The following is a 72089-nucleotide window of genomic DNA, read 5'->3' as shown; positions in this document are numbered from 1 at the left end:
ATCTTTGTTAAGTAATGCTATTGCATAATCTGGTAATTTTGGTGGAAATGGGATTTGAATTTGGGTGTCATCTGCATAAAAGTGTACGATACTATATGCTCTATGTTGGTTTCTAAATCTGCTGTGAAAATTATACAGAGCATTCCCTGACATTCGCTACAAGACTCGGCGGCAAGCGGTCCGGCATCAGCGCTTGTCTTTCCCGGTGAACGGGTCCGCGACAGTCGCTTATATTAAACCTCGTAAAAAAGTTTCGAGTAACAGGGTGAGTTCTGAATAAAAGTGGAAAGAAAAATGGGGAAATAAAGTATACAAAGACAATCCGCACACCATCCGTGAGTTAAAAGAGAGTATTGTACAAAAAATCTGGAGAATTACAGTAGACGAACTTGCACGTGTAAATGCCAATTTCCTTCGGATGTGCCAGAAATGTGTTGCAGCAGAGGGGCATCATTTTCAACATCTTCTGTAGTCAAGGTTAGTACACAATATGAAAACTGAATTTTAATAGCAGACTCTAGCGACTGTCGCGGACCCCATTCACCGGGAAAGACAAGCGCTGACGCCGGGCAGCTTTTCGCCGAGTCTCGTAGCGAATGTCAGGGAATGCTCTGTATATAGAAGAGGAGCTAGAATTGATCCTTGTGGAACGCCAGTTTCTAGCGGAAGCATGTTCGAGAGAGAGGGCGTGGCAGTTGTTGCCTGTTTATCAAGTTCGATCTGAACCATTTGAGTGTGGGGGTGTGAAAAATTATAATATTTCAACTTGCTTAAGAGTAGGTCGTGATGAACCTTGTCAAAAGCCTTTTTCAGATCCAGTGAAACCAGAGCAACTGTCATACTCTTGTCCATTGAGCGAAATATATCATCCGTGACTTCTAGCAACGCCGTCGCCGTGCTGTGAGCAGGGCGGAAGCCCGATTGGCATTTCGGAAGGAGATTGAGGCTGTTGACATGATTTCTAACTTGATTGTAAACACTTTTTTCGGTGATCTTGGAAATTATGGGTAGTAGACTTATAGGACGAAGATCGTTTAAGGACGATATTACTTAGCGTTTCTGCCACTTCTGTCTAATTGGGAAATTGAGGATTAATTGTGATAAGATGAAGTATGTGAAGGGACAATCACAAACACATGTGAACAGCGCATAACAGAAGTTCCATGGAGGAATTTACTGGCCATGAGAGTGGGACCAGACGCCAAAGCCTCGTTAGTCTGCAAAATTCAGTTCAGGGTGTTCTACGTGGAAGCCAGGTTTACATTTGAGTGTCTTGATACGGGACGAACCACACCATGGTGCGATATCCGGGAGAGGGGGGACGGGGGGATTTCATCAACAATCTTGGCCTCAAGAATCCCCTCTCCCCATCAAACATTTCCTGAGGGGAAATTATTGCGGTTTGCAAATTTATTAAGGAACACATTTCTTCCTTAGAAAAAAAAGAACGTATGATTTTAATATACTGTAATCCTGCATTGATGTCATTCAACAACTTATAATGCTGCAAGACATTTAAAACCATTATCTACTGTACGTGGGTAATGGAATAGTAAAAATTTCAATTTCCTTAATTTATCTACAATGCAATTTTGCAACCGTGGAAAATCTTTGACATTAGATGAATTATGCATTTGTCTTATCTAAAAATTCCATAGAAATGCCACCCTGCTTTTTCACTCTTTTCTGTATAAATTCATGACGTTTTTTGCAGGTTCTCTACAATTTTCCTTTCTATGTTCAACAATGTCAAGGGGGAAAATCTCTCTTGCCTCATGTAATAAGTGAATTTCTTTGCTTAAATTTGACTGTCATACTACAACAATACACAAAAGTTTCAGGATGAATTTTATATATATATTTTTTTTCAGTTCCTCTTTCCATAATTATTTTGTGAATAAATCGCATGCGTTTGGGGGGGCTAATGTCTGGTTCTGGGGGGTGGAGGGGCTACTCGATCCACCGTATGAGTGAATATCAAACACAACTATTTTCCATTATTTTTCTTACATTTTGTACAGTTATTGTACTGAAATCATAGTTATTGTATTTTGTTATTAACTTTTACACTTCCGTTAAAAAAAAGGCTTTAAAAGTTAGAAGTAAATTTTACTCATGAAGTTTATATTGTGTGATCTCTCACAACTAAAACTATACATTTTGAGAGTTGTGGATCCATTTATTGTTTGGATTAAATGGTAGAATAAAAATATAAACTGGTTCCTCTATTATACACTAAACATTTTTCGATCTAATGTTTAATCCTGATAAGGAAGTAAAATTAATTACCACTACATACTGTATTTAAATTAGATATTTGTACGATTTCCGGGGGGGCTTCAGCCCCCTTAGTCCCCTCCCCTGGCTACGTGTCTGGCAACGACTCTAACTTGTTCACGTATTCATCTGAAGAGGAACTCCATATCGTGGTAGCAATTCACTCACATGCATGCATCGATACGGAAAGTGTTATTGCAATAATGAAAGATTATCCACTTTCACTTCTCTTGTGACTTTATCATTATTTTTACGCTTACTATGTTGATCAAAATATTCAATACCCAGACAGGATTAGCGCGCTAGTCCTGGTAAAATTGAGTACCCTCCGCTGGTTGAGTACCTTCCATGCTTCCCTCAGTTTACAACACCGATCAAAAGACAACACTAGCGTCGCCCAGCGGATGGAAGACAAAGATAAACTCAAAAAATATATACAAGTCTTGGAAATAGAGTTAATAGTTTCTATTCAGAATCCAGATTAGGACTTGCAATTAGTCAGTGGTGTATCTCTAAAAATGAGTACATAATTTTGTAATAATTTCTACTGTACGAGATATTTCATTTTGCCTCACACATGGGCGTCGCGAGGTGATGTCAAAACGGTTAATTGCCCCCCTTGTTATAGTTTATTTTAAGTTACAGAAAGAAGAAAGCTTGATGTTTATATTGTTAATAACAGAAATACAGTAAAACCTCATTAATCCGGACTAATGAAATTCCGGATTAACTGAAATAACCTTAAAAGAACAGTAGAAAGTGTATGAAAACTCCGTTTATAGCAACAAGACACTTTTATTATAGTGTATTTAAAGGGCATTCCTGTGTCAATGCGGCTTCATTCCAAAGGTCTGCGGGAAACAGAATTTCATCAGTAGTTGACTAGCTATTCTTTGGGAAGTTCTGCCATGGACGTTGGATGTACGTATTCTTAGCTGTTACGGAGCAATATGACGAATGCGATTGTTGACTTCTAGCCACACTTTTTTCGGGGGCAGGATTAACGAGGTTTTACTGTAAGGCTAGGTTAATTCGAATGAATAACGTTAAGTAAAAACTGCGGTCCATCGAAAAAAAATTGTAAAAAAATTACAGGAACCAGATTGTATTTCCGTATTCTACCATTTAATTTAAAGAAAAAAGCCTCCCCACTGGTGCAGTGGTAGCGTCGTCGCCTTGTTATCTAGGAGTCCCGGGTTCGATACCCGGTGCAGGCCCATAGTAGTTCGGATCCCACTTTAAACTGGGACCAGTCCCGATTAGCCTTACTCTGCATAAAGTGGACTTAAAACCCCAAATCAATCAATTTAAAGAATAAATAGCTCCACAGTTCCAAAATTTCGAAAATTAGAGTTTAATATGAGAGGTCACGCAACAAACTTAATGAGTAAAATTTCTGCTTAACAACTTACACAGTAACTATACATTTCAGTACTTTAACTATACAAAATGTAAATAATAATAATAATGAAAACTTTGGGCATTCATTCATCTGATGGACCAAGTAGAACAGTATTTCTTCCCAGGGATGTAATAATAATAAAATGGCGCAGTGGTAGCGTCGTCGCCTTGATATCTATGAGTCCCGGGTTCGATACCCGGTGCAGGCCCATAGTAGTTCGGATCCCACTTTAAACTGTAGGTCCAGTCCCGATTAGCCTTACTGTTCATAAAGTGGACTTAAAACACCAACTCAATCAATGAATAATAAAGAACTCTGAATAAAATCGTTTTATTTATACTTATTTGTTTGTAGTAGTTATTATTCAAACAATCATAACCATGAAATTTTTTATTCATATTGTTACTAATTTTACTATTCAACATTTATCAATGGCCTCACCTCTTTTGCAATGAATTCTGGAACGTCCATGACCTTGCATTGTAATAGTTTGTGATTCAGGGCCGGCGATTACGGGGGCAGTTGCCCCGCCACTTTTCGCCCATACTATGCTAAACCTTATCTACAAAGGGAAATAAATTGTCTTGCCCCCCCCCTCCCCCCAGTTTTGGAACCTTGCCTCAACCGCCAAGCTGTTCATATCACCATAGGAGTGCGCAGACCCTCTGATTAGAGGGGGGGGGGGGCAAAAGCCTTGATGAAAGTTCAGTCGGGAAAGAAAAACCTAATTTTATCTCACTGTTTCATTGCATTGATGGGTATATGTATATACAATGCAGGAAACGTAGAGGCACCAAAACGAATAAATAAATAGTCTGAAATGTGTCTCGCTCCTTTTCCTTCAAACAATTGGGTTCATGTATTTAAGACAAAACTGTTTAGCAGCAAGATTGATTGATTGATTCAGTTTATTTTACTTCATTTGTGCCTCTTGACTAATTTGCGAAGATTGGGATGATTGATGAAATGATGAATGGACATTTACAAACAACCAAGTCCGAGCGGGATTCGTACTCGGGGCCCTTGGCGTCGCAGCACGATGTGCTAACCACTTTTTTTTTTTTTTTTAAGGAATTCCCCTAAGCGGTGGTATCCCCCGTCATTCACACTTTTTCAAATTTACACTTTTCAATTTTTACAGTATTCTGAGTTCTTTTACGTTATGGACAAACATAAATACCCATGCCTTACCCGGGACTCGAACCCGGAACCCCTGGCGTTGCAGCGCGCTCTGCTAACCACTACGCCACGGAGGTCGACAACTACTCGGCAACAGGGTCCGGCTGTTTAGATGAAAGAGTCTGAAGTACATAGTAGTTATAACTTCCCTCTCTAGCAATTTACAATGCATTACATATTACAGAAAACAATGAAATTGCGAGCGAAGCGAGCAAGAAAATTTTTAGATCCAAATTTTTGCAGAATGAAAACAATATTGATTTAATGTGGAACAAAAGATTCATCGCCCGCCATGGCATTCTCTTTTACATTTTTTCTTCACTTAGATCGCTCGGCGCACAGTGCCAACTCCCGCCTCGCCCCTAGCTACGGCTCTGAACTTGACAAGACTGTAAGAAATGCGGATATTGCAAGCGAAGCGAACAAGAAACTTTTTACGAAATGTATTTTTATTTGTATAAAATTTGATATCGAGGGTGCAATTGCCCCTCTGTGTCCCCCTGTAGGTGCTCTTGGCCTTCTGGAAGAAAGAATGCAAGAAAGACGTGAAAACTAATTCCATCTTTAGTATCCCTTTGTCCTGCTTCTCTTAAGATTCTACTAGTCTTGCTTTTTTTTTACCTCAATGCCCCCTTTGCCCCCACTAGAATTGATTTCCGTCCAAGGTCGGGGAGGGGCAATGCCCATTTCCCCCCTGTGGTTGCGTCACTGCACACCCTTCCCCCGTAGTTGCTTTTAACTTTAATCGGTTTGAAAATACTTAATTTTCTTTAAGAGTATAATATCGTTTAATAACGGCGATAAGATTTCTCTCCAGTAAATTTCTAGGTGAAAGTACAATAATGTAGAAGGGACATGGACGTCTGGAAAAGGAGGGGGGCAATGATAGCCACACCTTCCCGTTAGAAATAGAATGTCAACCTAAATGTATATATTTCACACGTATAATTTGATTTCAGTCAAATAATTCACATTAATGTGATAATTTCAAATTAAAGTGGTGTTTTTTGAGGGAGCAATATTATTATCGGGGTAATATGCCCCATGGAAAAATTCCCTGCTTGTCCCTCCGTGGAACAAATCTGTAGACGTCTGTAAAAGCCCCCCCCCCCCGTGCGCACGCCTATGCATATCACAGACAGGGAGAAAATCCGCAGTGTTTAGCGGAACTATATTCTGCGCGCAAGTTTGGATCTGCAAAGTTAACCTGTTGCGGGGCTTAGTGAGTTCGATTCAAAGTTCACACAGAAAGAAGAATATAATATTTTGTTTCACTATGTTTGACGTCAAGAATTTAGCTAAAAAATGATGGTTTGTAGACATGGACGTCCGCAGGATTTTTCTCAGGGAGGGGCAAGGAAGGTATTTTTTGCAGGGGGGGCAAACGAAGACAATTTTTCCCCAAAAATAGTGTTGTTCCCTAAAAAACATTGCTTAAATTTGAATTTATGGTGTTCATGCAATAATTAACACATATTATAGTGGCTAAAATGAAATTATGTGTGTGAAATACATATTTTTTGGTTGACTTTCATTTTCCAGGGGGGGCACGCCTCCCCCCCTTGCCCCCTTCCGGACGCCCATGTTTGTAGACAAAATGAAGAATAACCAAAGTTGTTATCTTCGCTGTGTAGTTCAAGTTCTTGCCAATAGATGGAACATGGAACTTCTTGGTGAACTTTCCAGTGAAGTAGTAGGCGATGAGGTTCATGATTTTGTCGCTAGATGGAGGAAGATCGCGTTGGTATGATGGAAAATATTAAAAGTCAGTGTTAATTAACATTTAAAACAATTCGCGTCTGAAGTTCTATTTTTAAATAGCTCATTGTTTATTTATTTATTTATTGTCGTCGGATGCAGAGGTTTTACTACCGCCATGGCAAGAAGAGCTGATTTCGTCAGCTTCATTCGTTGGAAGTACATCACATTTCTCGCAGTCATTGAGTTGAAAGAGCAATAGATGTTTGGTCAAATTTTCTTGGTAGTTCAATATCTCTTATTTTGTATGGGTTTGGGTTTTCTTAGAACTGGGGGTTTCCAAATTACATCTAAATGTTATCATAAGATTTAATGTTCTAGGTATAAACTGGAAGGCAACATTAGTGTTTACTAACTGGAAAGACATACAAAATTGCATACCTAAAAAAAAACCTCCCCCCCCCGGAAATGAAACCACAAATACGGCACTGAGCGGACATCCCCCCCCAAAGCAAAAAGCTCATTTCAGACACTGGTTATATTTCTATATTAAAGTTACTGTTTAAAATAAGAGTAACTGCAATTGAGTTATGTTTTAGGTAAAGAAACTGTAACTCAAACCCAGTTACTTTTAAGAAGTAACTTTGTCAAATGTTTGTCCACAATCGCATATTTACAATCTGCACAAACTTTATAGGGTAATTGTGAAAATATTTTACTATAAAACTTTTTATGTGGGTCCTTTCGTTATGACGAGTACATTTGCGTCTAGAAGATATCTTACCGAACTAGAACTTCAGATAAATTTTATTTCAAGACTAAAGTTATTTCTCTTATTTTTCTTGCAGATTTCCAGTTGGCAAAGCATGTGGAAGAAAGGAAGAGATGATTTCCTACAACCATGGGCGTTGGGATAAGGTCGAAGCTGGAATTTTAATATGTTGATAACATAAATAAAGTTGACATGTTTTTATACAAAGAATAAATGGTTCCGTAAGTTTTCAAAATTCCAAAAGAACGTGATTTTTATGCGAGAGGTCGCAGAACGCAAGTTTCATGATTAAAATTTCCCCATAAGTTTTGGAGCTTTTTCTTTAACGAAATGTGTAAAGGGTAATTATAAAACCTACCTATGAAGTGCAAAAAAGATATAAAAGAAACAGCCCACTGGATGTTTGCTACTCTGGTGGACCAAGTAGAACAGTTTCCACAAGGATATTATTTATGATAGTGATAAAATTATTTATAGTCTATGGCTATGGCGTATTTAGAGGGGTCCGGACCCCCCCGAAAGACTTCAGCAAGTCCCAAATGAAATAAGCAAAATACTGGTTTTTTGTTGAATAATATGAAGACGATTTATTTCGCACAACTTACATAAAGATAATGATTAGATTGTGATTATACAGTTTTGCGAAACTATACGTGTACTACTACTACTAATAATAATGATGATAAGCATAAAAATAATGATTAGGGACATTACTTTTCATCAGCTGGACCTGACACCATTTTAATTATCCATTTGAAAAATGTATTGACATTATTAATTTCTTTCGTGAGACACTTGTGTTTGTACAAATTTTAGTGATCTGAACTAGACATAAGCTAGATAATGAATTCATGCTGTTATATCTACATTCTTGTATCATAATTTTACCTGAATGCAATAATATAATTTTACCTATTTTCATTACATTATATTACTAGACATATTAATCTTACTATCATATTACTTATAAACACTATTATCATTACATGTGACACACTTGGTTTGAAACCCTGACGAAATATATTTCTGTAAATACGTGTCTGTCTATAGTTATTAGTTTACAACAATCATTATTATAAAATTGATTAATTTACAATACTAATAATGCCTAGTGCCTTCACCATGTTGTGTATGTGGTGAATACATTGCATCAACGAACCATATTATACTTCAGTATATGTACTTATATGGTTTGTACTTCAGTGCAAACTACCAGGCTCCGTTGATAATGCCTTATGTACTGTCTTCTCCTTCGACATTGTTCTTATCAGTTATTTTACTAACACAAATATCCAGCTGTGCGATTTTGTGCCGTATTTGTTAAGGTATAATTCCAGATATGAGGCTCTTAATATATATAACTGGTGCATACAACCAATATTTAAAAAAAAAAAAAAAAAAAACAACGTTGGAGTCGAAAAGATTTCCTAAATCTGCCTCTATAGAGTGACGTCATCCAGACAGCTTGTAAGTACCGTCCGGCTAGAAGTCGTTAGTGGAAAACCAGGATATGTCTGTCGAAAGTCTGACTACGTTTATCATTACATGGCTGTTGTAATTCCATTACATGTCGAAGAACTCGCGTGAGGCAAAACTGGTATCCGTCAATACGAGATAACAAACTTCTTCGTTATGCTCAGTGGCATGATCTTTGGCATCACCAGATTGTGTACAAAATGTTTTGCAACGTTTGGCACTAGCTGGTTAGTAACTGTGACAATTGGCGCAATTATCAATACAAACACGAGAAAATGTATGTCTTCCTAAACACCAACCTGTAGAATTGAGTTTCCGATAGTCGTTGACCAGTAGGCTAGTATAGTGCTACGTGCATCATTAAGTCCACGAAATTACATCCTTGTATCTCAGTTAATTTCCGAGAAAATAATATAGTTGATACGGATCGACACAACTGTCGAATAAAAGTGCTTTTTTCAGCTTTCAAATATCGGCGTTGTACAACATTACAATTCAGCAGTGGCGGCGATTGGGTTCCAAAACTGGGGAGGGGGTGGCAAGGTGCCAAAACTGGGGGACAAGGACAAATTAATTTCCCTTGGTATATAAGGTTTAGCATAGTGCGTGGACATAAGTGGCAAAAAGTGTGTGGGGGGAGGGGGGGGTCAACTGCAACTCAGTGCAACACAACCAACTCAACTGACCAACCCGTATAGCAGTTGGAAACAACAATCGTTCTGTAGCGACATGTCGACGTTCCAGAAACTAACCCATTAAATCTAAAATTTTCTGAAGTTCAAGACCTAGAAAATATTAGTTTCATGCAATCCGAATTATTTCAATTGACTTGTCAATCTTGTCTACGCCAGAAAAATTACCTAACGTCAACAACAATTAATTTTTATATGGTACATATCGTCGAGACTATTTCCAGCTACAAATATGAACTTTTGTTATTCGAAAGGAGTGCAAATTTTCATCCTAGAGTGATTCTCATTTGGCCGCTGAATTTATCTGTTTTCAACAATCGAACACTGTCGATACTTAGGAACAACTAGAGATACTAAGGACAAAATATGGTGGGCTGAAAGACACGGGTGGTACTATCCTACTGGAACATAAATAATTTCAATCGGCATATTCGTCTGTCTATGTGGGCAAACAATAAAAAGTACGCAATCGATAACTATTCAGAAGCAAGTACAGATACAATTCGGAGGACCAAACGATCTATAAGTTACCAAAATATGTTATTATTCATTGGATCATTCATTTGTGTGTTTAAATCATCAATTCATCAACAGATGAATGCAGAACGAAAGTTCCATATACCAACAGAACCATCATATGCTACTTCACATCAAAGAGCGTATATATCATTTATTATAAGTCCATTAACTACATCGAAATAATAATAAAGATCTTGCTGTTTTTGACAGAAAAATTCTACAAGGGGGAAAATATAACATCCATTGTTTACACTGAGAAATGTACAAAATTATCTACCATATATTTGTGAAATAGGTTATTAAAATTGAACGAAGTTGCAAAATTTCATTGATGGACAGTTATTTCATGTCATGTTTATCATAGTGTACATAAATAATGCTTGTAAACCGGAACGTAATGCATTATTGAAGAAGTAACTGAATATCCTCTATGGCTAGGAAGTAAAAACACGACCTTTACACTTCGAACTGCACAATTTCCGACAACGTATACATAATAATGCAGATATACAAATCGCAATCAATGTTTTTCTTTCGTTTTAAATAAAGGAATATTAGTAGTTACACGATTGACATCCATGTAATCAACATTATCAATGAGCTGGGTTCACAAATTCTCATAGTTCACGCTGATGAAACACAAACATTTCTTGCACTAACATAACATGTAATTGAGCTTAGTATTATATATGAATGCACAAATTTACGTGATTCTTACTCTGAAATAAATACGTTTATAGGATCTCTTTTCGATCCCCTAGCTCATTCAATTGGTGTATTTCCCCAAAACATAGGATCAGTCTTTTGATGTTATCACTTATCAGCCTCTTTAGCATCGCAGATTGATGCCCGTTTCAGAGGTCCCGCGCAGCAAGGTTCTTTTGTCTAAGAGAGAGACATCTGTTGGGAAAATGCCAAACAACTAGGGATTTACGTATGATGCTTCTCGAGCCCGATTGAGGTCTCTTGTTATATACGCTCTTTGCTTCACATAAATGTAAACTAACCTGATTTTTTTTCTTTTCCGAGAGTCTGTAAGCAAGAAAGTAAATACTGATTTGCCAATGTCTGATTACTACTCATGAACACAGCTCTGAGTCGGGCGAGTTTGTCTGTACAATCTCTGTGAAATTCTTTGTTCATGTTAACGAAGGTAGGCCATACATACAGTTGGTTCGCACATTTTAATACAAGACAGTCATGGTTTTACAAATATCCCCTTCCACGACAGGTTATAATTTTTATTAATAGATTGCGAACTGGACTCGTACGTACACCAGCACACTTACCGAAAATAGGTATTACTCGACACCAAAACTGCACATGTGGTATAAGGACAATCCCGATGCCCAGCATTCATTCTTGGAATGAGGACAATTGTCTCAACAACGAAATATACAAGTCTGATACCTTTAAAAATTCCATTTCCTATTTCACTACTTTCCCTGTACCTAATCCTATTTATCCCAGCCACTCATTTGGGTTTTATATGGATACGAACGCAAATGTAGTTAAACTCTTAATATAAACAGAACATAAAGCGTAAAATTGCAAGGATCAGGATTTATTTACAAAATAGTGTCGTATATCTCATGAATTCATTTCCATTACACAGGAACTAAAACTTGAAATCCTACAAGGAACAGGAACGACGTTGACCAAAGTCGTCAGTCTTTTGTTTGACAGGGTCAGAACAAGAAATGGAAATGGATTTCTTTGTTCATTACGTTGTCTGATTCCATGTGTAATTTACAGGTCTCTTGTGTTTACATTCAGAAACGCAACATAAAATTGGCCGAATCTTTACAGTTCTAAGTTCTAATAACCACTGTGCGAAATAAGCTTCTTGCTTTGGGGAGATGCCCACTCAGTGGTTTATTTTGGAAGGTAGATTTTTTTCTTTTAAGATTGGTTTATGCAAATTATGTGTTACCAGTTGTTTAATGACTGGCGGTTCTACAGTACCTTAGAACACTGGTTCTAACCAAAGTCATTAAATCTTCTGATCATATTTAAACGTAATTTAGAAACACTTAGAACATATACAGTATGTACAGGGTGGCCCAAAAAAGGTAACAGAAATTTAGAACCGTTGTATTATGTATTCGGCTACTTTTTTGGCCCACCCTATATATTCTGGAAGAAAAGCTAAAATCATACACAACAACAGCTATTAAACTAGTAACAAAAAAAAAAACTTGACGAAATTTCTATTACCAACCTACCTACAATTTTCTTGTGAACACTTTAATACATTTAAAATATCAGCACTGTGTCATGAAAACTTCAATGGAAAGCAGCCTGCTGTTGTCTCGGCTCGGCGAGTTGTTCAGTTACAGAATGGCGTTCTTTTTCTAATCCACAACAAGACTGCATACTTTTCAACAAGGAAATATTTCATGACTGGACCGTTAATGAACACGAATGATTTCTCAATTGTGTGTGTTAGATAGTTAAGAAATTCTAAACGATATTCCTTTAATTCCATTTTCTGTGAGAGGGATAAAAACATCCCTGGCAGGAATAAAAATAATAATCATTTGCCAGGGATAAATATTCTTGTGGGAGGAACCCCCCGTTAATTCGCACACTGCTAATAACTACCTCCCCCAACACAAACGTTCAGAAGTCTTGTCGCGGTGCCACGCGCTTTCGATTACACTAAACGCTTTCCGTTCCAAATCACATTCCGAATTGTCAAAAATTTTCAAGCAAACTACAGTATGACGCAAATACAACTAACTCCAACGTTCTATATACAACAGCAAGCACACCCCTTGCACGTTTTGACGTCAGGAGATGTTTCAATCTTCCCGATTTCCTCGACAAATAAACAAAAGAGATGTTGAAATCTTATCGTGTAACCAAGTCAAGTATGAGTCCCCATATCTTGTGGTGGATTTCGTTAAAAGAAACTTGTTTAAAATAAAAGGTCATGCTCTTTAACCTACAGCCTTATCTACGAACGTCGATCTACGTAGCAGCACAGTTAGATTTCTGTCCTTATGGAAGTAACCCATTAGCATTTCAACATCAACGAAAAACGCACAACCATAGGTTCCTTTCCAGTGCAGAAGTGAAACATGCGTACAAGGAATATAGTGTATAATTCGTGTGATTATTCCCTACGAATTAATTTATCAATATTGTCACTTATGTTTTTATTATTAGTGTGGTGCATTATTGTAGTTTGATTGTATTTTTTTTCATATATTTATAGGTAAGTACACTTTTCTACATTACTAAGTTAATAAAGTATGAAAAATAATCGTTCTCAGTTCGTATATTCCCGAAAAAATTAATGCTGTAGCGCACAAGCAAAGTGTGAACCATGTGGCGTTAAGTAGCACCAATAGTAAAGTTTACTTTACTTAGAAGCATAAGTGTCCTGAAGGAGGGCAGGAGAGGGCCCCCTTGTTCCCCCTGAAAATTGAATGTCAGGCATTATGACGTATCACATCCATAATTTCATTTCAATGAAATGACTGATAATTGCAAGTAAGATCAGTATAGTTTTCTCATGTTTCAAATTCAAGCAGTTTTGAGAGAAACAGCACTGAAGAAAAACCTTACTTGTCGCTCCTATAACAAAATTCGTGAGAAGAGACTTAGGAGAGGAACATTCTTTGATTTGATTTGAATTTAAAATTTTGGGAGCGTCAGCACTTAGGCTATTTTGCTCCCGTCACATTATACGGGGGCCAGCCCCTTATCATTACACATAACAACTCTAACGTTGCATAATTAAAAAAAATTAAAATGTTCTGACTTTCGTTAAAAGCTGAGGCTGTAAAGGGGCACTCAGCACACATAAGGACAAAAGAACAGGACAATACAAACAAAATTATACTGGCCATGTGGTCAGTCGCCAGAGCCTCGTTAGTCTTTAGTCCAGGGTGCACTAACGTGGAAGTGAGGTTGACATTTGGGTGTACTACGTGGAAGGTCACCCCTTACACCCCAGGAACATTCTTAGCACTACAGCGATCTTGAGGTTGTGCATACATTAGTAAAAAAAATACTTACACTTAGTCACAAGATATTAACTTTCTCGCATTTCGAGGTTACGAACACTTAGGTCTCCCATACTGTTTTCTCCATTCCACGATCCAAAGCTGAAGTAGAACAATTCACAACAATGGTTCAGAGGATAGGACGTCTGATTACGACGTTAGTGACCTCAAGTGGAATTTTCCTACAATGTGGCTTCATAAAGTGACCCAAGGTCACCAGGTATCCAACAAACATTTACTTGTAAAGTAACAATTTATTGTTAGTTTCTAAACATCTCTACTCTCCACCATAATCCGTCTATGGTACGCTCTTACCTCGCCGCTTAAAAATACGTATTACGTAAACTTACTTTTGCCGGATTCTATCAAAATCGTAAATACATATTTGGAATATCAACACATTAACTTGGTTAAATTGGTGTCTTAGTGTGCAATACGCCTGTCAGATATCTGTTCGAAAGTTACTTTGCGGAATTTGTGAAAAGTATGAATCAAGGTACGAAATCCTGAAACACGGAGAGGATTTCTTCAATGATCTTATCCCAAAATCCTCCCTCGCAGTGAAATTCGTATCGTATCGAAGGTTGAAGTACATAATGGGTATGCGTAACAGATTCCCAAATGAATGTTTCTCATCACCTCACATTACGAAATAAACAGAACAGGGTGGCTACCCTGAAATCAAGTAAATTGCAGGTAATTTTGAGAATTTAAAGAGCGGTGCTAAGATCTTGAATCAAGGGGTGTGATGTGGTGTAGAGATTACTTCGAGGGGTGCTAATGGAATTACATTTGGAGGCGGGGGAGCAATTAAAAAAATAGTTTCATCACATAATACATAATGGCTCGAAGCGTTTATATTATTACTATCCCGTTTAGCTCATTCAATACAGTGAAATCATAATTAAATACTATTATCCTCCATCCACTGTAAGCAAAAACCACGTGAGTTATGGAAAATAGTTCCTTTCCTGTGCACGTTAGTTCTGGTATTAATTTGCCGATGAATATATTGGTGACAACTGTACAGCTCATAATATAAGATCTCACAATTGCAATATATTAGCAGCAACGTTCAGTGGTATGGTTTTATCACACGCACTATATTCCTCCGCGAAATGTTCCTGCACGGAAGCCACATGCATTTGTTTACACAGATTTCGTTCTTCCAGCGGACAGAGAATAAATTATTCTTTTTTTCGTTATATGCGTAAAAAGTAGTGCAAAATCAGGACTTGTCCAATATTTTATATGTCAATATAACGAAATATTCTTTAAAAAAAAACGATATAATACAATGAAATATTTTCAAAATGACTAAAGTTGAGGTTAGTTTGTTTTGAAGTCCACTTTATGTACAGATAGGCTAATCGGAATTGGACCTACAGTTTATTAAAGTGGTATCTGGAGCATTTGTGCCTCCACCAGGTATCGAATCCCTTGGATACAAGATGAGCTTTAACGCGTTCATTAATGCGTTTACTTCGTATGTACATTCATCGGCTTTGAGATGATAATAAATTCTGATTAATCTCTGCAATGCATATTTAAAACATTAATTAGAATCACCATTAGGCAATCAAAGTGTTGGGTTCAGAAAAACATGGCAGGTTATTCAAATCAGATAGTTTGGCCTTCTCTGACCGTAGCATGCCAACGCGATATGGAAGAAGTTCAAAGGCTACAATGATTTCATAATGCAATTCTGATCTGGGTTTCCTCATGTGTAGCAGATCCATTACATAGTAAAACTTTTACTTAACCTTTTTACCTACTTTACAGAATTGTAATCTATTTAAATATAATAATCATATTTTAATTTTAAAGTGCCTGTGAGTTACACAGTGGCGGAGGAACAGGAGGGTACAGAGGTAAATTGTACCCCTTCAAAATTTTAGGGTCGTGTAGAGTACCATCTAAAGCCATCAATTCACATTGTACCACCTGAAAATTTGTCTGACAAATGCAAATATATTACCAAAAACATGCAATTGGGATTAAGAAATATTATTCACGATTTTTTTTTAAAAAAACTGACATATATTTAATACAATGATCCTGGTTCCTTGTGTAAGAGGTTTCAATAAATGTTAAACTTTCAGAAACGTATGAACCTAGAGATCACATTGAAAGATAAAGAAATGAAAAAGTCAAATGAACCGAGCACATGCTGCAATTTTTTCTTGTATCATACCAATATTTTTGAAAATAGCAATTTTCAAATGTGCGTAATGATTTGCTAGTAGAAGCATACAAATTTGGAAATTCAATAAAAAACTGAAGAGGGTATGGCGAGGGTTATCTGAGGCCCAATAATGTGTTGACTATATCTCGCTTTCATACATTCACAAACACACATATGAGACTTTATGTTAATTTTGCACCACTTCAAATCAAAAAATGTTAATGTGCCACTGCTTATGAATACCAGGTCAAAACCAGACTTATTTATGTACCGAAATCTCGAACCAACATCGTTCAGATATCCCAACACTGAATGAGTAAAAAATGATCATACATTAGTGGTAAATGGCAGGAGCTAGGAATAGATAGAATATTGTTAATGAATACAAGAAAACCATAAAGTTGCAATAGAAGAAGTGAAAAGCTTGTCTTTATAGTTATTCCTAATACAGAAGATTTTGGCTATGTACAAATTCTATAATGCTCAAATCTCTTCCATGCAACCTACTATATGAGTTAACGGAACGATGTTCTGTGTCATAAATTAACTAATGAATAAATTACCAAGTTTGTTGAATATTGTGTGTTTTGATTTTATTTATTTGGTTTATTTTTCTTTGCTTTTCTGTCACTTATCGTGAAGATAAGGATGAGTGATGATATGATGAAATTGATGAAGAGACACTCATGCCCAGGTCGGGATTCGAACCTGGGACCCCTTTTGAGAGACGATATATCTGAAAGAGGAATTCGGGAGTATTAACATCCTCCAATGCCAATGCCAAAACCACTAATGTGATAATCTTACTTTTGAGATAAAGCATTTTAATACTCAAGATCCCGGAAAGGTGCCGTCCTAATTCCGAAAATTTGCTGCCTGAACAGGAATAACCTAGAAGGGCTATGTCCTAATTGCGAACATATTTTTATGCATTGGGACTCATAACTTCTCTCACTTCCTGTCTTTTTCATTAATTTTTGAAAGTGACTCAGTTCCACACTTGAAGTGCCTTGTGGGTCACAGTTGGAACGTATAAAAATCCACACGATTACAGTCATCGTTGGAAGTACGAGAATTTAATAATAAATATGTGATCTATTTTTTATACGACTACGTACTGCACAATTCTTAACTAAAAAGGGCTTTGTAAATTAATAATACATGAACTTCGTGAATTAATAATATAATTTGTAACTTTTGCCTAATCTTTAAATTCAAATTTCAAAACATATGACTGACCGCTATTACAAATTTAGGAATATCACCAATCTTCCTTGTACTTATTAGTGCTCCTTGTGCAATAAAACATATGTCTTCTTCCTCTCTACATCTTCCAGGTTCATTCCTATTCTAAGAATCGTGCCATTGGACTTTTCTGCCTCAACCCTTAAGCTTTTTATAAGGTCTTCCACAATTGGGTGTGACCTACCTAGTTCACTATTGATTCTGTGGTTCCAGCCTTCCATTGCATTATTTGTTCGGTGCCTTCGGTTGAAGCCGTTCCTTTTGGCACAAAGGTGTTTTCCAGAAACTATCATAGGATTATGCAGATAGACTGAAAGGGTGAAATGACCTTGAAATAATTTACAAAGTAGAAGGTCAATCATGTTGGTTTTTGTTGCTAGTCAAACGAGCTGCCACTATCTTTACTTGTTTTTGAAAACAAGTTTCTCAGTTCCATTTGTTCGCAATTAGGACATGGCAATTATTTCTCACTTTATGCTCTAGGACTATTTAGGCGTTCTTCCCAATCAGGACTGTTCGCAATTAGGACACAACCCCCGGAAAAGAAAAATAAATAGGTTTTACATTTGGATAAATATGATCATCGGTAAAATATGTATAAGGTATAAGTTAGCATACGAATCTATCAACCAGAAGTAGTCAGGAACAGCACTGGGTGAAAAAGTCAAAATTTGCACATTCGTGGTTTCGGCATTGGTGCAACGATATATCAAAGGCAAGCTTTGGGCACCTAAGAAAATGACAAGCCTGGAGAAAGGAGAATGGACACGTTTTGTTTTAATCCCCCATGCCTGGTTAGACGACTATTTAGAATTATTTTAGTGACCTACCTTTTTGACTGAGATTTTTAGAGCTTTCATATCAGAGTTCTAATTATTGACGTATGGTGAATTATGAACTTTCCTCACTAAAGTTCAATGTCGTGTTAAAGCAGATTGCCACAGACAATCTCTGTTCTGCATCAACTCGTTAAGTGTGTTTTCAAAGTCTGGTAATGTCAAGTTTTTAAAAACGAACCCGAAAGCTGTTTTTAAAAAGTAAGAAAAATCGAAACCCGATTTACAGTTTCCACACAGAGTGCTATGTATTCTATGCCAAGCAAAAATAGCTCCCTTGACAATGTGGCTGGTCACACAGAGTTGCGTAAGCTACGTTAGTTACGTTCTCTACCCTAGCTGCGTCAGGAGTGCTCGATTCTGGGCTATTTTTTGAAGACTTTGCAGAGAACGAGGATGTGCAGTAGACTCGCGCTCAGATGCCTACTACAGAGCGTTCATTTTGGCTCTGGGCCGAGATACAACTTTGAACAACTCTTATAACAGAGGTTAGTACTCGTTATGCAATATAAATATAATTGCCTACATCTACATGCTAAAGGTATATGTGCGTAAATAAGCGAGACGTTACGGAACGAAAATGCCAGCAGTTTAGCCATGTCACGCCATGTAACGCGGTATCTCGACCCAGAACGAAAACAAACGCACTGTACTTGACATCTTAACCACTAGTGCTTCCTCAGTTTTCTTCAGAATAGCAGCAACAACGTTTCTTGAGCAGTTAAATGAAGAATTGCTTGTAGTGATAAAAGATTATCAAACTGATTCGTATTCACTCGAAAATAATTTTAAATTTGACTTCATCTTGACCTTGGTTCTTTTAAAATTCACGTCTCATCTTCATTTACGATTACACAACGAAAGTTACAAAACCAAATCATCATTAGAATCATCACTGGACACCTTATCCGCTAACAGAAGTAATGAGTTTCGTAGTCACGGACACTTTTTGGGTTGTAACGATTCATTTGAGATTCAATGGTATTGTTACGACCCAGAAGTTTCCGTGAATGTACGAAACATAGCGTCCTGTGCATAGCTACAAACCGAACGAACTTAGCATACTCTGTGTTGTCGCAGTACTACACATGGTACATGACATGGTAGTTGTTTACGCAAAAGGAGACTTTGAGGTTGGCATATTTAAAACAAAAGTGTTTTAAACAACTTGTTTTTTTCACAAATGTTTAAAACGTTTAAAACAAAGTGTTTTAAAAATGTTTTTCAGACTTGTTTAAAACACATTTTGATACTTGATGTTTCATAGTTTGTGGTTATTTGTGCGTCTTGTAACTTTACCTTTTCATTCAATCCGTGTCATCTTCTTTATTGGGCATAGAAATCTGTTCAGTGACTGAAAATGTACATCAAATAACAAAGAAACATATCGTGATGATATGTGGGCCACGTTTATAACACCTGGCTATATTTTTTTTACAAGTCTTTAAAACATTTTAAAATTGAAAACTATGTGGTTGAAACTGTGTTGTTCTTCACTTAACATACGTACTGAACATAGTTGTTAATGTCAATATTTCGTTGCATTCACGATAAAATGTCGTAATAAGAAAAACAGAGTAGTTACCACGTGACTGAGTGCGACCTGGCAACTGTGGATTAGTTGAAGCTTCTCGAACAGCCTACATGAGAGATTTAAGACTAACATAAATGTGTACTTTAAGAAGTTAATCAAACGTTTACTTTGAAATTGGAACACAGTCCATCCCTGGATGATTAACAGATTTCTCATTAATCACTATTCTTAGAGAATAAGTCTTCTTGGAATTGTGTTTTAAACGTTTTATTTGTTTAAAACTTTGTTGTTTCTTTTATAAAAAACACATTTTTTGCCAACCCTGGAAGCAGACGTTTTCTCTATTTAAACATTACGTATTACCACCTCTCACCACAGGCACACATACACACACAAATATACAGCGTGTTTCAAAAAGAATATACGTATTTCGCATGCATATATTTATTAAACTTTAAGACATACGAAGATGAAACTTGACACACATACTTACGAACCTCTCAAGTTCAGATTACAGATGTTCAATATGTCCTCCAGCAGTGACACGAACAATATCACATCGATACTCAAATTCCTCCCATACTCGGGCAAGCATGTCCTTCGTCACTGATGTTACGGCAGTACGGATCCGGTTCTTCAACTCTTCCAGGTTCTGTGGGAGTGGTGGTACATAAACATTGTCTTTAATGAAACCCCACAGGAAGAAGTCACAGGGTGTCAAATCCGGTGACCGTGGAGCCCAGCTGATACATGCTAAGTTGCCAGCTCCTTGACGACCAATCCAACGGTTCTGTAGAGTTTCATTCAGATAATCACGCACTTGGCGACTCCAGTGAGGGGGTGCCCCGTCTTGTTGAAAAATGAAGTTGTCTTCGTGCAGCCTCGGAAACAACCAGTTTTGTAACATAGAGAGATACTGCTGACCGTTAACCGTGTTTCCATCAAAGAAGAATGGACCGTAAACAGATGATCGGGATATCGCGCAAAACACACACTTTGGGCGAATCTCGTACATGTTCAATGAATGCATGTGGGTTCTGTAGGCCCCAAATGCGAACATTATGTTTGTTTACCTGACCACTTACATGAAACGCAGCTTCATCACTAAACACGATGCGTTGTGCGAAAGTGTTGTCATTGTCAATAGCATCAAGAATCTCGTTACAAAATGCCACACGTTTGCATTTGTCATCAGGACGCAGAGCTTGTAACAGCTGTACCTTGTACGGCTTCATAACCAGCGGACGTCTCAAAAACACGCCAAATTGTTGTTGTAGGAAGTTGTACCTCCCGACTGGCACGACGAGTTGATTTTGAAGGGCTACGTTGGAAAGCAGTTCGAATTCGTGCAACATTTTCTTCAGGAACACGAGGGCGGCCAGGACTCTTTCCTTTACATACACATCCTGTATCTAGAAACTGTCGATACCATCTGCGAATGTTCCACCCATTCGGAGGATCAATTTGGTACCTCAACCTGAAACGTCTTTGCACTGTAATCACGGAATTGCACTTCGCAAACTCGAGAACACAAAATGATTTCTGCTGCGGAGTAGCCATTTCAAACAACTGACGGTTACCAAGCAAAACAGAACACAACTGACATCTAGCGGCTATTATATAAACTAGACTATGGTATTCGTTTCTCTAATAGCCGAGCCGGGGCGCAGCGATCGATAGATTGGACAAAATAATACTTTGTAAAACGTATATTCTTTTTGAAACACGCTGTATTAACAATGTAAAGAGTCTGTGTGATTCCGAAGTATTCAAAAAATATAATTCAAGAATTCAACTCAATTAAACGGAATATATTTATATTAAAATATTTAATTTAAGGTGCAGAGTTTACATTTGCAATTTCACATACTCAGACTCGAAATACATATGAACACACAAGTCACAAACGTTACGGGATATATTAATCTACGAAAAATGTGTTAATTGTATGAGAATTTCAAACTCAGATTTAACTAAGCAAATTCAAGATATCTTATCGTGCAATAATCTTCGGTCTGTCAGATTGTTCTGCAAAGGACAATAACAAAATAAAGGATTGAGAGAATTCGGTTTTATTTTCCATGCAGCTTTATTCCTCTTCTTCGATAAAAATAAAACCTAAACTGCGAAATACTTGCCTCAGGGAATTTATAAATAAGTACAAATGGGATTTGGATTAACGAAAATTGTAATTTTTCACGTCTACGGGAAACAATTCGCGCAGAATTCCCAGAGCCAATAATTCACGCACAATTTCGGGAATTCAAGGAATTCCAGGTAAGTACCCAACCTGGTAATATGGATATGACAGCGTTTCAAAATTCGCGCAACCCAAACATTGATCGCCCGTAACATCGGCTCACATTTTTCAATGCTTAATATTATCAGTTTATTTTATACAGAATATTATATATATTAATAACCAACAGAAAGCAGCGTAAAAAAGTTTCCAGAAATGCATTATTTAGTGAGAAAAATACATAAGAAAGTATCAAAGTGTCATAATTAAATGTCTGATGACTATTACCATGCCCATCTCTGTCCAATATGGGTCATTTGCAGCATTTGATGGGTTTGGGAGAGGCGACTATATGGCTTAACCTTTAGGAGACCAAGCCCATTTCACCAGGTAAGCCCCTTGGGACCAGGCCAATTTTTAGCACAATGCAGAGTTTCATTTAGATGACTGTAGATCGGAGGCTAATTGCCCTACAGAGATGAATAACATACCGTTGTACGCGGAACGAACCATAGAATCGGACTATATGAAATTTATGCACAATGAGCGTATCCATGGAGGGAAGGGGGCAGAACCCAGAAAATTATAAAATTTCTGAAAAAAAAGTTTTCCCCCTTCCCCCCGGACAACAAAGTACCGGACATTGTCAATATCCCTCCCCTCCTACCAGGAAAAGTATTTCGAAACTTCCAGCAACCATCAATGACACTTTCCCCAACTCGAGGTTCAAGCGGATTATTGTTGTAGGAAAAAAAAACTTTGTTCGTACCAACGTTATTTCATTGCAAAGGAAGCCGCCACAAATAAAGCCGGATTTTTCCCACCTTTTTTATGGAACACCAAGACCTGCAAGAGTCCTTACGGTGCAATGTGTGTGTTAACAATAATATACAAGAACAAAATCGCAATTCCAGCAAATATTAGCGGCGTTATGACGTCATAACTACGAACATGACCAACTATCTTTATAAAGAAACTTGGGCAGTTGGGGCTTACAGGCAACTATCTTTTAAAATATAGTTGGTCTCTTAAAGGTTAAATGAAAAAGTGCCATTTTAGGGGCATATCACCTTAGTCGGCAACACTACCAGGTCAAAATTTTGTCAACAGACGCAAGCAACATATGCCTCAATATGTAGTACAGTGGGATCTATTAGATTACTCGGCAAATTTTCCATGACTATTTTCATTTTTTTCTCTTATATCCTATGTGTTTTTAAGCAATGGATTTTTATGTATGCTGATGCAGAAGTTGTCAACAGCTTGTTTTGAGTTTTATTTTAATTCTTGAAGCTCTTATTGGGTAAAGTGCACGAACATGGTGATGAACAATTTGCACGGTAATACTCATGGATCCCACTGTACACGAGTTCTAATCAGTAGTGCGAGAAGTTGTTCTCTGTTCTGTATGCTTGCGGAGAAGGTTACTTAATAATGGAGTACATAATCTATATTCACAATAGGTACAGATTTATCTCGATTTCTGAGGGAGCAAGATAAATATATATTCGTTTAAGTATGAGGACAATATCCTAGATCGGCGGTTCACAAACATTTTGAGTCGCGAATCACTTTTCAGGAGAGAAATTCGTCACGGAGCACAATCGTAGTTGTGACAATGGTACTGTACGTACAGTCAACGGCAAAGATAATGGTAGGCAAATTGTCCACCGCTATTTTCATTACTTTCTTATTTTACACCCTCTGTTGTTTTAAGGAATGAAACTATGTTGGTTCGAAGCAGGCATAGTTCTCTGCTTATTTCAATTCATTGGCATCACACTGTGTAATTCAGACCGAATGAAAATGGTGGTGGACAATTCGCCTACTGTTTCTTTGGCCGTTGGATGTACCTAAGTGCATGTTGGCTGCTTTTGCCCAACTGCATTTCTCCAGTTGTTTGTCGATATTTTATGACAACAAAAGCACGAATCATTTTTCGAATTCGAAAAAGTTTAAATTCTTATATAAACTTATCTAAACTTAATTATTTCTTTTGAAATTTTAGCTTCCACTTAACGGACTGGCCTAAAAATATCGTGCCTTTCCACGTAGTAAACGTTTCTCAAATCTACAAGACGTCCTCTTTCCACAGATATATATTGTATTTTATAAAGTTGTAATAAAAGTTAATACCGTTATTAATAAAGTTTTAATACAAGTGTATTGAAACATATTTTGAGTACGTAGTGTAAAGATTGGAAACCGTCACTAACTTCGAACCACAATATGCACATAAATTGTTCATTGTAATTCCTCAAGAGCATCTGCAAAAGTACAATGTAATTTGACACTAGTACTAGTACAGTGGAATGCACAAGTATTGCACAGCAAATTGTCTATGACCATTTTCGTTAATTTTTCTCTTGCATCATGTTTGGTGTTTTGCTTCAATTCTTGAATCTCTCATTGGATAAAACTAAGAACATGAAAGTGGTGATGGACAATTTGCTTGGTAATACTTATGCAACCCACTGCGCAAATGAAGAGACGCGGTGCGAGCAAGAGCGCCCTCAGGGGAGGGGGCAGTTACCCACCCTGAGATTTCTGGAAAGAGTAAAGGTAATTCGAGTGGTGAAATTGTAGATATATTTCATAACAATTTTTTTTTCTCTCACAGGCCGTAAGTTACAGCAACTATTATTATTATTTTTATTATCATTATTATTATTATCGTTATTATTATTATCGTTATTATTATTACCCTTCAGCATGTAAAAACATGGAGCAGAGGTACCATGAAGGACAGTTAGATTAATTTGTCTGACTCTGATTCATATCTGTGCATTGTGAAAAAGTACAAAAAGAAAAAGAACTGTTCTTTCATCAACAAAATGATAGGCCAGATGCTTATTGAAAGGAAGAGAGACGAATCAGTTTCTATCTAAATAGTAAGCTCGAGTCTGAACTTGTATACAACGCCAAAGTATTTTCAATCCAATTTGAATCTTATTATTTGTAAAGTAGTAGTAGTAACATAATAATAATAATAATAATAATAATAAAATATTATAATAATAATAAACGTTTCCATGGTTCTGCCCCCCACCCCCACCCCCACCCCACCCCGCCTGGTGAAAAATCCTGCTGGCGCCGTTGGGCGCGTTCATTCATAATATGAACGCATAGTGAAGGGTGTGCTATGCCCGTCGTCGCACACGTCAGTTGTGCACAAGCGTGTCTTTGGCACAATGGGAACGATATCTTCACCTAGCACATCGATATGTTTCACTTAGCACATCGATATCTAAACCCAATGCAGCAGTACTGGCGATAGAAAGTATTTTTGAGTATATTTCACTTCATCCGAAATATTATTTTCTCCACTGATTTCAAAAATATAAATAACATCATCAACTACAAGAACGATCAACAATAAAAAAAGCATCAAGTCAGGCAATACATTTGACGCATGACATGCACACATTTCTATTCTGCAACTCAACTAAGAATAAAGTGAATGCAAATAAATGTACGTGCCTTATGAGAAATCCTATTGGCTGATTCCGATGTCAGATGTTCGCAGGAATTGCGCATGGAAATGTGGATCAGGCGCTTATTTTACGAAGTGTATATTTAAGATAAATATATCTAAGGACGGCCTGCGTTTCGAGTTAACCAATAGGACAGCAATTACTTATTTCAAGTTACATGGTTTTGTTTACATTGATTTCGTTCTTGCGATAAACGGGTACAATGGGGTAATCAAGCGGGTAGGACTCAGACGCTCGAACTAAGTTACAAAGAGACTTCCAGACTCGAATACCAGATGTCACACGTTCGAACCTTGGTTAAGAAATTAATTTACCCGTGTGTTTGTCCAATCATCCATTTCATTAGTTCCATCATTCGTCCTGATTGTCGCGATTCACTCAATAAGTAGAAAGCGACATAAATATGACTGAAATAGAACAATTGATTGATTGATTGATTTCGTGTTTTAAGTACACTTTATGCACATTAAGGTTAATCGGGACTGGACCTACAGTTGAAAGTGGGATCCGAACCACTATGTACCTCCACCGGGTATCGAACCCGGGACCCCTTGATTACAAGGCGACGACGCTACCACTGCGCCATCGGGGAGGCCTGAAATAGAACGAGAAGAAAGACTGGACCGATGTGGTCCCATCAATCAGAAACAACTAACTTTATCAACTTTTGGGGCCTCCCCGATGGTAGCGTCGTAGCCATGTAATCAAGGGGTCCCGTGTTCGATACCCGGTGGAGGCACATAGTGGTTCGGATCCCACTTTAAACTGTAGGTCCAGTCCTGATTAGCCTTAATGTGCATAAAGTGGACTTAAAACACAAAGTCAATCAATCATTTTATCAACTTTTGCCACAGTCGGACGTACCTTGGACACACGTGTGTGCGAAGTGAGAGTTGGTTTGAGTTTTAAGTCCACTTTATGCATAGATAGACTGATCCGGGCTATACATACAGTTTAAAGTGCCTCCACCGAGTATCGAGCCCAGGATCCCTTGATCACAAGGGATCAACGTTACCACTACGTCATCAGAAATGCACGTGCGTGCAAAGTGACTACTTTTTATCCTGAAATGCTGTATAGTTCCAAGCATTAACTTGTAGTCACGGTCACTTGTGGGTTGCAATGTTCCCATTGAGTTAATGGAGTTGCTACAACCCAAAAGTGTCCGTGACGGTAGGCTATAACCTGTACTAATACATTGCTCATTTCTTGGAGATTGTCGAGATGGTATATTTGACGAAGGCCATAGCAAGACCTTTCATCTTGAATGCATTACATTAACATGACGTTTGAAAAATGAATACGCAATTCTCAACAACCCTTCGAAACGAACAATTTGCAAAAGATTCCTAGCATACACGAACGCATTATCACGCTAGTTAAAACTAGCTCATTCTAGATTGAGCCACTAGATTACATTATCTATTGGCATGCCTTCCATTTGTTCTTTTCGATTAACGACATTTGTTGTCAGCAATCCAACATAAGCAAAAGGCGATTGTGAAGGAATGCTTCAACTTTGCGTAGAGCAGGGTAATCAAAATACGAAAATCACTTTCCATTCAGACTGGCGTTAGATTGTATCTAAATTTGGACTTTTGCGTTATCTGCCATAGGCCGTGAAGTCCTCAGGATGACAAGCTGTGTTCGTAGTAAAAGTTATCGTCTTGGGTCGCGCTGGAGGGAAAATTTTTATCTCTACCATACTTCGAGAAGCAGTTGCAACACGGGGTGGAATGTGAAAAGCCTAGCCTCTCTTTGCCTCGGTGACCTGTCCACCATTCTTTCATATTTAGTGGGCTTTACTTCCTGTGTGTCTTCAACCAGGGTACTTTTAAATAGACTCACGTAAGTTGTATATTTTTGTTGGTGACTGATACTTGCATTTGCTTATTCGTTACGTTGTTGTATGTAGATTTGAACTTCCGATGGATCGTTTTGTTATTTATTTAATATTATGGGTGATGAACAGAGGCAATTAAGGTCTCTGCTCGTAGTGACAACAAAACATACTCGCATTTGTGAATGAGTTCAAACGAAAAGAACAAAAAGTTAATAAAATGCTTTTAGTGTTGAGAACCTGTTACAGTATGATGAATAAACACTATTTCTTTTATTACAAGTCGCATAATAATTTTTAATGCCAGTTATTACTCTAATTTGGTTATAAGATTTTTCACATACAAGTTAGTGTGCCCAAGATTTTTTAGATAATACAGAACAAGAATGATTTCTACAAAATATTGGTCTAATGTCATTTCGAACTGTTCAAAATATGTATGTAGCTTTATGACAATTTTATGTAAGGTCCCCCGATTTTTTAAAAAAATCTTATAGTTTCCCCATGAATCTGAGAGGGAGGGGCTGCAAATCCCATCAAATCCTCCACCTTTTGGGTACGTCCTTGCATGCCTAAGGGTAGAGCGTATGACCTTACGGGCGGGAAATATTGCCTCCTTTTTAAAACAGTTTGTCCTATAGTCTATTCTGTATTCTTTTCTGTATTCGCCCAGCTCTCATGCAAAGTAGGTGAAAAACTATTCGATTGTAATCTAGAAACAACGAATGGAGAAATTATCCCCAAACATTTCAAGTTTTTGCAAATCCCTTGGGGAGCATGAAATCACCGAAATTTTAAAATGAAAACTGGGGAATAATTCACTTCTTGAGCATCTACACCGCTACAATTCGAACACCTGCTCATTTTTATCAATACAACCCAGTGTTTCTTAATTTTATTTTAATTGGTGTAACAACATTTCATTCAAATGTAAGTTATGTACCTTATTCTGAAGCGAGAACAATGAACATATGTGGAGGTATTTCTTGCAACACCTACTTATTTCAACTACCATGTGAAACTTTTGTGTTTAACATTTAAATGTTTGTTCCGTGATCATAAGCTGTGGGTCACAAATATGTTGACATATTTCGCGTTCCTACTGCAGCATTGTAATCAGTTGGAAATAAAGATTTCTTAAAACGATATTTCGTTTACGTCATTGTGATTAGACGTTATCTTAAAGGTTATTATTATTTTTTTTTTTTACAGATATCTTGACCTTTTCAAATTCACATTTCCTCGAATGTAGCTAAGAAAGTAACTATTAGAATCTTCAACGTTGAGTTTTTACACAGTTGAAGAACTTGCGTGAAAACAAATACGCAGGTTGTACCTGTGTTAAGCCCAGTTCTGCATTTTGCGACAACGTCACAGAGAACGTCTCGTGTTCGATTTCTTGTCTAGGACCAGTTGTTGATCTGTTGCCTAGCAGTGGCCATGCCTTATTTTATTTTGTGAAATGGAAAATTTGTGTGTGATAGAATGATCCCTACAACAAAACCTTTTTATTTTTTAAAGGTGATTTTGGCGCCACCAACTATTTGAAACTTGCCGGAAATCATCCTTTCCAAAAAATCTGACCCAATTTCTTCCGGGAAGCAAAATTAGAAGTTTCAGTCCCCTGCACAAATGGCATCACTGGTACCAATCCGCATTTTCCGTCCCCAGGTAAGTCCTAATAAAGGCTAATGTTTTGATATTTCATAATTTAGATCATTTTGACGTTCGTTTCTCAGGTTATTTATTAGTGTGGTTCGAGTGAGAATATGGTGGCTTGCCGTGAGAATCTAGGCATTTTGTTTTGTTTACTTACATGGTTGAAGTAAAGATACGAAGTTTATTTTGTTTTAGTACACATCCATTGAAACCTGTTGAACAATGTAGCAGAACTTGCACAATTAAATTTCAGTCATTTCTAAGAACAAACAATTAATTCCAATGAAACTAAATAACACTCTGTGCTTGGTGAATTTGGGCGGTTATACCTTACCAACACTTCGTAATACATACGTAAAAGAAAACTTCATTACTTTTAAGTACATAAGAACGATTCGTTTTAGCAGTAATAATCTATCTATTAGCATTCCAGAATCAGTGTGTTTAGTAAACAACATTTGTGGTAATTATGACTTTGTGCAATTATCTAGAAGTGAACATATTCATTACAAAACATAAAGATAAGGATACTTGTACAGATATTATATGATCTTTGTTTCGAAAATAATTGTTTCTTGAAACTTCGTTAGGATACTTTGGTCATATGCCTGGAATAAAAACTTGATGTTGTCTGCCAGCACATTCTGTAACCCCCCTTGCACCTGCCCACTCAAGTTACTGTGTGCGAATTAGTTCCTTTTACATAGAAAGCAAAACGCTATTGCAGACAGGAATAGATAGGTTTGTGTAACACAAAATATTATTTTCCTACTGTTTCGTTTTCTGACAGTCTAAGGTGAAGTAGCAAAACACAGGTGTAACATTTTTTTTCCTTGTCACAAACCAAAAGAAATCTGTACTTAGTGCCTGACTTAACCTCCTTTCCTTTAATTGTAGGATCTTAATTTCAATTTTCATTTAGTGAATGAACAATGAATGGTGTTCCCTTGCAATTTGATATTTGCCTCTAGCCTCAAAAGTAGTAGTTATAACGAATACACACATTACTATGACTTATTGTGTCCACTAATATGCAAAACACAGATTTGGGACACATATATTTGGCCCCTTCATTCATATTTCATCGGGAAAACAGAACATTAGAAGTGGGTTAGGGATGGTACCGACAGGAGAATTACTTTATTATACTACTTATTCAGATATACCAAGAAGATATTTTCATGATTATTTATAGACAGTTCATGTACTTTGTGGCAAGCGTGAACTTGTTCATAACGTTCATCGAACGGAAAAACATTCGTTAAAAAAAGTACTTTCCGTTGATGATCGCTATACGCTGTGAAAGTTTGTGAGGTCCTGCATGTATTACTCATATTATATATCTGTTTCGAGAGCCGAGATGAGACCGAACATCCGTAGCGAAGTGATTAGCGTAGAGCGTTACGAAGCCAGAGGTTCCAAGTTGAACCCTGTTCAAGTCATTGATGTATCATTATGTTTGTCCAATTGGAAGAAAAAAAAGACTAGGACATGCGCTTCAAGATGGAGATGGATATTTATAAATCGAGACCAGAACGGGACAGACGTCCTCACTGCCGAAACGAGATCGAGTCCCTACCAAGTCTCGTCTCGATATCATCCCTAAAACAAACGCTTCAGTTGCGTATCATGTAGGCATCGATAGCGTTGCTTCGACATTTTTGCTCATGTATTCTTTCCTTGAATGAAAATCACTTTGTCTTGTCTTTTCTTCTTTCTCTTGACCTTGCACTCTCGATTTTAATATTTTCACAATAAAGCACCTCCAGCTGCCAGGAAGCAAGTGTGAGACATTTAAATGCTTGGGTTCTTTTTAACCCAAGGAGGACATTGGTAAAATTACCAGTTCTTCCTTCCTAACTACAGCTTCAGATTTCAGCTTCCGGAAAACAGAAAAATACATTTTCAGGGTGAATGAAATTATTAAATATAATTTTCGTCAGTAATTTTATACTATTTTTTAAATATGATAATTTTCTGACGCATCTCTGAAGATTTTGTATCGATTCACACTGAGATTTCATATTTAAAGAACGAATGGGGCCTCGCAAGGGTGTCTGAATTACATAAGCCAAAATCACATTCCTATTCCTTCCCAAGACTTCCTTTATTAAGACCCCTTCCTCCCAAGTAGGAAAGTTCTTAATTGTAAATCTCAAAATTTTAATCAACGTAAGTTAAGGCTCCTCCATACGCTGCTCCTGCCGAATGGTTATTCACCACAAGGCAGCAAATCTTGACATCAGCGCCCTAATTTTTCATGAAGGTCAAGTTTGTGATATTATTGTCTCTTTAAATATACAGTGGTACTTAAGGGGGCAGGAATTCCTCTTCCGGTTTCTGCACCTCCTTAGTTTTCCAATTTTCGGCTTTTGAAGGGGAATTATCCCAGTGCTTGAAGAGTAGTTACCATAATTCGACCATCCTCGACAAGAGATATTCCAAATACCTCATTGCATTGGATAAACAGGTCCTGTGTACGTTTCTGTATCACGGGGAATTCAATAATCACAGTATCTGGTATAATTGCTTTATTTTACTTAGTACATCTGCCAGTTTTAGCTAATCGTGAAGAATTTAAGAACAAAAACATTGACAACCAAGCCTGATGCTCAAAACATGTTTCTTTCATCTCCTCTGCAAATACTTTATACATTATTATCACTCTTCATTGGTGTAGCCTTCTTAACTGACGTTTACTAAATTCGATTAGGTTTGAGACAATGTTTAGAAGTTACGTTTGAAAATTAAACCGAGGTACAAGCGCACTGTTTTTATCACTGGTGACCGTGAAAAATTAACATTTTTCATTAAATTATAATTAACCTCATGCTTCAAATATGAAAGTACAGAGACAATAAAATTAAAAATTAACCTTCTATTTTCTTAGCGAACAAGATTTTAAAAATTACTGTTGAATTTGACATATTCTCTTATGTCCTAGGTATTCTAAAGAACACACACTTGGGGCACATGCAATAGCGATTTTGCCGATAAAATATAACAGTTTTCTCAATTTTAATAATCACCAGCTCTCGTCCATTCTTTCAGAAGAGCGTTTACTGCAAGATATTGTAAAAAAATGTGGCTGAAGAGACTTTCTCTACTTGCGAAATCGTGAAGAAAAGTTAACTTTCTATTTCTTCAGGGTTTCTTTATTCGAAAAAGTAGTTTAGTGTAGTGCTGGGACGGCGCTGTAGCCCCCCCCCCCCCAAGATGTTTGTAATACGATAGACGCATTTTGACCGAAAACTTAAAAAGTTTAACTTTACATTTTCCATTATTAAAATTCCATTGAGGCAAGTACAATGTTCAAGTACATTTTCTAGTTCAGTTAGATCGTAAAGTTACTTTTAATACGATGTGTTCTAAAATCAAGAGGAGGGGAGAATATGCAGATATGCCTGGATAGAATGCGCTACCTACTACGTAATGGGCCAATCATGAGTGCCAGCCAAACTGGCTACGAAATCTGCCTCGTAGGTGGACGATGTATTCAGTGGCTGTGAGATTGTTCTTTAATTGTTGGCATATGCAGCTAAACGTGTACATTATTAGGCTCCATAAATCGTATTGCTATAGTATTATCGATGTTCCCTCATTGTTTTCATCGTTATATCTATTCTTATCGTTGCAAATATTCAAGAAGGAGAAAGAGGACGTTAAGAAATCAAAGAGTACACAAAGTAACTAATTCTTAAATCGTAAGAATTGGAAATATTAAAATTGGACCTTCCCGCCCTGGTTGGGTCCCGGGTTCGATCCCCGGTGGAGGCACATATCATTAAGTGGCTCGGATTCCACTATAAGCTGTAGGTCTCGTCCCAATTAGCTTCTGTGTACATAGTGGATCTTAATACAAATCCAATCAAGTAAACATATTTGCATACGATGCAGAAATCAGCGCGCTTGGGCAAATTTCATTCTTCGCAGGCCTAGGCCTACGTGGTAATTAATTATGATTTGTGATGTTAGAAAATAATTTCTGCAGTACCGTCAAAGTGGCCAAATTTGATTCCGTGCAGAAGAATCAATGTTTGAATCACATCTCATAAAACTATTAATCCAATTCTGATCAATATTCAGAGCATAATATATTCTGAAATAAAATTATAATCTTCAGCAGTCACGTCTCTTACCAAAATGCCCAGTGCAAGCGTTGCAACTACATATAGCCTATTCATTGATTTTATGTCAATATATTTGTCTCGTAGTGGAGGTGGATTTGTAGTGAAAATATTTTTATTCCTTGAGAGTGGCACGTCCTAAGTGGACGATATTTCTCACATCCTCCCCATTTTTAGCCCTAAGTTCTGAATTCCAGTCGTTGAACAAGAAAAGTAAGATATTTCATCATCGAAGAGGAAATGGTATCATTCATACAGTTTCTATTCCAGGGTGTTATCGCTTATTTGATGCCTACTTTTATTACGTTAGTGCCTCTTTTCTGAAGCATGAAAAGCTACAATCTTTATATGCTCCCTACTGTTGTGATTTGGACAGTTTAGAGTCATGGCACACTATGAGCATAATGGAAGCCAAAATAAAGACCTTCAGCAGCTGCTTGCAATGATTGAAACATTCAAAATTTCCTTTTACGAACTTTATAAGCTTTGTGTTATTGAAATGTTCCTATCCCCATCAACAGTTGCTTGCGACAAACCTTGGAAATCTAATTGGTAACGAGAGGTTGAGTGCTCTATCTGTTCTGTCCTTTGAAAAGCTTGCAAAATCTTTGGATTTAAAAAAGGTTGTGACTGCTCATAAAAACAGATGTATCTTATCGTAGTTTCTTCCTGTGGCTCATTTTCTCATTTTAGCAACAAGTTAGTCACACTCTGTACATAGAAATAGTGTTATGTGTAGCATTTATACGAATATCCAGTGAGTTGATAATGTAATGAGTGTAGTTTCTATGGTGTATTTTGCTTCACATGAATAGTAAGACTCTGGTATTATTCCACTCAATAATGGCTTAGGAAAAGAAACAATATAATTACTGCATTTTATTTGACATAAAAGATTCGTGCCTAAAATTACTTTTGTATATGATGGAACAAAATGCAACATCTCATTGATTTATCTTGAGTTCTGATTGTAAAATATGCAAACGGTAAAATTGTACCCTAAAAGTATGAAGTAAGTACAGTTTAGTCGGTATTAGTAGTTAGCTCCCCGAGAATTTGACTCCGAAATCTGTAGCCCCCATAGGCGTAGCTAGAACTTTATATTTGGGTGTGCGCAAAGAAAAAAATGAGGTCTTGTACCTTTTTAAAAGCATATTTTGCAACACAATCACTTGGCTCTTTAGGGCCTCCCCGATGGCGCAGTGGTAGCGTCATCGCCTTGTAATCAAGGAGTCCCGGGTTCGATACCCGGTTGAGGCACATAGTGGTTCGGATCCCACTTTAAAACTGTAGGTCCAGTCCCGATTAGCCTTACTATGCATAAAGTGGACTTAAAACATCAAACCAAACCAAACTTGGCTCTTCAACTGCACTGATGTTTGTAAAGGAATATAAATTCACTAAATGACAGTGTTGGAAATTTCTGAATATATGTAGTAGAAAAAATCAAATTGCATAGAAATTACACACACAAAAGATGTTCATAAATGTTAGAAACAAATACATTAAAATACACGTCATCTATAACAAGAGACGTCTGTCAAAAGGTACAATGTTCTTAAACTCATAACTTCATTTACATCAATAGACTAAGCTTTTTCCTGTTCCGCAAATAGCAAGAGCAGGGCTTCCAATCTATCCTGCTTCTGAGTTGATCTTAATTTAGTTTTAACTTGAGTAAGCTTGGAGAAAGCTCTCGCACACGTGCAGCTTGTGACAGGTATAGAAGAAAAGCGCTGCAGTACAGAGTAGAATGCAGTAAATATCTTCTTTCTCCAATGACATAAAAAAATCGAAAAACTATAGACACTCGTTTCATCAAGTAATGACATTTTCAACTTCTTACAAACTGCCGCTTATTTTCTCTCTATTGAAATATCTGTTTTTAATTCTCTTTGATAAGGCAGCCCATTAGGGTGTGCCTAGGCAGACCTGGCACACCCCGTAGCTACGCCTATGGTATAGCCCACCACTTATTTCAGGCTGGCGCCGTCACTGTGTAGTTGGTGTCTGGATTTGAAAAAAAAAATCCGTCCCGATCCTAACTTTGTACAATAATTTTCTGAATATTCGGAAAAGATTCTCGTCCCGTACACCTCTAATGAAAACACGTCAATGAGTAGCATGCTGTATAAATTAGACAGTCCTGAATGGAGCAATGGATCTCTTTTTTACACAACAGCGATGCATTATGTCACAAAAAATAATAAGAACACCAAATCTGACACTCTAACCTATTTACATATTTTTATTTGTGGGCAAAAATTTAGGTTGGAATTTCGCAAAGTAAAATGCTTTTGTTCGCGTTGGAAGGTCAGAAATAGTCAGCCTCGCAGGTATGGTACTTGGGTTGATGACGTCACGCATCGAAGGGCGGTGCTTAACCAAGAAAAACAACACAAACACGTGGAACGTTGAAAATTTCTGTTTTGTCACCTTTGCTCTCAGTCTCCATAAAAACACACAACGTTGTAGTTTAAACGTCGAAAGTAAGTGTAAATTGGAAACGCAAAAGAGGAAGTGTTTGTTTACAAAATGACAAAGAATTTCTGCATTGACAGTTCATCGCCTTTTCATTTGTTTACAAAATGACAAAATTTCTGCATTGACAGTTCATCTCTCATCTCCTTGTCAACGTTTGAACCTTTGAAGTACTGCTGCGTTAAACTTGTAATATCAAATCTTTTTTGTGAATATAGTTAAGTGATTTAAAAGTCACGCTGTGAAAATTCTTTGATGCTGATAGTGTAACATCATCGGGCATAATTTAGGGTCTTTTTTTTCCTTAATGTTTACAGTTTGTCACAGTTTTAGGTCACCAGAAGGTTCAATCAATGTAATTGCCCATTTCCGATAAGGTTTAAGCATGATGCTGTTTTGCCACGTAACAAGTCACAAACCTTACCTGTAAATAATTTTCATAGAAATGATATGCTGATGTTATACAGAAAATTCTTAGGTGGGTATTGAAGAAATTGGGGGGGGGGGGCAGAGGGGGTGGACACACCACTGTTTACATCTGTTTAGGTGCTAATTTGGTAACAGTCTAATATAGTGAAAACACATTTCACTCGTTTATTTCCGAATTATTTACATTTGTACTTACCTTATATGCATAGCGGAACATTTTTCAACTTGGGATTATGTTTTTTCACATTACAAGTATTTATTGGTCGTTGCTAATTCGCTTTCGTTACACACTATACGGTGGGCAAATCTTGACTCACGTTGTCTATTGTCAGCTGATATGCAGTGTTTCCAAACTATAGGTGTGGTTCAGTTAGGTTAGGCAAACATAGAAAATTAAATTGGAAAAAAAAAACGCTCACACATCATCTTGTAAAACTACCGCATGGTTGCTACACTAACACTTATTAACCGAAAAATGCCGCACAAACTATTCACAGACGGTTTTTAGGCTAAAATTGATCCACAAACCATTCACGGAAGGTTAGGTTCAGTTAAGTTAGGCAAACATAGAAAATTAAATTGAAAAAAAAAAAACGCTCATACGTCATCTTGTAAACCTACCACGTGGTTGCCACACTGACAGGGGGTGGGTTACATAATCGAAGGCACGGAACATTTGATTCACGTAGTCTACGGTAATGGTAGCACGAGCTATCATGCAACGGAGATACATTATTTACAGGCCGAATAAGTTGCAGGAATGGAAAAAACACTATTCCCAGCTTCCAAAAGCCCACAGGAACTCAATTCCGTAAGTAGTTTCCAGTCTTTTCTCCTGCAAATTTGAAGAAATCTGTTTTCACTATATCAGACTGTTACCCCTAATTTTTCTGCCATTTGAAAGAAAGTGCTTTGGGTACTCAAGAAAATACAATATACACGAATCTTCCCTTTTCTTACTCTTTTCACTTTGCCACATCTCAACCTTTTGAGTTCAGTAAAAACCGATCGCCTATACAATTTATCTGATTTTAAAATATTGAAATTTTCTGGAACACTGACAAAGGTATTTATTTTTGTGCGTTTGGATAGGCCTATGTTCTGGACTTGAACTTCCTGCATACATTTTGATATAGGTATGTGTAGCATTATCATGGACTGACAAGTGACACTGTTAACATAGAACTATACCAGAGTCACTGAAATGACTGCCTAACCATCATTGCAAATTAACAAACAGTGAAAACATAAATGTGTTGTTTCGGAACGAAGACAGAACATCACAGTCTAAGCTAGCAACTAGGCTGTTACAATTAAGGGAAATAATGTTTTGAAAATACCGTGGTTCCCAGCTTCCTAACAGTTGGTTTCTATTTCTCTTTTGTATATATTGTGTACATTGTAGAATTCTTCTTGCAGTTTTACATAAAAGAAACATGTTTAAATACTCTTAGCAACTGCAAACTAGAATAAAGAATGATTACATTTCTATTTTACATCAATGTTTCTCCTCTTGGTTAATTGTGATAATGTGGATGAATGAATCCATGCCTAACGAGGTACTGTAGCAGTTTTCTAGAGATGTGTTACACATTCAAAACTTGTACCATTGCTTCAAGTCCAGGGCTACAAATAAGTTGAATCTTGAAGTGCGACAACATGTTTTAAATTTCTGTAACATCTGTGATTCTGGATACTCTTTGGACCATGGTATGCAATTAACAGCCTTTTAAAATTTGTTTCCTGCCGGACCTGTGGCCGAGTGGTTAGCACATCGCGCTGCGATGCCAAGGGTCCCGGGTTTGAATCCCGCTTGGGCTTGGTTGTTTGTGAATGTCCATTCATCATTTCATCACTCATCCCCATCATCTTCGCAAATTAGCCAAGAGGCACAAAATGCGAAGTAAAATAAACTAAATCAAATAAAAAAAATTAGTTTCCTTTCAAAATTTGTGACTGGCAGTGTTCAAAGTGGGGAGAATGCAGTGGATGCTAACTTCCCTAGTTAAGGAATTTTCATAAAGCATCCCCTGGCTAGGATAATTTGAATAGACATCCCCTCACCAAATGCATTGTGTGCATGCAAGCATCCACCCACTATCTCCACTGGATAAAGTATCTTCACAGCTAGTAATCTCCACTTCGAGCACTGGACTTTGGAGAGGTTTATTTCCCACATTTATGCATGAACTAGATGTACTCAAAAATAGGTAAACAAGTCCTACAAAATTTCAAAAGAGAAAAATATGGTTCCTGGCAGATTTTAAAAACCTAAATAAATTTGCATTTTTAACCAATTTACGTAATCTTTTGCTGATAATTTGTGTCTGAAAATGTCTCATTTCCCATTATCTATTCTAATGAGTTGCATAACAGCCTGGAATATCTCTTGTCATATTAATAGACTTTTACTAGTTGTGTAACACCATCAGTGATAACCTCATGCTACTTTTCTTCTTTTATTGTAACCCTCATTTTTTTTCTGCAATCGACTCTTTTAAGTTCACCAATAGCAAATGGCTTTTAGATCCATTTCTGGTAGAAACTTATTTTGGTGGCTTGTAACAAGATTTAACAACAGCACTTCATATCCAACATTTTTATAAGCTTGTCGAAAAATATGCAAGTAATGTACGTTTCATTGCTAAGTTTCCTGTGTTTCCGCCAATTCTAAGCAAATCCATTATTATTCAGTAGCTAAGGAATTTGCTTGGATGGCTAATGATGCATGGGTTTCCAAATATTTGGAAATACTTGGGGTTATATATTTGCACTAAAGACCAGCCATAACTAGGGTTAACGGATCACTATAAGAGAAAAGTAGGACATGCTGTTTCAAAATGTAGGACACAAAACATTCACAATAAATAATTCACGTTTCTATAGAACACGTTAGGAAGTAATTTTAAAATGACACTTTTCAGTTTAAAAGAAATGATTTCTTAAATGCAAAATTTCAAAACTTGTAATCATACCAAACAGTACATCTCTTACTACATGTTTTAATTGGTACTTCTCAGTGGAGCCAATTTTTATCAAAATTTCAGGTTTAGTCAAAATATATTTACGAGAGACTGGACAGTCAAACTCTGTGAAATTATAGGGACCAGTACCAAACTTTTTACAGACTTTACAAAAAAAAAATCTCATGAGTCCATTGTGCTGGTGGTAATGAACAAACAAATATTCAGCAATTACCATAATTCGAAATGGTTTCAGAAGTTCCATCTTGGGTAGGTTTTTAGTTCAAACTTCGTTCTCTATACCCCTGCTTTACAATCAAAATATTGGATAAGAATGGGGAACACCTTGTTCCATCAGCATAAACCCCATGGTAAGAAATTCCACTTACGCATTGAACAGGGGCATCATGAGAATGTGTCCCCAATACTTTGTTCATTAATTGTTTCCATTTTCCCGTTTATTCTCTAGCAGGACAAACTTTTCTTTTCTTTTTGGGCAATGACTGAATCAAGATAAATTTTCACTATTGAGTTTGGGAGCACAGTCCATAGACTTGTAACTTGCATGATTTCTCTTTGTTTAACTGAAACACGTTGGAATAAAGAAACAAATTGGAATAGAGAAAACATCCGTTTATACCTTTTTCATGGTTTGCCAAAATTCATGAATAATTTCCAAAGCCAATAACTCATGAATAATTTCCAAAGCCAATAATTCACACATAATTTCCGGAGCCAATAATTCATGTGTAATTCCCGGAATTAAAGGAATTCCAAGTGAGTAGCCACCCTGATATTGTGCAGCAAATTATACATACGTAATTCATTTTTTATACTAACAATTAACTTTTTCTAACAGCACAAGTGCAGTGTTATAATAATTTGTAGATAATTTGAAATTGATATAAAGAAATGAAAATTTGTTTAGAAAATTAATATTTGGTTATTACGGTTCTTGTGAAATTTTGTTTTTAACAATTGTATCTAATCAGTAGTTTTCAGGAATTTTGTACCAAATGAAGTCTTTTTGCAACCTATTTCAGGATTTTTCGAGCCTAATTTAAGATTTTTAGAACCTATTTTAGGATTTTTAGAACCTATTTTGAGATTTTTACAGCCTATTTTAGCAACCTAAAAGCACACGTTTTAGAACCTAAAAATCCAAGGTCTAGTTATAACATCCAATTTCTGTTATATGTAAATGAAGTCCACACACAAGTGTTCTCTTTTTCCTCTGCTTTCACCAACATTCTGAACAGTGGGCTGCCATCAAATTCTACATTACTTGCAGTGCAAAAAGTATTTAATATATTTTACAAAATGATAAAACTTTTCAGTTGCTATTTAGTTCTATTTTATTCTTGCTAACAGTTCCTGAAGACAGCAGCCAAAGAAATCCAAAGGCTACAGAAGCGACAACTATTTCAGCCTTGCTGCATAGCTTTGAACTCATTCAAAGTAAGTTACATTTAATTATTTAAGAGCTAAAAGTAGTTTTCTTTCAATTTTTATTTCATTAAATTCCAGTATATAGGCTATATCATGAAGAATTCAATTTCAAAGGATTGTACATTACGTTATATTGTCCAAACAGTGTCAAAAAACAAAGTGCAATACATATGTGTAATACATAGCTGTATATTATTATTATTAACAATAAATTACATTTTAGTGTAATTTGTTCATTTGAGAATTACTTTTTATTTTTTATTTTGTTTTTTAGTGCAATATTGAGTGAATGTAAAATATATGTCTATGTATTCATGATGTATGTGTCATTATGTTTTTTATTAATAAGTATCTCAAGGTTTCATCAAATTGGACAGATTACACATAGTAACACTGCATAATTAGTTACACTCTCAGCTTAAGTGATTACATAATTTTAAAAAGAAAGTATATTTTAATATCTCAGTTAATATCAAATACTAAACATAATGAAATAAACCAAAGGTGATGGATTGATGTGAAAATTTTGTTGATACCATTGAAGTAGCGATATAAAATTTACAAATACCAGTAACCGATCTACAAATGTTCCTTGAAGAAGGTACATTCTCAATTAATGAGACCTCCTCAGTTAATGTTTCTAACCAGGTGACTACAATGTTTAACTTTAAAAATTAATAAACTTTATATTTAGACATTTACTTCACAGAATTAGGCCATATAAATTGTATGTTGATAAACATTGTTACGAAGAATGAAGCATCTCATGGAGATCTCTTGCATGTACACTTCTATTTACTCCCCTGCCCTCTCCATATATACATATTTGCGTTACAATCCATTATCAACTGCTCCTGGTTGCCTTTTGCCCCATAACAGAGAAATGCACTTCACCGGACTTTGCTCTACACGCAAGAGTCCCTATGCAGTCCTCTCATTAAATACTGTGCATCTTATTTGAGAGCACACTATTTATCATGGCGCTAACCCGTGCCTGCAGTTTATCATGCAGAGGTCCGTGATCACTCTCTATGCATCCATCTGGCTCTGTGTAACTGTAAAAAAAAACTGTCTCAATCCATCTGGCCCTGTATCTGCATCTGAGACTGTAGAGAGTCACAACCCCAAACTGGCCCACTCAAATTTTACATATACAGTAAAACCCGTTAATCTGGACTAAGGGGGGGATAAGTTGGCCGGTTTAATGAAAGTCCGGATTAACTGAAATAACCTAAAAGAACAGTACAAAGTGCATTAAAACTCCGTTTATAGCAACAAAGCACGTTTATTATGGTGTATTCAAAGGGCATAGGCCTAAATACAACATACAGTACAGTACACAGTCTGGCGGAAACAGAATTTCATCAGTGATTGACTGCCTTTTCTTTGGGAAGTTCTCTTGTTGACTTCTAGCCACATTTAAAACCTTGCATTCTGTTTTTTTTTTCCTGTCCGGCTTATCGGGGTCTGGATTAACAAGGTTTTACTGTATATATCCATTTTCCAGCTGTGTGCGTTAAAACCACACAGCAACATGAAAACAAATTGGAGAAAATTTACACTAAATTACAGGCTGTTTGTACATATATATTCAAATGGAAATCATCAATATATTTGCCAAAACTAATCGAGTTCAGATTAGTCTGACCCATCCCTCGTTTATGTGCTTGACTTGCAAGCAGAAGTTACATAGATTAAACAGAACAAGAAAGCATTTTGTCAAAGGTTTTTTCCTTCTTTGTATTTTAACCTGTTTTATCTTTTCCAAACATTGAAAGGACCAGCATCAACAGACTGATCGAGAACCGCCATTAAGAGATATTAAGGTACTCAAAGTCTTTGGGGATATCTTCACCAGACTGCACAAGCATGCTAAAGGGATATCAATTTTATCTACTTGCATGGACTCTGAATCATAGTCTAGAACTGCATGTCAATAGTAATATTTTCTCTAATCTTATTATGCTTCAAGTTTATTAATGGCATATTGTACTAACACACTGGCATTCCTAAACCCAAACGTTTATTCCCTCAGTAACACAAACCTATCCATATCCTGGAACAAAATGAGCTCTTCTTTGCCCACCTCTCTTAATTTCCTACAGGTCTATTACCATCAGGCTTCCTGACAAGGATCCCTTTTCTCCCCTACGCATGTCACATGTTTTGCCGATAAAAATCTCCTTCGTTTAATTATTCTAATAATATTTGGGCATGGATATAGATTATGAGATTCAGTATTGTGTAGCCTTTTTTGCTCACCTATTTCTTCAACTCCCAAGTTCAAATATGTTTAAAGAATTTTCAAATTTCAAAAAGTCAATTTTCAGTCAGCTTTGAGTGTAAGAGGTCATGTTTCGTATTCATATAAATAACATTAAACTTGGCAAATTTTCAGATCCAGTGGAATCCTTCCTCTGGGATTGAACAAGTTTCTTAGAAAGATGTTAAGTTAAAACATGGTTAAAGTGTAAGTAAAGGTAAATTGCAGATAAAAATTCATGTCAATGTCTACAAAGTGCGGACATGGAACTTACATACGAATGTCACACTCCATCATCATTGGTATTGACATGTTTTTTTCATGTCTGAAATTTATCCTTTCCTACCTTTTAATGATGTTTCAACGTAATCTAACATTTTGCTGGGGATATTTTTCTATCCTTGAAGATTGGAATTGATCATAAATTTGGAAATGTAAAGCACCATAATAGGTGACTTTCAAGATTTTCACAACATTTAATGGCACTTTACATGAACTTTTTTTTTTTATCCTTGTTTGTTATAAAGAATTCCATTGGTGCATTTAGACTAAGCAAGGAAATAAGGTTTCACATGCATAGTTCTGATTCTTATTTTGAGCTTTCAATCTTCGCACAAGTGAATATCTTGATTTTGTTTTTTATCTCAAGTAGTTCTGCCCCTTCAGTAGCTTCTGATTGGATAATGAGTGGTCACATGCTGCTTCTTACTGGAATAGTAATGGCATTCCTTGTACTGTCCTTCCATTGAGAAGAGGTCATTTTCGTATAGGACGCAGTTGGTCTCCCACGTTATAATTTGCTGCAAGGGCTGGACGAACGTTGCTTTAAGACTTCGACACATCCTTCTTAAATGTGCTGATTTTCATTTCCTCAGATGCACTTTTATACTTCCCAATGGTTTATCATCCATGTTGGGAGATGATGGCAATGTTTCAACTAATGTTTGTTAGCTTTGTGAGAAGGGCATGCCTTTTCCACCATCTCTGAGGAAGTTTTTAGTAAAAAGGTAAAGTGCTCCCCTGTGCATAGCATCATGCCATGAAGGCGTATAGGGGGTGTGGGGGTAACGCCCCACACGTGATCCGGTCGTGAGTGGAGGTGATGTGATCAGCATCATGCCCCTGACCACCTTTACTCCCCAGGGTTTCCCCCAGGTACCCATGTTATTCGACGCTGGGTGGGTGCCGGGGCCGCTTCCATCGTTAGAAAAGTTCCCGGATTTGAATCAGCCGGGGAACGAACCCGGGACCTTTAGCATGGTAGTCAGACGTGTTACCGACTCAGCTACCGTGGAAGTTTTTAGTGCATCCTTAAATTTTTTTAATGTGTTGTGTATGTCCTGTGGAGGTTACTGTACAACCTGCACTTTAGCACTTTAACCCTTTACATCCCTTTTTTAACTCCGGTAAGGATTTTAGATAAGGGGATTTCCCCATATACATTGAAGGGTGCAAATGACCATACATGCCATGCACCCCAAAATTTTAAATCATACATTCATTCATTTATTTCCATCACTTAATTGAAATATAAAAAATGGCCACATTTGAGGTGAACCATGAGGTTCATATCATAATCCTTATTGTAATATTACATTGTGATGTTTGAGTGGCATGTCCAATATCACTGCATGTATGTGCAAATATGGATGAAAAATTGAATCTAATCCAAAATCTATCTGCACAATTACCCTTAGTCCTTTACATTCTCGACATGGATACTGAACTCTTTCTTACCTAGTTTTAGGTTAAGCCCTTTCTAAATATGTTGAAAAATCTCTATCTCATATGCTATGGGAGGTGGAGATAAAAAATATTGTGGGCATCTTGTCTCCATTCATCCATATCTTTGCAATTAGCCAAAAGTGGCAGAAGATCGAGGTAAAAGAAACCAAATCAATCAACTGACTCATATGCAGGTGGTTAATATTTACAAGCTAAATTTCAACATCCTGCACAGTGGAATAGCGCTATAAAGCCAGGGGCACAGGTTCAAATTTTGGATTAAGGTATGGAGTAGAGTACTGCATAGGACCACTTTCGCTCGCTCAAACTCGATTGGATCTCCCACGCTCGAGCTTGATTCACTCGAATATATAAAATATAAAATTTCAATATGACCAATATACCATATACCAATCGTTGGCCTGTTCAAGCATTATTCGCTCAGGCAAAGAAACAGTCTATTTCGTAAGCCATCTAGCGTCATCCATGCAAACTATTAGACGATCGAGCAAAGAAGCCTCGATGCAGCACTCTAGTATGGAGAAGTATTCATTGTGTTTGAATCTCATCAATTTGCCATTGGTGTGTTGGTACTTCCCCATCCTGTTCCGTATCCATATTAATTATATATTAGAATCTCTTACATTTCCAAACTCCTACACGGTCCTTTGTATTTCTTTAGAGATAAATTTTCTCAATAACATCTGCTTCTCTAATAGATCATTAATTTATATTCAACGTTGTGATAAATTTGCATGCTAGTGCTGGAACCACAGCTCCAATTACATGTTCACTATGATTTTTTTTATTTTTAATTATCATTGCATTTAGAATTATAGCCAAGACAAGGGTCGATTAAAAGTGTGTCGTAAGAGAATTATTTATTCACAGTTATCTTCTAAAAACAGTAGAAAGAAATGAACAGAAGTAAGGGGATGACATCTTGTTTCTAGAATAGAAAGGCATGTGTTATATTTGCTTGTCTTGCAAATTGTCATTGCTGACAGAATCAGAAATATTCAATATATTATGCTACAGTGTGTTCGTTTTGGCTCTGGGCAGAGATAGTGCGTGACTGCAAACAGCACGGCATGGCGCAGATGCTTTCATTTTCAAAATGTGACATCCCGCTTATTTTTACGCACATAACTTTAGCATGCAGACAATTATATTTACATTGCATAATGAGTACTAACATGTGTTATAAGAGTTGTTGAAAGCGGTGGCCAACTGCATTCACACATTCCCGACATTTTTTGATGAAATTTTGGTTGACATATTTGTTCTGTTTGAAAATTGTTTTCTTGCCATTGTTAACCTGGCAGAATGCACCCTGGGTAAAAAAATATCCAGAAGAAAATGACTTTTTATTTTAAGTCCAAATTTTAATTGTTTTAAGGCATGTCATTAGTAATACCTTCATTGATTAATATAATTTTATTAATTTTGAACATTTGAATTGAATCACACATTTGATAAAAATGAGGAAAAAATAACACTGAATACTAAACTGAAATGTGTGACTGCACGTTGGCTGAAATTTACCCAGGCAGCCCTGCGAGCTGAACTAAGGAACTAACTGACAATAGATTCAAGGTCCTGACACTCGGAAGAGTTGCAGGCGAAATTGATGCTCGCTTATCAGTATAGTTCTGTTTGTTTTACCTTGTCAGTGTAATTTCTCTCTATTCAAGTGTGTGTGTGCGCATTTGTCCAGTTTCATAGATCACATCAGTGTAATCCCAGTGTGTGTTTGTGTGTGTTTAATAAGATTGTGAGACCATTGATATGCCAGCCAAAAAGTTTGTTAGAACAAAGAATTTTGACACTTATGCCACAGCTACAGGTAGAGAAACAGTTAGGCAACTTGTTCTGAGGTTAAGAGAACCAGAACTTACAAGAATTAGGGAAGAGGAACTTATGCATGTCAATCAAAATTTCATCAAAAGATGCCAGGAATGTGTGAATGCAATTGGCCCCCCACTTTGAACAACTGTTAAAACACAGATTAGTACTCATTATGCAATATAAATATAATTGTCTGCGTGCTAAAGATATGTGTGTAAAAATAAGTGGGACGTCACGGGTCAAAAATGCCAGCATCTGCGCCGTTCTGCAGTCACATTCTGCTATCTTGGCCCAGAGCCTAAATGAACGCACTGTATATTAACTGTGAATTAGAATAAATGTAACCATTGGTGGCTCAGTCGGTAACGCGTCTGACTACCATGCTGAATGTCCCGGGTTCGATCCCCGGCCAGTTCAAATCCGGGGACTTTTCTAACAATGGAAGCGGCGGAAGCGGCCCCGGCACCCACCCAGCGTCGAATAACATGGGTACCTGGGGGAAACCCTGGTGGGTAAAGGCGGTCAGGGGCGTGATGCTGATCACATCACCCCCACTCATGACCGGATCAAGAAAGTGTGGGGCATTACCCCCACACCCCCTATACGCCTTCATGGCATGGTGCTATGCACAGGGGAGCACTTTACTTTTATGCTGTATTAATGGCCTCAAGAAAAATCAGAAATAACTGAAAGCCTATAATCTAGGTATTGTAACTAGGTATAATAATAATTGAAATTTATAGTTCAAGTAACAGAGCTATTTAACAAGAAATGTTGAATAAAAATACTATTACATGTTGATGCATGTTCCGACTTAAATGTGTGTCAACTATTTCTCAGTACAGTGAATTAGAAGTGACGCTGTGTAAAGGAGAGCAGTGTAAGAAGAAGCCTGACACAAAATGCTTGCCTTTCGGAAAGATCTTCACAGACCACATCTTCGAAGTCGAGTACCTTGGATCTTGCGGAGGTTGGCAGAAACCTCGCATTATTCCATTCCATGACCTTCAAGTCCATCCTGCAGCCAAGATTTTTCATTATTGCATTGAGGTGAGTCTGTGCACATTGAGCTTCCTAATATTTTGTGTGTAAAATTTATTTAGCGAAGTTCATTCATTGAAATGTAGTCTAGAATTATTTACTTTATATCAGCCAGTTCTTACAACTTGTTTTTGTTCGATAATGTGTTATTTGGGAGACAGAATTTTTGATAGGAAAAACTATGAAACTAGAATGAAATGCTATCTTTAAGGAATAAAAAAAGTACTTTTTACTGTATTAATCAGGCAAAGCTGAAAGAAAAGGGTATTGTTATGCATCAGTCCTGTCTGCCCGCTCATCTGTATCAACTGTCACCGTCTCTGAAACTACAAGAGCTAGAAAGAATGATAGACCTACGAAATAGCTGAACACAACATAAATTACTTTGAAATTTTCACATGATGCAGTTGGAATGCGCACCTAAATTTACACAATTCTATACAGTTTACAGATACAGCTTTACAAGCATGAATCAACCAAAGTGTATGCATATTGGAGAAATTAAGGCACAGTCTTATAGTCTTATTCTTATGAATAGGGATATACCAGGCTCTGATTAGTATCCATGGAACATATCGTGGTTCTGCAGCTTCAACTTGTTTAAGTGTTATTTAATATTTAATGGGAGTTAACATCCCCCCCCCCCTTTCCTTCCCGACATTTGGTCTAGAGAAAAATGCTGAAATTCCACTTTAAATTACTGCGATACTTGAAGTCTTTGCTTTGCTATTACTCACACACATTGTTTTTTTTTTCTTTACATTTATTATTCAAATTGCTGTGTTGATATTTTATTTCATGAAGCAAATGTTGCAACCAAATTATTGCATTTTTCGTGCATTACAAATATGTATTATGATTCTTATATCAAATGAGGAATACTGCCTTTTTTATTTAAAAATTGTGAACTGGACCAGTGTTTGAAAGGGCATCCTGACATTTAGGTGTCATTTGGATACTTATTTGTAACAGCTGAAAACTTAAGTTGCCAAAATATGATTCAATAAAAATCAGTCGAATGTCAAATCTAGTTTATTTAAAAAAAAAAACTTTATATCAATTCCTCACTGGGAATTCCTTGAATTCCTGTACCAAATAGTAATGAAATAGGAAAAAAGGTCTTTGTATGTCATTCCATTTTTAGCCTTGAAAATTTAACAATTGTCACTTTGGAAACGTAGAACTATGCTCGATTTTTATCTTGGCCATTTTAGGGCCACACAGCAGAAAATAACATCATTTTTGCAATCTGAATTTATTAAATATAACCCTTTAAGTTAAGTTGTCAATATTTAGAAAGATTAAATATTTTGATAAAGTTTGAGTATTGAAATTGATGTAAACCTAAAGTGCCTGGTAGGCATCTGGAATAAGAGATTCTTTATGGGTGCTTTCTTGGGCATTTCATGTAATTGTTGGTTATTCTCATTGATGAAACTGTAGAGACAGAATGGAGACAAAGTAACTAAAATACCACAAAGTATGAATAATACAAATATCTTGGTAAAGAAATGAAAGTGAATTGCCATTATGTACTTAACATGAAATAACATTTCTGCATACAAAAATTCAAGGAAGCATGCCAAATTCCCATTGCCCCCTGTAACTTATTTTTATTCCCAAGCTGAAGGGGATTATGAAGGGGACCCATTTTGAATGTGTGCAGGCAATCAAGAGGACCGTAACGACGGAGCTGTGGTACATCCCAGAAGAATCCTACCAGCAGTGCATAGAGGCGTAGCAGAGAAGGATGGAAAAGTGTGTTAGAATAGAGGGGAATTACTTTGAAGGGGACACCATGTAGTTTGCCGTTTGGCATAGAAATAAATTGTCAGTGGCACCAGTCCCATTACTTTTCAGACAAACCTCGTATATTAAGATATTTGCCAAACTAAAAGTTTGACTGATAAATATATTAAGATATTTGCCAAACTAAAAGTTATCAGTTGTATTTTGTGACTTGCAATCAGAAATTTCCATCAATGTTTCTTGAAGAATTTTAAATTTCACTCACGTTTGACTTGGATATTTTTTGGTAGCGTTGTCAGATTTTTTTAAAAAAAATGAATCCGAAATTAATTTGCAAACTTTGTGTTGTATGTTTGAATATATGTAGTGTGTCCATTTGCCTAATTCATTGTAAATTATAAATATATTATCCTTCCGTTAGGCATTTGAGGGTATGAAGGTCTATCGTGGTGTGGATGGCAAGATACGCTTCTTCAGACCAGAGAAGAACATGGATCGGATGAATGATTCTGCTTCCCGTGCTACACTTCCTAATTTTGATGGTGATGAATTGCTGAAGTGTATAGCAAAGTATGTCTGCATCGAGCAGGAATGGGTACCACACTCTGAATCATCTGCACTGTATCTTCGACCAACATTCATGGCAACAGAGGTGAGTTTTTGTCTTAACTGGCTTAAGCTACGTAAAGTTAACACTGGATGAAGGTTTCATTGGATACTGGACTTATCCTGTGTGATTACGTTTGAAAATACTACTTGTTTTGAAACCGATTTTACATATTCTATAAATTTTATCTGTTTAGAATTCCACTTAGCACATTCAAGCAAATCTTCATGTAAATTTCATTTTCTCATCTAGAAACTGTCAATAGGAAATAACTTAGGGCACCAAGAAACTATTTGTTCGTGAAGAGTACGCTTATTGCTCTAGTAAATAATCTAAATTCGTCTGATATCTGGGTACCTGGGGGAAACCCTGGGGGGTAAAGGTGGTCAGGGACGTGATGCTGATCACATCACCCCCACTCACGACCGGATCAAGAAAGTGTGGGGTGTTACCCCACACCCCCTATACGCCTTCACTTTACTTCTTTTTTCTTCTTCTTTGAATCCAGACAATTTTAGCAAAAATATATTCATGTTTGGGGAACCAACAAACAAGCAACAATAGTTTACACTGCCACCTTTACAAGCTTGAATCAACCAAAGAGTATGCACATTGGAGAAATTAATGGTACAGTCAAAATTATAGTCTTATTCTTCTGAATAAGGATATATCAGGCAATAAAATCAAATGGGTTGCATTCCCTTACCACCATATCACATCTAACTGCCTTGTCAAGTCCGTGAGACAGTTCGACATCAAACTAGCACACAAACCAGTGACTAAAATTGCCAGTGCTCTGTACAAGAACAAACGACATTTCCTCCCACCCCTCGACATTGTGAGTGTGCGTGCAATTCGCATTATATTGGCAGATCAACCAGAGCCATCAATGCGCATATGCAACAGCATGTATCGGATGCAAAAGAAATTCCAACCAACTACGCTAGCAAAGCACCTCAAGTTCAACAAACACACAGTCAAAAACGTTTGTCAGGCATACATCACAAACGCTGATCGACACCAAAATCAAATATACACACACAATTATGCACTTTCCTCTTGAATTGAACATTGACAAAGGTCAGGCCCATCACATTTGGCTATCGCTATATTAACAACTGAAACCCAGCAAACGTAGCAGACAAACTGGCAACCCCAGCATTTCTAGCAACACACACTGAAACGACAGGAACTGGAAGCCAGCTCAGCAGTGAAGCAACAAGTTTTCAAGTGGATGGTTGCAAGGGCCACCGAAATTAATAGAACATCTGCAAGCAAGTTTCACGGAAAAACCGAAAAAGTTATTACGGATTCATTTTTATTGGCATGCAAATCTGTACATGATTTCTACACAGCTCAGCATCACTGAAGAGATAAAGAGTGGCACACTTTCTGTGTTCATTTCCACCTTATCAGTACCATCAATTCTTGATAATACCAGATGTGATATAACTGGTTATATATGATTGTTCTTTCTGCTGTGTCTGTAATGTGAAGTGGACAAACAAGGTTCAGTTACTTTTATTGAAAGTATCACTTATTGTACATAAAATTAAAGGGGAAAACTATGCATAATTTGGTATTATTAATACAAACATAGTTGCATGGATTTTAAATAACATATTGTTTCAAACCTATTACATTTTGTAGTAAAAGTGGGATTTTAAGTGTGGTGTTTCCACTTAATTTAGTTTAATTATGATACAGTATTATACCACAAGAAAACTAAATTCATTCTAATTTAGTTTTAATTGTCTCATTTATTGTTTCTATATCTTAAGTCGAGGAGGGACAATTACGCACTAGTTGTGCATTTATTTCAATATCGTTGGATTGGGCACTGCTATTTAAAAAAGGATTTAGTATGCAAGAGAGAATTTCTCTCCATGTTGCAAGTGGAAACTGTTTTTCAAGTTGATTAGTAAGCTAGACACAATATTTGAAAAATATGATTAATAAGTATTTATAGAATCCCATGAATTCCTTATGGGAAATCAACTTCAACTTCAAGTTACGGCTAATCAAATGGGAGTTTTGACTTTTCCTTCTACTATGACATACTTCAACGTGTCCTTTTCCATCCATGTACTTTTCTACGACATTGGATGTTTGATATTCCCGAGAGAACAAATAAAATAATGGTCCCATAAACCTAGTGCATTTCTCCTTGCCTCATACGACCATCCTGGCAATGATGTCAAACCTAGTGTACATAAAAGAGCTACATTTCACAATTAATAGAGCTAAAAATGACTTTCAAGGAGCTAGATTAACGAAGGCTGCATAAAGTGCCTCCTAGGGTAATTTTAGGTGTCAGAGGGGTGGGGGCACTGCTAGTACCGTTAGCTTTAAAGTGAAGGCAATTTATTCTTAATTTTCACTGCCTAGATTTGGCAGCATCACCCATCTCAATAATCCAATGATGTTCATATGAAATCGAAAATAAAGGATTCCCGGATAACAATATTGTCATCTTCACCTTAGCCACAGCGCTATATATAAAAATACCTGGGGAGGAAAGAGGGGGTGGGTGACGCATGAATATCACGTCACGTGCAAAATGTACACTCATGGCAAAGGTTGGTCTTTATGGGCCGGAGCCAGTGGTGGCATCATGGTGGGACAGAGGGCGGGTGCCACAGTTCACAGCCAAATGGCAGTGACTCCCCTTAAGCTATGATTAATCCTACTTCATTTCTGAAACAAACCTTAATTTGAAGAATCTATTTATGAACATTTTCATAGCCTTTGCATTGTTCCATAATCCTACATGTGCATTATGTCACACCCGTCACAAAATTTGTCACCTGTCACAGGCAAAAAATGTTTATAAAAAAGTATGTAGTAATACTTGAATGGCTTATTGCAGAAAGGGACCTGAGTCACTTTTGCACAATTCTGAGAAAAACAATGAAAAATTGTATAATATTAATAGTGTAAGAAAGAAATGTGCCGTTGTTGGCTCAAATATTCAACATAATGAATAGTTAATTTTGCAACCCTCAATGCACCCCCCTGCAGTATGCTGCTAGACACAGTGAGATGAAAAAATTAACTCCGATACCTCAAAAATGTGACTCAGGTCCCTTTCTGCAATAAGCCATTCACTTGTAGAAACTAAAAGTATCTAAATGCTGAGTCAAGTTTACTTTGTAAAAATAAAATGAAATCTTTTCAGTGAACCCATATAGTTCATACTTTTTTCCGAAAGACTGAGAAAGGTCCTAAAGTCAAGTCTCAGAATTGTCACACCCGTCACAATTACAAAAAATGTATTTTCTGTAGCTGAAAATTGAGATGGGGTAGGAATATTCTGAAAATAAATAACTTTCATCAAGGAAATTGAAATTACATGAATTGGTAGAGTTACATATTTGAAGGTGCTAAGAAAATAATTTTAAAATGAATGTAAATTTATCTCAATGTCATACCAGTCACAAAAGGAATTGCTCTATTGCAAAACTGAATGCAATCTACCAGTCACAGTATTTTCCTGAAGGGCTACTTAAGGAATGAAGACATATGACAGAACCTGGATAATTTGGGTGCAGCAAGCACTGGGGAGTTTAATGCTGTTCCAATGAACTTCGGCAATGCTGCATTCTTGCATTGATCGTTGATCCTCTCATCGAAAACAGAGATTGACTTTACTGTGTTTCATTATCACGTTAGTGCCTCTTAACCTATGACTATGTATAAAAGCTAGTGGCTACTTCTGACACTCAATATATGATACAGGCAATTTGCTTCTGACATTCATGTAACTATTTACGCCACACCTAACATGCACAAAGAAATTCCTCAGTTTATAGTAATCAAGAACACATATTTGCACAGTTCCTGATTCCTGGAGGGTCTTCCTGGTAGTTTAGTGGCTATTACTGTTCTCTTGTAATCAACAAGTTCTGGGTTTAATTCTTGATGGAGAAACGGTGGCATAGATCCCACTTTCAACTGTACGTCCAATCCCGAGTAGCCTAAGCATAACATAACTCAAACCCTATGCTTACATTGTGAGTAAGAGAGAGAGAGTGTGTGTGTTGAGGGAGGGAGAGGTACCTATGTGGGTAATAAAAACATGAAAACATTCTTGACTGCATCAGAAAAGTAATTTTATGGAAGAAAAACAATTTGTATGCTTTTTTGTGTAAGTTGACAAAAAAATTCTGTTTGATACATTTTATACATTAAAAACGCCCCTTACTACTTGTTAATCAGAATATTCTGCTATTTAAGCTACTCCCATAATTTAAAGTTAATTTTTCCCTTGCTTTGTAACTTGTACAGTTGCAGGATTATTGTCTCAAAAAGAATTCTATTATCCATTTTTGAACACTGATTGACACTTTCGTCCCTGAATATTGCAATGAGCCAAGCAAGTCGCATCAAATAAACCCTAAAAGTTATTTTCTTGTTTGTTACAGCAAGATCTTTAATGATTTGTGTGCATCCCTGTAAATCCACCCGCTCTGATTAGTTTAGAAGCAGCTGTTGAGTACCTGTGTATATAAAGCAGCAAAAACATATGTTTAAATGAAGATGCATTAATGCCATTTTACCATGATTGGAAACACCATCTACTGTTCACCTCTGTACTAAAGTGACATGTTCCACCAAGTTTTTTTGTTGAGGCCAGCTGCTGCACAGAGAGTCTAATCAGGACTGAACCTGTAGTATAAAATTAGTGAAATGATAAATAAGGAAAATCACAATTTTTAAAGAAGTTGATGCACATTCAATTATTGTCCTTATTTTTTTAAGAAATATGATTTAGAAAGTAATTACTGACTAATATTCCAGATAGAAGTATTTTAATATTTTGCTTCTTGCTTCCAGCCGACTTTAGGTGTCGGAGTGTCGGATACCGCCCTTCTCTATGTGATCGCATGCCCTGTGGGTCCCTATTTCCCAACTTCAGGTTTCAAACCCATAGCTTTACTAGCAGATCCTGAACACGTACGAGCATGGCATGGAGGAATTGGAGACAAAAAGATGGGAGCGAACTATGCAGGCACTATTCGAGTTCAGGTAGGTGCATAAGGAATCCAAGTGCACTGAACAAATTCAACTTCTCTATCATTAACTGAAAGCAAATGGTGCAGTTTATTTGTGTGTGACACGTTCAAGACAATTACATTTGTAAAGCCTAAGTAATATTCGAACCATGTGTACTGTGGCCTGATGACTCTCACTCTGTCATTCCGAAACATGAATGAACAGACAGAGTGACAAACTTTCGATCTCACCATTAAAGTTCCTGGGCTCAAGTCTCACCCTGGGTATGAGTGTTCATTGTGATTGTTCCTTCATCAAGTCCATCATTAACCCTCGTTATCACGATTAGTCGAAAGTTGCAGAAATGCATAACAAAAATACTTAAAATGGAGGTTTGTTGCCACAGTGCATTCAGTCTTGTCCATCCTTGCAATTTTTGTTTTTGTTTTTTTCAGATGCATCTCAACATTTTTTTGTGTTCCATAATTCATTGCCATTAACTGAATTTTTTGCATTGTTACTCTTTAGGTTACTAATCAGCTAAAGCTGCAGAAAAAAACAACAGCTGTATCCAGCTGTCTCATCTATAATTTTCTCAGAAAGTACCAGAACCCATAAAACAAACTTTAGTGAACTGATAGACCCCAAGTACGGTACATAACAGCTTGACCTAATTTAACTATCAGACTGTCTATCTAATCATATTAAAGTCAAGGCTTGTTTTGAGCTGGGTAGGATGTTTCTTTATTAGTCCCACAAATTTCAACCAATCATAATTCGTTCTCAGAGACCCTGTGTAGTCAAAGGTTAGTATTCTTGCCTATTCTGCAAGCAGACTTGGGGAGGGCTAAGCAGCTCGAACTGCTTTGCAGACCTCAGCCGTGAAAGGGCTGTTGCGCACCACAGGGTTTAGTTTACCCTCACCTTCACAACTAACCTAAACAAAACAATTTTTAAACATTAACAATGGCCCATTATTTGATAAACTTGACATGAGTCCATTGAGTCATACTGCATGATGTCAGATAGTAATAAAACAAGCTGTAATAATTCAAAAGTTTAAAACTTTTGAATGCTATGATTGTTGATTCATTATAGTTGCCTCTATTGTTTACAGTATACACTACTGTGTTGTAAAACTTAGTATTAAGGCAATTACTTTAACTTGGAGACAAATACTGCCAAAATCAAATAAGATTAAAGGTAATATTGAACTTCACATGTTTCTGAAGAGACAAAGGGTAATTGTGAATCACTGGGAATGAATTAGCATTACGTAACAGTGGTATTTTATCAGTAACACATGAGATGTTACCTATGAATTAATAGGAACAATGGTTTCCCTGTCAATTTAGTTTTACAAGTTCAAGTAAAAAGAGAGTTTGGAATATTATCTCCTTTTGTGTTTTTCTTGTGTGCATTACGCTATTGCCTCTTTAGGCTAATCACAGTGTTGAAAATGGAATAGATGAAATTGAAGGGACACTCAGAAGGGATGATTCGAACGCATAAGTCAATGCACTTGGACTCCAAGGTAGCATGCTCGGCGTATTTTATTTTGCCCACACATTACTGATGTGTTGACATCATCTACTTGCATTATGTAATACCCTGATATTTGCAGGCTGATGCCAACCGAATGGGTATACAACAAGTGCTGTGGTTGTATGGAGATGACCATCAAATTACTGAAGTAGGAACCATGAATGTGTTTATGCTTATAATTAATGAGAAAGGAGGTACGTATGTGAACATGAGGCAAAGTAATGCTTATATATAATTATGTGAAAGTTGTTGTCAAAAAATGTTGTTATTTCATAGTGGCGAATATCAACTGAGTCCCCACTTCTTGCAAAACAGTAGTTTATTTGGGATGTTTCAGAGTCCTGAAGTGTCACAGTAACAACTGAAAGTGACATACTACGAGGCCAGGGGCGCCGACTTGTCAAAATTTTTGGAGGGGCTCTGATCACTGAAATAAATTAATAAATGACTCACTCCCTCCCCTTTTTAAGTTTTGGTCTCAGTGTTCGGAATCTCGTAAAAGCCCATGAATTCCTCAAAAATATTAAAATTGTCATTTACAGTTCGAATGCAAAATGTCAATTGTTCACAGATGGATATGTCACAAGTTTCGTGAACCATAATAGCAAAATATTCCCGATTTTTAATATCTGCTACCACAGAGCGTAAAGCAGATCTCCCTAATATATCAATGATCTCGTTCTGAATGTCATGTGAGAGGCATTTGTAGCCCGAACATCCCATCCACTCTCCTAGTTCATGCACATCTTCTTTTGAAACTCTTTTTAGTAAAAATGTTAACAATACACATAATTATATACTTAGTATATAGTAATAAGTCATGTGTTTTGCTGCCTCTGGTCATAGTCCCCCGAAAGTGGATGGTTTAACGGTCTCAGCCCCCAAAGTTGGTCTAGAACATTTCAAATGTGTATTTAAAGTTAAGTTCATGTGGCACAATTCAAAATAAACTTTACAAGAGAAGCAAAATAATACGTTTGATCCTCTTAAGCAAAATTATTTGGGGGGCTCTGCCCCCACATTGTTAACATTGGGGGGGCTCGAGCCCCCCCCCCCTCCCAAGCCCCATGGAGTAGGTGCCTTTGTACGAGGCCCATCCAGAAAGTAAGTTTCCCTGGGGCCGTCTACAGAAATAAACACAATTTCAATGAATTTTTTTATTGGAGTAGATACAGCAATTGTTCAGCTATTTTTCAACATAATCCCCACTGCAATTGAGACATTTGTCGTACTGTGGGATCAGAAAGTAAGTTTCCCTGGGGCCGTCTACAGAAATAAACACAATTTCAATGAAATTTTTTATTGGAGTAGATACAGCAATTGTTCAGCTATTTTTCAACATAATCCCCACTGCAATTGAGACATTTGTCATACTGTGGGATCAACATTTTTAACTTGTGTCGTAGAAGTCTGCTGCCTATGATCAGAACCACTGTGTGACAGCAGTCTTCACCTCCTCGTCACTTTGCAAATGCTGACCGGATAGGAATTTCTTGTGGTGTAAGAAAAGATGGTAATCACTGGGAACGAGATCTGGGATATATGTTGGATGGTCAAACACCTCCCAGCGGAACTCCTACAGAGGATCTGTTGTGAGCTGAGCCGTATGTGGCCAAGTGCTATCGTGCAGCATGACACTGCATGCACTGAGCATCCCACACCGCTTGTTCTAAATGGCCCGTCGCAACTTTCGTAGTGTTTCACAGTACCGTTCAGCATTCACCATCTCACCTCTGGTCAAGAACTTGATTTTCAGAATGCCCTGTCTATCCCAGAATGCTGTGCACAGCACTTTCCCTGCCGACATAGTCTGCTTGAATTTCATCTTGCATGGAGATCCACTGTGATGCAAATGCATAAACAGCTGCTTGGTTTCTGGGGTTTCTGCGTGCCCCACGTTTCATCATCTCTGATGATCCGATCCAGAAACTCGTTGCTGTCATCATTGTATTGCACTGCGATTGGTGCTATGCCTTGTGCGCTCAAAAACTTTATCACCAACCAAACCTCACAGTCTGCAGGAGCTGGAATAAGAGCTGCCATCTACAACCACTACTATGGTGCTACTGTGAGTCGTCGGGGAGTGCTGCCTGTTGCATACGATTGCCACGTCATGCATCTCTCATGCATGAGCTCTAACCTCTCGCAACGCATGGCCTGCTATCTGTTGGCCATTTGGGAAACTTACTTTCTGAATGCACATAAATATTAATGAGTTTAAATCTGTCCTGTTTCAAAATGGTAAAAAAAAGGTAAAGTGTTCCCCTGTGCTTAGCACCGCGCCATGAAGGCATATAAGGGGTGTGGGGGTAACGCCCCACACTTTCTTGATCCGGTCGTGAGATGGTGCATGTGGAATTTGTAAAGTTGTTTGGAACAAGTTTTCTTACCTAATACAGAGTTCACACTGCCCTGAAAAATTCAGGGAATTTTGAAAATGCATCCAGAATCTGAGAAATAGGGAAAATCTAATAGTTTTATATTTACCAGGATCTGAGAATGAAAATAAAATTATTTTTCCTTGAACTGACATTTTTCACAAGAGACAATCTAAAATAAGACTTGAAGCTTTCCTGGTGATGAATGATGAAAAGATTATCTCTCTGTCATCTGAAGATGACAGTGACGGTAGCTTTCGAAAGCTGGGAATCTATTTCCACAACTCACCTGGTCGATAGCCCGAGAGAATCTTTTCATGAAGACACACTCTAATCGTACATAAAAAATCATTTTTAGCTAATTTTGGTTCACATGCTTTGAGCAGTGCCAAATATACTTTATTCTTCTGAATAACAAGTGCAGTTCAATACTTGAAAGTTTGTTATTAGTTGATTACCTAAAAAATGTTCAAAAATGACCTATAGAATTACCTTAAATTATTATAAAATGCCCTAAAAATTTTCGCTCCTAAAATCAAAGCTTGATTTTTCATAAATTACAAGAGTAGTTGAATAATTCAATAAAACCATTGTTTGGCGTTTCCAACTCCTGAAGCAAAGGATGGAACGCAATTAAGTGCTAATGTAGTTTTCTATTTTTACTTCAAAGTACACCACAAGGTTTTTTGTAAAAGCATTTCAGAGTGGCCCCTTGCACTGAAAATACAGTTGTGTTTTGTGTACATCAGATTATATATTTTTTTAATATTGTGACTAATTTTACTTTAAAACCACAGATGAAAGCGATAATATGTGTCCAGCAAGGTAGGCTTCACACAAAGTATTTTAAGTTTGGTGGAAGAGAAATAAATTTGCCACAATTGCTTATTTATTCCATTTCAGTTAAAAATAATATTGTGCTTTTGCATTGACCATAGTTTCGATTAATGGCAAGCTTGCTAAAAAGTCTTGTCAGGAAATTTAAATACATAAATATGTAAGTTATGCCAGCAAATGCATTTAAACGGTGAAAGAGAAAAATAAATCTCAAAAATGAAGAAAATGCAACAAAAACATCAAAGAATTCTGAAAAATGACCTAAAAGCAAAAAAACTGGATTTCTTGTTCTAACTGGAGGGAAACAGACTGATATCAGATTTAGTGTTGTTTTAAGGGCTCAGAAAAAAGATGAGTTGTCATCAAATTCCTACCCCTAGTTATTAGCATGTTGAACCACAAGCGAATGGTATGATTTGAAATTGCCTGTAGAACATGGAAAAATCAGGAAATTTGTTCTGCTAAAATGATGGGAATGCTGTTGCATTATGATTTGTAAAATTATATACCTATTACTTCTGAATGTGTTTATTCAAAGGGAGCTCGTTTGGGTAGCTAATTATTACTGCTATGAGCCAAGCTATATACACTAATGTAATTATTAAATAATTTCAGCCAGACAATACCAGGCATTTTTTGTAATGCACATTCTATATCACAATTTTGTAACTAATAATTATTTTCAAGTGTTCATGGTAAAACTGCATGCAATAAAATATTGCTATTAGTATTCATTCATCAATGTAAAGCAAGGGTGGGTTTAGGGAGTGGGACTATGGGCCCTGGGGTGTGGTGCCCAAATTAGAAATTCCTAGCTGGAGGGATGTTTGGTGGAGTTCCGAATATGTGGGGGCATGCTTGTATTGAGCATGGAGACAACACAGTAGTTTGGGGGTGGTGCTTATGCAAATTATCCTTGCTGGCAGGATGCTTTATGAACATTTTCTTAACCAACTCGTATATCACCGTGTTCCCCCACTTCGAGCACTGGCTGGCTGAAATATTTTTGGACAATAATGTACAGGTTGTACATTTATATTTTTATGTATCAGTTATGTTTATATGATACTACTTTCAACAAAAAATTCTGTTCAGATTAAAGATTAGTTCAGTAATTCTACTGTGTGGTATCTATATTGCATATTTTAAGATATAATTATATATGCATATATTTTACAGAGAAAGAACTCATTACCCCACCATGCGATGGCTTGATTCTTCCTGGTATTGTCAGACAAAGTGTGATTGAGTTGTCATGCGAGTGGAACGAATTTACGGTGACAGAGCGTAAAGTGACTATGTGTGAGCTCATAACCTTGAACAACGAAAGAAAGGTATGTACTTATTTGTGCTGCTTTTGTAGAATAGTTAGTGTACATCTTGTTGCTCCATGATTAAGCACTGTTTGCAAATATGTTGCATGCAGGGTGGATCAAAAGTCACAAGCCATTGCATAGTGAACTAGAACTTGATTGACAGAAGTTTTTTAATTAATTCTTGATTTTATAGAATAATTATATATAACCATCCAAAAATAAACATAGTCTATCTGCAGCCCCATTTGTGATCAAATAGAACTACAGTGGAACTCCACTTTTACGTTCCCGCATGTTACATTTTTCTGCATATACATTGATGGTCCCAACGTAACAAAATGTTATAAAATTTACCTCAAATTTACATTTTCCCACATTCTGAGTTTTATCAGCTTGGTCCCCTTAAAACCGTAAAATCGAGGTTCCACTGAAAATTGATAAACATTAAAATGGGCAGTGAATTTTGGATCAACTTCCATATGTATTTATAGTTGGGAGTGTTACGTTTAAGATTGCACTGGACTGGATATATACACACTATCGCAACAGTAGAGGAAATGGTGATTGTGTCTGTAACAACAAAGTTGGATAACTCTGACACCCTGGTTGCCATAGCTTCAACATTCTTGAGACACAAAATGACTGCTACATGTAAATTGGGCCAGAGCAACTCACATACACTCATGGAGGGTGGCGAGCTCTACACCGCAAGGCATATAAGCATCAGAGTGGTCCAGGCAGCCACTTGTGTTAAGAGATAAAGCATTACTGCAGAGAGGAAGGTGCCCTCCTTTTCATGGAACCACCACCAATTTCTTTAAATAAAATTCCACACTGCACTGTTACAAATCAAATGAGAGGTTTCCCACTACCTTGTTCACTACCTCCGTTCTGCCCGCTCTTACAGAGCTACAGTACTGCTGCTCATTCGGCAGTACACACATGCGCATGAGGGCACAAAAATGGTGGGTTGACCAGGGCTGATGCAAAGCATTATCTTTTGCACACACCAGTGCTGGATTAAAATGGAATAGAAGCAACATGAAAGGCTATTAATAGGCATAAGCAGCTACTGATATATTTGTGTTCATAATTGTCAGTTTAAATTTAATTACCAATACATTTCCAGGGTCCGAGCATCCCATAGGGTGTACAAAATACTTAATAGTCCAAATGTGATGGAAATTATGCAGAATGTACAATTGTCATTTATACAGATTTCTTTCTGAGATGGGAAACTCAGGGAAACTAACTTATAAGGGAAAAATCATGGGAAAAAATAAAGAATGTTATCAAAACATTACAAGAACTGCTAAAGTCAAGGAAAACTAAATGTTTTTGTACTAGTACGTTAGAGACTCAATCAAATTCATATTTTCCTTGAACTGTATTCTTGTGGTGGAGATATTCGCTACAAAAATGTTTTTATATTTTGCTTTTGTATAATTATATTGAACACTATTGAATAAATTTAATTCTTTTGAATAACCTGCATTTGAACATTTAAGACTTTGTTAGTGGGATCTTAAAGTCTTACAGAATATCTGAAGGTTTATTTAAAAATAAGCTGGATAGAAAAGGGAATTCGTTTTTCCAAAATGAGTGGGAACTCTGAGATATGCCAATATTGTGTGCCGAATGTGAATTTCATTATTAAGTGGCATTTATTTTAATATTCTGATTATCTCATGTGTGCATATTAGAATGCTGCAGGTATAGCATTTTGCTCGAGTGCCGAATAGTTTACACGGACGATGCTAGAGAGCATAAGAAATCAAGAGCTTCTTCACTCGAGCAAATAATGCTCGAACAGGTATAATGAACAATATACGTTTGAAGCCTAGTAGTACACGTATGACCATATATTTTTTGTGGTAATGGACCCTCGAATATGTATCGTGAAGTAAAAGGCTCAGTGAAATTAAAACTTAAATTGACATAATCATTATCTCCATATTAAAATGTAGTTTGGCGCCTCTTACCAATACATTGACATGTGAAAATGAAACATGATTATGGGCTGAAACTGCCAGGATGGATATATATATCTACGATTATTGTCACACTAAAATGATATTCTATCGTAAACACTTGAGCATGGGAGACTAGTATGAGTGAGCGGAAGTGGTTCCATGCAGGACCCTAGTGCATATGTAACAGAATGCATTAATTACAGAATTGCCCCTCTGTAAATTTGGATGCAATTGGACAATATTTTAAAAATTGTTATATGCAGGTTTAGTTGCATTACTTAAAGAGTCAGTAGTGGTAATGTTGTTAGCTTGAAATCAAGGGGTCCAGGTTCAATACCTGGTGGAGGAGATAGTGGTTCAGATTGTACTTTAAACATAAAACCAGTGCATAAAGTGGCCTTTAAAAAAATCAAACGACAAACAAACTTGCATTACTTAACTCGTACATTTTATAGCAATTATTTGATAAGCACATACTACTTGTATGCATTTTTCTATTTTAAATAGGGGAGGAGAAATCCAGCCATGGAGTTTTGTCTTTTAAACAATTTCAATAAGTCGGGACCAGAGATGTGTTTTTTTGAGTGGTCATAGTATAGACATTTCTAGAACCTGGGTAACCCTAACTGTTATCATAAGTGTAAAAATTTAAATATTCCAACAAGAGTGCCACAGCTGTCCACCCTACCGAGTATCTGCCTTTTGTGGGGAGGGGGGTGGTCTACTTTCCAGGATTTACAAATTAAAAATAAATCTACATACTTACTCCTTGGATCAACTTTTCGATGGGATACATTTTCAAAAAAATGTTTTTATAATTGAGTTTTGTTAATTTATTTTAAACTTTATTCTCTTGAATGGTAGTGCAGTTTAACATTTAAACTTTGTTTTTTAACATGTTACAGTACCAAAGAATGGTCTGAAAATTGATTTTAAAATTCTAAGGATCAGGGAATTGGTTTTGCAAGAAATTCATACATACTTAATCTTGACCATAGTGGAACGTTCAGAATAAAGCTCTGACCTGTATGACCTCAAAGGGTCTTTCAGAAAATCACCACCTAAATCACCTGCCATGGGACATGACAGTCTGACTGGATTGCAGTGGCAGCAGCTTTTACACTTTGATTCAGTGATTTATATCATTTTTTTTTTTTGCATTGCAGGTACTTGAATTCTTCGGCACGGGAACAGCATGCGTCATTTCACCGGTCACCAACATTTTGTACCAGGGTGAATGTATCGAGATCCCCACAATGGACTACAAAGAACCACTAAACCAAAGACTCTTCCACTGCTTGTCAAACATGCAGTATGGTCGCATTGAGCACCCGTGGGCAATCCCCATGGACACGATCTTGGCCGAGGCAGATGCAGAAGTGAATGACCCTGAAGTAGCCACCCGAGCAGCCAAATAGTGTCAAACATGTGCGACTCCTCCTTTCATTGCAAAAAACGGTTAACTTATTGAACACTTTCAGGGCAGTGCAAGGCAGCATAAAATTCAGTTCCATTCCACAGTTTTAGATACATTTACATCACTCTTAGAACATGGGGAATTTATTTTTTATATAGATATACATTGTGTACAATATACAATATATGATGTATAATTTAACTTATTGACCAATTATTGGAGTATAAAGGCCGCAATATTTTTATAATATGTTTTACATGGATATTCCACAGTGGAAATCTCCAAATTTGGCAATAAAGACTTTTTGGAACATATTTCTGTATCTAGGATCTTCTTAAAGGTTTCGTTGCAAGAATGGGGTGACTGAATTATAGGTGATAAACTGTAAATTTATTTATGAGTTTTTTAACTCTCTCGTTTTTAACTTTTTAGGTGGCCGCGGTGGCTCAGTCGGTAACGCGTCTGACTACCATGCTCAAGGTCCCGGGTTCGATCCCTGGCCGGTTCAAATCCGGGAACTTTTCTAACGGTGGAAGCGGCCCCGGCGCCCACCCAGCGTCGAATAACATGGGTACGTACCTGGGGGAAACCCTGGGGGGTAAAGGCGGTCAGGGGCGTGATGCTGATCACATCACCCCCACTCACGACCGGATCAAGAAAGTGTGGGGCGTTACCCCCACACCCCCGATACGCCTTCATGGCATGGTGCCATGCACAGGGGAGCACTTTACCTTTACCTTTACCTTTTTAACTCTCTCATTAATTTTGGCTTTATAGTTAATATATAATTTTGGACCACTTTTTGTAGATTGAAAATAATATACTGTAATTTTAAGTGAGTTTTATTTTATTTTTCAAGAAATGGAGAGTGACTAGTCATGTCAAGTTGTGATGTATCTGTGTTTATCTTGGCTTGAGAAACTTCTGGGAAACCAGGACGAACCGTCGCATGAAAAAATATAAACCACTTAAAATTACCGTATATTATTTTCCGTATTTCTACATATCCTTTGATTTAATAGATTATGAAGTAAAGAGGTTAATTATGCAAAAATTCCACAATATTGGAATATATATAATTGCGTGTGTGATATGTCATACGTGAAAAGTTTCACAGGCCTCCAGATGGCATAATGGTAACACTGTTGCCTTGTACCCTACTGAAAATTCTGTCTAATGTTTTCAGTAGATCAATGGGTGTTTTTAAACATCTACTGTTTTCAGTAGATGAACTGTAATTCTGCTGTTTTCAGTAGCTGAACTGTTCTGCTAATGTTTTCTACTGTTTTTAGTAGCCCAACTATTTCTACTTTTTTTAGTAGCTGAACTGTAATGCTAATGTTTTCTACTGTTTTTGGTAGTCCAACTAGTTCTCCTATCTTAAGTAGTTAAACTGTACTCTTAATGTTTTCATAATATAATTATACAACTAATATCTTTTATTGTGTTCAGTATATTGCTGTCTGAAAACAGTACTCTTGACAGTAATGAAAATTTTCTTATCTATACAACTGAAAATGCAGTGGAAAAATTGTATAAACAACTAAAATAAATGTATGGTAAAGCATGTTGTTGAGAGTAGAGAAATTCCACGGTAATTATTGCAGTTCATTTTATCACCTTTTTTAAACACAGGAACAATTATGGATTCTTTCCACTGTTGAGGTAACTACAGATCAAATTTTTCACATCAGACAGACACTTGAAAAAAAGTGGGAATATAATCAAAATGTCCATCAGCTATTCATTGATTTCAAAAAAGCATATGATTCGGTCAAAAGAGATAAATTATATAATATATTAGTAGAGTTTGGAATACCTAAGAAGCTTGTTAGTATGATAAAAATATGCACCAGTGAAACAGAAAGTAAAATTCGTGTGGGTAATAATATGTCTGACAAATTTACAATTCATGATGGGTTAAAACAAGGAGATGCATTATCTCCATTGCTCTTTAATTTTGCCTTAGAATATGCTGTAAGGAAGGTAAAAGAAACTAAAGAAGGACTAAAATTAAATGGTGTGACTCAGTTGTTAGCATATGCAGATGATGTAGACTTACTGGGGGATGATGTGAATACAATTAAGAATAATGCTAAAATATTTTTCAAAACTGCTAAAGAAATAGGTTTGGAAGTTAACAAAGAGAAAACTAAATATATGCTTACAGGCCGAAACGAAGTGTTAGGTAATAATCAAAATCTAATTATTGATAACAACTCGTTTGAACCAGTTTCCAAATTCAAATACTTAGGAGTAATATTAACAAATGAAAATTATATTAAAGAGGAAATAAAAAGTAGGCTTAATTCAGGAAATGCATGTTACTTCTCTCTTCATAAACTTTTGTCTTCTCGTTTAATATCTAAGAAACTAAAAGTTAAAATATACAAAACAGTAATTTTGCCTGTAGTATTATATGGGTGTGAAACTTGGTCCCTTACATTGAAAGAGGAACATAAATTGAGAGTATTTGAAAATAAGATCCTTAGGAAAATATTTGGACCTAAAAGGGATGAGGAGACAGGTGAGTGGAGAAGGTTACATAATTTAGAACTACATAATTTGTACTCATGTCCAGATATTATTAGAATAATTAAATCAAGAAGACTTAGGTGGGCAGGCCATGTGGCACGAATGGGAGAGGAAAGAGGAGTTTACAGGATTCTTGTTGGGAAACCTGATGGTAAGAGACCTGTAGGAAGGCCCAGACGAAGATGGAGGGACAACGTTGAGATGGACCTAAAGGAAATCGGTATGGATGGAAAAGAGTATATAGATCTTGCTCAAGATAGGGACAGATTGAAGGCCTGTGTTGCTGCAGCCATGAACCTTCGGGTTTAAGAAGGCTAGAGAGTTAGTTAGTTAGTTTATGGTAAAGCATGTGTGCTACTTAGGAATGTGTTCACACAACAAAGAAATCAAATAATGTGAACACGTTTTTAAGTGTGTAGCTTCATTGTGGTTAACACACTTGTAGAAAATTGAAAAACATACTCATTTATACATAAGTTGACATATTGTTCTTCCTATATTCCCACGAAAACAGCAAAAAATTAGTTTAAACAAAGACCTGACCCTCAATGCTTGAAAAACCAAAACAAGGAAACACTGTTGACTACGTTGATCAAAAGATGGCTCCTTTCTGCAATTGCATTACACAGATATAATAACCATGGAAATTCCATGCTGAAAAATAAATCAACTGATATGATCATGTATTCAAACTACTAGCTGCTTTAAGGTTGAGTTATTTCTTAAGAAAGAATTGTAGTAACTTATTCATTAAGATATATCTGGCTTCAGTAGTAATGTCTGACTTCAGTAGTATTCATTAGAAAAACAGTAGAAATTCAGTTCATGTACTGTTTTTCCAATTCACTTCAAAATCACTGAAAATATGGTGTCAAGAATGAATTTGTCTATTCTTGGGAGTCAATAAATGATTTTATAATATATTGTAGCAAGTATTATGCATTATTATACAGGGTGATTGGTAATTCGACACAATCACATGATTGTGGATGATTCCCTTCCACACATTTAGTGAGAATTTTCTCTGGTGAGCATTTTCTTTAGATTTTCTTGGGTTATGACCCTTAGGGGCCCAAAAATGCACATTATGAAAATTCGTGATACCATCGCAGTCGAATTTGGATTCGTCCATCCACAGAATTCTTGTCAGGTGATGGGAGTCTTCAGTGTCGGTATGTAGTAAAAATTGACAAAAATCCATCCTTCTGACAGGATCTCACTCCTCAATAGCATGCGACTTTTACATTTGGGCTCAAATGAAAGAGTTAGTCTTCAGTACACCAGTGGATTCCCAAGAAGAGTTGAGAGAGATAATTGAGACATAAGAGACAGAGTGTCAATGCGAGTGACTGTGTCTGAAGTACACCGCAGGCTGCAGGCACGTATCCAGAGGGGGGGCTTAGGGGGCTCGAGCCCCCCCCCCCGAAAGTTTTAGGTTTACACTAGATAAAATGAGTTTTTTTATTTCTTGTGGTGTGAAATAAAATAATGTGACAATAGTTTAAGGAGAGAAATAATTATCGAGGCAAGACTGAGAATGTTCCCTAACGTATCCAAGATGGGGCACAGGGGCTCGACCCTCTCCCCAGGAAATTTTTCAGTTTACGTTAGATAAAATTAGGTTTTTGGCTTCTTAAATAATGTGAAAATAATGTAAGGAGAGAAATAATTATCGAGGCAAGACGGAGCATGTTTTATACCTCTGTTATTGTTAATGGCTCGAGCCCCCCCCCCTCCCTCAGGAAATTTTTCAATTTCCACTAGATAAAATTAGATTTTTGGCATCTTGAATAATGTGAAGATAATAAATTTATAAATCTGAGAGAAATAATTATCGAGACAAAACGGAGAGTGTTCTATAACCCTATTATTGTCAATAGCACGTATCCAAGGTGGGAATCAGGAGGCTCGAGCCCCCCTTCAGGATTTTTTCTGTTTACACTAGATAAAATTAGGATTTTGGCTTCTTGAATAATGTGATGATAATTTGGGAGAAATAATTATCGAGACAAGATGGAGAATGTTCTATAACCCTGTTATTGTAAATAGCACGTATCCAAGCTGGGGTTGAGGTGGCTCGAACCCCCCAGGGATTTTTTTTATTTTACACTAGATAAAATCAGGTTTTTGGCTTTTTGAATAATGTGACGATGATTTAAGGAGATAAGACAATTATCGAGGCAAGACGGAGAATGTTCTATGTATAACCCTGTTGTTGATAATATTGCACGTACACTTTTCTTGCGCTTTCGGTGTTGTCGCAGCGCACTTGAGCACTATGTAGAAACTTGTCAGCATTTGGAAGCTGCACAACAAAGGTAGCGCCACAAGTAGGGCGATTCGTTGTAATTTCTAATCTCTGGAAGGCAGGAGAGGGGTAAGTTCTTGAATGAGAGGAGTCAACTACTGGCAATATTAACGAATCGTTTTATCTGCGGAACGTTCTAGAATATAATGAGGATATAAATATGCGGATTCAATTTTTCGGTTGATCTGTACAAAGAATCGGTTAATGAGATTTCAGAGGTAAGTGTGACAATTCATACAGTCGATTGGTGATCAAATCAGTCAGCATCCTCTGATTGCTTTATAAGATATAGTGATTCGAAAATGAAGACATTGACGACAGCAGAACTTCCGGGGCCTCAGTGTAGTGCTAGTTAGGTTCGAGGGCCGAAGAGATCAAAGGTCTCTCTCTAAAGTGAATATTTCAGCAGTACCGGATATTGGAGTGGTTTATTAAAACAGAAATAAGCTGCATAGATCAACTGAAAATCAAAGTTTTGAGTGATGATTTAGTTTTGCCAGAACTAAATTTCGTATATGCAGTCCGAGAATTTCATGGTATAAAAAAATACTTTTGTTTAAGCCTACTGGGTTCGAAACACATTCAAACACTTAACTACCATAAAGAGACAGCCGAAAATTTTATGAATGTCGAGAAGAGAAAGCAAGAAAATGTTGCATATGTAGACATTTTAGGCGGAAATTGCAGGCTCTACCAGGACCCAAATCAGAGCTCTAACAACTGAGCCACCTAGCCATCCTTGACTTCAACCGATTTTTCGTTAAAATGTCTACATAATACATGTCCTGTGTATATCAAATCGTAAGGTTTGCCTGTATAGTGAACAAGCACAGAAAATATAGGAGAGAGAAGAAAACTGAGGAGCATTCCCACCGGTTGAGGATATTTTTTTCTGTGGTCAACAAGAGCTACTACTTCGAGGTGAAAATGACAGTGGCCTAATAAGGGAGATTTCACACCGTGTCGCCTGAAGATTAGGTTTGTGCGGCCTTTTGTGTCGCTACGGTGTGAAACGTTGCTGTTGATTGGCCCATTCCAATCGACATGTATCGCGTGTCCCTTCGGTCTGAAACCTTCCTAAGTCTTGAAAATCCAAGTCACAAGGATTGAAAATTAGGGCCATGTTAAGGTTAGGTGTGAAGGCAGGCAGACGACAGCACCCTAAAGGATCATATCCAAACCTGCACGAGGAACGCATCTTACTTCAATCTCCAATACGATGATAAAAACTTCTGGTGAGTTGATTTTAAAAAATGTGTCCGAGATAAAGAGAGGCGTGCCCAGGATTTTCGGAAGGGAGAGGGGTTACGCATACTATTGTTGGTGGTCAGCCCTGATTTTGCCATTTTCTCCCTGTCTTTGACGTTCCTCTTTTTTTTTTTTTTTTTTTTTAGAAAAAAGGAATACTGGGTCAAATGGGGTTATTACCTCACCAAACCTCCCTTGGGCACGTCACTGTAGATAAATGAGTAAGCATTTCATCATACTGAGAAACGAAACATTAGATGTGTTGGGAACAGAAGGGTTTTCACTGTGCATTAATTCTTTCGTGATCCACCTGTATGCAAGAAGACTTCCTTTGTTTCGTGCCGATATATGACAAGACAGCGGAAGCTGTGAGAGGCATTTTTGAACACTTGTGAGTGCTAAGGCCTGAATCTGAACAATTTGGTGGGTTTCGGCTTTTATAAGAGCTGAAAAAATGGGAGGACAAGACACGTTAATGGTGTTCAGGCTCGAATCAGAGAGAAATATTCGAGAGCTGTCTGCGTCCAGTTCGCAGCCCACAATTTGAATCTCGCGTTGTCGAGTGGATTGTCCATCCCGTGCGTATGTAACAGCTTCGTAAAAACACTCAAAGACACCATAGATGTTTTTATGCCTGATGAGAAGAAATGGACAAACCCACATACTGAGATGGTTCCGGCACGCAATATTAATGCATGGAAACAGAGGATTCGAGTGGTAAAAAATGTTCCAATTTCACGTTCTGATTAAAATGATAGCCTTACAGTGGCAACGATTTAAGGGATAGTTGCTCCCCATTTTTTTATTTTTCTGCCTCAACATTATGACCTCTTAATGTTAAGAGAAAGTAAACTTTCCTTGCAACGCCCTCCGCACCCCCCCCCCCTCGTTTTGGAACCCAATTGCCAACACTGGTCTTAAACACACAATTGTGAGGTTCTTACTATACCCCTTAAAAAATGGTGTTGAGCCCCCCCCCGAAAGGAATTCCTGGATACGTGCCTGGCAGGCTGCGTGCTTGGATACTTAACCGGGGTAGGCAATTTTAACAGGATTTGTAGTGTTTGTAACAGTTAATTCTGACAACCTGGAATCATGAGAATGGTAAATAACATTATTATTTAACTCATTTTCGTTCCTTTATTTCTCACACGGACAACTTCTTTTCACTTTACAAAGAGGTCTACAACGTGCCTTCTCCGCTTTTTATTCAGATTTTATCCCCAACCCATGTGCCATTTCACAACATATGTATCTTTTTGGAGAGCTTATGATACAAGGAAGTTTTTTCCGAAATTTTTACGCTAAGTGTGTTACCAATTTTTTGAGTAATCCTCTTCGATTTAAACGATAATTTCCAAATTTCTTCATGACGTGTGCATCAATGACTGTTTCTTTCTGTGGATATGGACATTTTGGGCATGATTTTTTTCCCCAGTAGTTACTCATTCGTCAGCTGTTCGCAACGTGTCGATTAAGTGTCCAGGGTATAGTATTTTGGTCGCAAGTCGGAATATGTCACGAAAATCTACAAACTGCAATAACTCGAAACCCATTGATTTCCGACCCCCGGTGCATAGGGTCAAATTTGTTGCAAATGTGCTCTAGTATTACCCCTTTCCAGGAATAGGTCGAATTACAAATCACCCTGTATACGAGGACGTATCAAAAAGTTTCGAGACTAGTTCTGTAACACGCCAACAAATGGCAGCGCAAGGCTGCATGCACAGGCACAGGGAGCACCAACCATCATAAGTCAGTGTGCCAAGAGACATCGTCCTGTGTACATCGTGAG

At 37.0% G+C, this 72089-nt stretch overlaps 1 protein-coding gene across 3 annotated transcripts; it reads left to right on the top strand.

Moving 5' to 3' along the window:
- Window positions 1-13021: 13021 nt before the first annotated feature.
- On the top strand, window positions 13022-64517 carry Bcat (Branched chain amino acid transaminase). Of its 3 annotated transcripts, XM_083123655.1 has the most exons (10): window positions 13022-13235; window positions 28923-29072; window positions 40432-40518; window positions 42288-42335; window positions 47186-47395; window positions 49557-49787; window positions 54579-54770; window positions 56362-56476; window positions 60677-60831; window positions 63953-64517. In XM_083123655.1, exons 2-10 carry the CDS (start codon window positions 29034-29036, stop codon window positions 64202-64204), a joined length of 1329 nt encoding a protein of 442 aa, XP_082979781.1. In that variant the 5' UTR covers window positions 13022-13235; window positions 28923-29033; the 3' UTR covers window positions 64205-64517. The 3 variants fall into 3 exon arrangements, with proteins under 3 accessions (XP_082979781.1, XP_082979780.1, XP_082979782.1); XM_083123654.1 differs by lacking the exon at window positions 13022-13235 and having other exon boundaries at window positions 28815-29072; XM_083123656.1 differs by lacking the exons at window positions 13022-13235; window positions 42288-42335 and having other exon boundaries at window positions 28816-29072.
- The last annotated feature ends 7572 nt before the right edge of the window (window positions 64518-72089 follow it).

The sequence above is a fragment of the Lepisma saccharinum genome, chromosome 6, assembly GCF_977018435.1.
Source record: "Lepisma saccharinum chromosome 6, izLepSacc3.1, whole genome shotgun sequence".
In the NCBI taxonomy this organism is placed as follows: Eukaryota; Metazoa; Arthropoda; class Insecta; order Zygentoma; family Lepismatidae; genus Lepisma; species Lepisma saccharinum.
This window is presented reverse-complemented; position numbering and strand designations above follow the sequence as displayed.

What these genes read in the sequence shown, in the direction of transcription:
- Bcat (XM_083123655.1), top strand. Translation starts at nt 29,034, where the DNA reads ATGGCATCACTGGTACCAATCCGCATTTTCCGTCCCCAG. An exon ending in TAGCTTTGAACTCATTCAAA is followed by an intron (nt 40,519 to 42,287) that starts GTAAGTTACATT and finishes AAACATTGAAAG; the next exon opens with GACCAGCATCAACAGACTGA. An exon ending in CAGGCACTATTCGAGTTCAG is followed by an intron (nt 54,771 to 56,361) that starts GTAGGTGCATAA and finishes TGATATTTGCAG; the next exon opens with GCTGATGCCAACCGAATGGG.